Raw genomic sequence first — 71,297 nt, 5'->3', positions numbered from 1 at the left:
GTGACCTCCGTCTCATAGTCCTCCTGGTCTTGGTCTCGTTGCACCGAAATGGCAACCTTTGCCTGATGCCTCGGTACTCCGCGGCTGCGCTTGCCCCCTTTGCACCAAAGACGAAAGAAGGACGCTGCGCGCGCTGGCGCCCGCCTGGCGCCCTGAGTCGTCACGGCTTGCGTCACGGGCACCTCGCGAGGTACCCCGCCTTGATCTCTCCGCCTCCTCGCGAGCCAGCCTGACGAGGCCGTGCCCGAGGAAGCTCCGTGTCGTCCGCCTCGTGAGGCTTGGCCCCTCGTGAGGGTCTTGAGTCTTGCGTTGATGAAGATGGGCCGTGCTGGGCCTCCTTTGAGCCACGCCGCAGGCCGTAGGCAGGCAAGTCTGGGGACCCCCGTTCCCAGAACGCCGACACGGGCAGCCACGGTCGCTTGGGCGGCATGGCTGCGGGTGGTTGGCGGAGCGGGGTTGCTACGGAGAGGTTGGAGCACCGGGGTTCACCACTTGACCAGTCCCGGTACTGGCCGACGGAGGCGGCGTCCGCGGACGTCGTTCCCCTCCCTGCAGGCTTCGTCGTGGTGCTCCCACCTCCTACGCGTCACTCCGGATGAAAACTTGATCTTCTGGATCAGACGATGACGATTTTCTAAGGTCGTATCCTTTTTGAGGGCGTCGTCTTGGAGTCCCCGCTTTGGTCGTGTCCGGCTCATCGCTCCTCGATTGATTGCTCATCTTCATGGTGGTTTTCGGCTTATCATTAGGGTGCTTAGTCGTCATTGGGGTGATGTGTTCGGTGCTCGGCACCTTTGTATCTGGCCTTAGGTGCGTGCGTTAAGTGTGGTGGTGGAGTGTGTTTGTATCTTACTCGCTTGTGTTGGTGCTGGTGCTTTATCTATAAAGCGGGGGAAATCCTTTTTCGTTAATCCCACCGTCCATGGAAATCTCCAATGCCCTCAATTAACCCCAAAATTTAATCCATCCTGAGTAAATATGGCATGCGGCACTGTCATAACATTGTGGTTAAACGATGCAAAATAATTTTCAAATTAGTTACAAATCATAACAGATTGAAAAATCTCCAGGTTGTATGGAAGCAAATTTGCTAGACGGTAGAAGCAAAGTGAATTGGTACAATTTCACCGTTACCAAAACATGGCGTACTTCCGACCAAGAAAACAAGAAAACTAACCAATAGTATCCATCAGATGCGCACACAGTTTCCTAGATGCATCGTTTCTGCAATGCAGATTTTGAAGCACAAAGGAAGCAGTAAGAAGACAATTAATGCTATTGACGTGATTTTCTGGGAGTAATTGATGGAAACAAATCATAATTAATACACCCGTACATGCAAACTACCTAGGCCCATGTCTCTAATCAGACGGTCCACGATGGAAGCAAATTATCAGTAGTCTGGTTGCTAGCACTTCCCAAAAAATATTATCCCTACTAAGTGTCTGGTGAGGGGTGAATGTGTGTGGTTCACGAATTTTATTCCAAAGTGCCGACCATATGTCTTTGTACGAATTTTATCCTAACTAAATGTCAACTACAGGCGACAGGTAATCACTTAGAAATGTGTTTTGGATCCCGGGATACAGTGAGCTCAATTCATGGAAAATTTTAAAAATGGATTTTTGAAGTCTCAAAAAATTCTTAAAAAAATCGGCATGTACACATGGATGTAATCTATGTACTCATAAATTGTCATCTAATACATGTTTATATACATGATTGCACACAAAAGACATATTTGTGGATGTGTAATACCATATGTATACTTCTATATATACATGTGTTTTTTTCAGAGTTTTTATCTTTTAAATATATTTTTAATTGTGAGCTCACTGGAGCCCGAGCTCCAAATCACCTCACTTGTAATCCATGTGATTATGCAAGAGTTTTCATTATAGATATGGATAAAATGAAAGTTCCAACACCTTAACTGTCTACTGTTTTTTTATTATTATTAAAAAAACTGTCTATTGTTAGCTTCGAAAAAATTGGACTAGAAAATTACCCATTCGGTGGGTTTTATGAACATGCCTTTTACAATATAAAAGTTGATGGTTGAAGTTTTGTCTTTGAACACAATACTATACTTGGTTAAAAACAATAGCTTAGAAAATATAGAAATCAGTATTTGACACGCAAACATGAAAATATGCTTCACACCCTATATTCTATCTTCTTCCCGCCTACTTCAAAGACGTGTGTATTAATTTCAATATGCTATTTTTAAAACTAGGTGTGCAAATATGTATGAACATACCATATATACAAATGGAATATGATTTTTGAATAGTATGTTATAATATTATTAGCCTCTACAAAAGTAGTTATTTTTGCATGGGCAAAAATAGTTATTATTATGAACAACATAGCAGAAAATAGTTGTATTCTAGCCAGTGAGAGAGGATCCATGTGCACACTAAAAATAAAGAAGTTCCCATCATGTGATGACATGTTTGTTAATCTCGTTGAGCGTGACACTTGCCCCCGCTAGCAGCAGGACCCAAAGTATCTTTTCTTATTGATTGAGCCCTAGTATGAAGTGTGCGTGCTCCGAATGATGTGCACCCATTCTTGACCTACTTGTTTTTTTTTATCTCACTGGCTTTTTCTATGGGCAGCGAGTATCACTACCCCTTTCTGCAAAAACTAATTTTGAAATTGTAGTAAAAATCTGATTTTTTTTATTAAAAATCCTGCTTTTTAAAAAATTTACAGGCATTTTGTTTGCTTAAAAAAACTTCATGGCAAAAGGATGGAAATACTAATTTAGAACTTAAAACTTTTTTCGAGCATGCTTTGTTTCTCAGAGCACAAATGTGTTTTTAGTCAAAATATACAAGCAACTAGAAAGCATGACACATCATATATCTTTTCCAGACTTTGTTGCATTATTAGATTTTTTTTATTTCATCCTAGAGCCCATTTCACCTCACTCCTTTGCCATCCAAAAATTATTTTCTCCATTTAGCTTAAATTCAAATTATATATTTTCTCTTCTCATCGCTCAATTTCAAAATTATCCATCTCATCAACTAACAAACTATCATATAACTACTCTGATAGCGCACCTAGGTCGTGTATACGAAGTGATGGAATGCTTCTCTTTGCATCTTGTAGCATGTGGAAGAGTTCGAGGTTTATGTGGGGCATGCAATTTCTGCTCGTGAACTCATATGCTCCCTCATGAACAGTAAAATAAAAAATACTAAACAAATCAAAACAATTTGGATTTTTTGGGAACAAAGCTTGATGAATTCTCAACATGTGAGCAAATTTTCATGAAGAAACAACATTCCAAAATGCTCCCTAAAAAATTGAAGCTCCAAAAAGTCTGTTTTTTGGAAGCATTTTGGAGTATCAATTTTGTTTTTTTATGGGAGCATTGTGGAACATCTTTTCTCCATGAAACTTTTCATGCATGTAGAACATTCATCAATGTTTTTTCACAAAAAAATCAGAATTTTTTTGTACCATCTGTTTTGAATTTACTGTTCATCGAGGGTGCATATGAGCTCGTGAGTAGAAGGTCACTTTTGTTTATGTGAGTACAACATTATTCCTCTATTCGAAAAAAAACATTATTCTCTCTATGTATTTATTATTTTCTGCCACATCATCACATATCTCGCATGGTAGATCTTACCAACAAAACCATCAGAAAATTACCTTTTTGGGGCACAAATCAAGAAACTTCTAGAGAAGTATTCATGCATTCGCTTTCAAGTATGAAACGACGGGGGAGGGCATGGCCTTTCTCACCAGCCAGACAGTGAGCATCTTTTTGCATCACCCGAGGTTGAGGCAAATGGCCAATAGAATGCCCCGATCTAGCATCTCTTCGCATCAACCGAGCTTGGATCAACGCTCTTGACCAATCTAAGCCCGCGTGCTGCGACCGACGCACACCCACTCTCTACCCGTGTATTTGTCCCTCTGGCTTTTTCTGGATGGGCGGCAAGTGTACCTTTTTAAATTTGCATCTTGCTCGTAGAAAAGGAGCAAAGCACATGGAAGCACCATGACAGAGCCAAAAGCTCACAGTTTTTTACTACAATTTTCAAGGCACATCTCGTGAATGCTGCATTGAAAACATATACATATCTCTAAACCGATTTATGGAAACGATGAAAATGACGACAAGTAGGGATAATCAAAATGAACAAACAGACCTAGGGACCTCTGTTAGTTACGTTTTCAAAGAAAGCAAATGCATGCACGATTGTTTGGCCTGAACAAACTGCAAAGCAGTGCACAGCAGAAGGAGTGAAGCACAATTATCTACAAAGTGGCACATCGCACTAACTATCAGATTGAGGAAACGACCAAGAAAGCAGAACCTTAAGCATGGTGTACACCAAAGACGCACCATGTGCATCTGGAGTTCTTGTGTAACCGATACACGATAAAAGCCCGTGATAAAATGTTCAGATTTTCCTTTATGAAAACAAGTTAGTACACTGGCACAATATACATCTTTTGTGCCGTGAAATATTAGTTATAGACTTGATTCACAACTCGACAAAACACTAAGTACAAATCATGTTATGAATAGTACGCATTTCTAATTGGACCATGAATTGCGCACGCTGACATTGTCACAGCTGAATTTGCTATGTTGGTTTCTCGAGCTGTGAGTTGAACTTGTAATTTAAATTTTGCAACATGCTACATGCATATCTGCTCCCAATTAATTTCAAAATTTTGAGAAACTGCAGCATGTGTTTTTGACATCGGGTCACCGGTTGCACCGAAATTCCGAGGGCACATTGTATGTTCCTGCGTTAATGGTTTGGGAAAAAAGAAAGATATGTTCTTGCACTACACCAATGTCCTGGTCAAATCCTACACTTCCAATGGGCCTAAACCGCTACAGGTGGGTTCCTCCAGGCGAGATTGAAGTCTAACACTGGGCCAGGAAGGAAACACTGGCTGAGTTGAGCCGTGGCGTTTTCCGCCGATTCGGCTCGATGCTACTCCCTTCCTCTAAGCTGTTATCGTTTGCTCTGTTTTCTGTTCTCATCAAACGAAAAAAAAATTGTCTCAAAAAAAATATGAAAAAAAAGGTCTGTTTTCTTAGTAGCAGTTGTAGTTGTTGTTGACTTGTTGTTTCAGCAGCTCAAAAAAGGTTTTATCAGAACAAAACAAAAAAGCAGGTCAAAAAGAGGTAGCAGTTGTTTCAGAACCAATGTTTCCTTGGGCCAGCGCAAAAAAAAATATATTTCCTTGTGGCTTGAAACAACAGATAGCTAGACCATGCAGCTAGGTCATCCTTGTGTTCTTCGCAGACCATCTCTCTGAACACTTTATTTACAGCCATTTACTTTGTTGGAGTAGAACAGCTAGCAGTATATTACTATCACTCTCCTCAGCAAGAAAATTCCACAACATTTGTGGACTTGTCCTACTTAGGCAGGGGGGAGAGATGGATCATGGCACAAACTACAACTAATCAGTCCTAGCTGGTGCAGCAGGGAGCATCTGTTATACCAAAATAAAAAGATTCTTCTTCTTCTTCTAATAGCAGCCGGATGGAGTATTAGTTACCAGTTTCTCCGCATAGGGTTAGATTAATACACACTTTGGGCAGCAAAGAAGATGCGTACCTAACGTTTAGCTGTGGACTGAAGCCTGCCTCCACATGTTCAGCGCCCTATCTTCAGCATTTTGAACCTGTATGATTCTGAACCGTGGAGGCATAATATATATATATAGAAGGTGTGAATTCACAAATCCGTAAATCTGGGAGTTACCACCAGAGAAAAAGTTGTGAAATTAAATTCAGTGGGGAGAACTACTATTTTGTCTCCCTGTGTGTGGAGGGTTGTTCTGTAGTCTGTTATGTTCCTCCTAGCAACAGCAAAGAGGATCTTTCGATTCTTTCTCACTCAAGTGGTTTGGTTCCATTTAACAATCCAATTACATAGAGAAGAAGGATGGAAGGAGAAGAGAGCCGTCCTTATTAGGGTTCTTCGTCCGCAAGAAAACTAATCCACCGGGCACCAAAGTCATCCCCACTAGCCGCTACTAATACTACTGCTAACGGAGGACCCATTAGTCTTTGGAGTAGTTCGTGGACGGATCTGGGTCCTGGGTGTCGAGCTGACTTGCGGGTACCACCAGCCAGGCCACCAATGGTAACTGTAGTCTAAATGTTACTCTGCACTTGCACTGGTTCAGTTTCGACAGTAGTACCTTCAGTCTGAATATTGTCCTGCAGTTGCGATGGTTCAGTTTCGACAGTTTGCTTCAGCTTACGCTGTTCTGCTTCTGCATGTTTGGCCGCGGCATGAGCTCGACGCTTCTCCCAACGACGCTCCATTCGGGACGTGACATAGTCCTACTAGCTTGCACTGTAGTTTTGGTCTTTTATGCTACTATTCTTTTTTTTTTTTTTGAGAATGCTATCCTGTTTTGGGTCCATGCTCTGAACATTGTTACTTTGATTTCGTTGTGATCAACAGAACCCCGGGAGGAGGTGGGGCGTTGGCCACCTTGATCTTTTAGAGAAAATCACTCCACGATAGCACTAACTTGGAGAGATTCTGAAGCTCGTGGATCCATTTTGTTGCATCCACTAGAGTACCAAGCAGAGTGAGGCTCTCGAGGCTGCTTGGTGGTGGCAACAAACACTCACCCAAACAACCATCTAACCGATGTCCGTGTACTGCACTAACTGAAAAAGATTGAAGTTGATTATGAACAGCTGGTTTCACGCATGCCGTTGGAATCGCTGTGGTCGATCTACTCCCCATCGTCGGAGGCTTACGGCTGCTGAATGGCGCTAGCGGTGTGTTTGGTTCCAGGGCCATTTGGCAGCTGGGAGATGTTAACTGTTGATGTAATAGTTTCCGTAGCCATCGATCGAGGATGCCGTGCTGCCAGGGTAATGGAAATAATGTATGGCGTCCCATTAAAAAACAAGTCGATCGTTTGCTAAATAAATAAGAAAGCTACCCCTTCCGTCATGATTCCACTTGGAAACAAAGACTCCACCAAGTCCCAGCCAAGGCGAGAGGGGAGTTTTGAATGGTACTAGTATTATTACTACAGAAATATCCAAAGCCGTTCACTTCACTGGCAGAGAAAACACGGACTTGTTCTTTCCACAAGTACGTGCTACATCAGGAATTAAAGCCGACCTTTTGTGGCACAACATTTTATTTCTAACCCGTGGTAGGGTGTACTGAACTGTTCAAAGACGTTGCCTGCCGATGGAAAAATGATGCTGCATTTATGAACTACTCCCTCCGTTCTACTATTGCTGATCTTCTGTTGGTTGGGCTCCTTCAAACAGATTCCTATTGCTGATCTTCTGTAGAGACCAGGCGAGGTGATGGCCAACGGTAGAGTGGTTTCCCACCAACCCAACCCAAGGACTCAAGCCGACAATCCTGGCTGAACTGGCATGCAAAGAGCAGATGACCAAGCCAGGCTTGTAGGATGGATAGAGAAAGTTCTTCAATTTTTTTAGCTTCACTAAGTAGAGTAACATCTAGCATCCTATTCTACTCCCTCCGTTCTTAAATATTTTTCTTTTTAGAGATTTCAAATGAACTACCACATATGGATGTATATAGACATATTTTAGTATAGATTCACTCATTTTGCTCCCTATGTAGTCATTTGTTGAAATATATAGAAAGACAAATATTTAGGAATGCAGGGAGTATTTCTTTAGGGGAGATGGCACCCTATACTAGCTGCAATGTATGCATGCATGGTGTTGCACCACATGTCTTAAATGTAAAGGAGGACAGCAAAGGAAGGGCTCCCTACTTAACTGATACTCCCTCCGTCCGGAAATACTTGTCGGAGAAATGCATAAAAATGAATGTATCTAGAACTAAAATACATCTAGATACATCCATTTCTCTGACAAGTATTTCCAGACGAAGGGAGTACCTTTGTTGTATTGCTGTCTTGCTGTATTCGGCCCGGCCGAGTGACATGCATAGCCCAGTTTGTGCTTTTATAAACAAGTCCTACATCAATTAGTAGTTCTGCAGGGCCTGTTCACTCAAAGAAGAAGACAAAAGGAAAATGTGAAGTCACAAATCCATAAATCTGGAGATTACCACCAGAGAAAGAGTTGTGAAACTAAATTCAGTGAGGAGACAAACATCTTCAGACGTCTACTATTCAGACTGATCCCATATGCGTATAATAGAATACAGGGGCAAGTACATAGACCTATCCCATAGCAAATACTCCCTCCGTCCGAGAAAAGTTGTCATCAGCTTAGTTCAAATGTAATTTTGCAAAAAGCCCCTTATCCTTTTAAAACTGGTGCTAATCAACCCAGTTTGCTTCTTCCACCTCCCGTCGCAGCTGCCACGCACGCCCCAGCCACCGTCGCCAGCGGGCACCGTGCGCCCCAGCCGCCGTAGGGCTTAGCCGGCGACGAAGGCCCACCTGCGCCGCCGCCCACCTGCACCGCGGCTGCCAATTTGCGCCGCCCCTACTTACCTGCTCCACGTCTGACGGGCGGCGACCCCTCGACGGGCGGCGGCGACACGGATGACGGGCAACGGCTCCACGGCTGACGAGCGGCTCCTCCTCGTTGTGTTGCTCGCGTCCCCGGCCCCTTGCTCGCGCCCGCAGCGGCCACCCACTCCGGTGCGGGACTCGGGCAAGTTCCAGGCCGCCGCTGCTCCACTGCCGACCGCGGAGGTGACCAGCGCATCCATCGTCGGGCCCAGCGCCGCCTCCCACCTGCGTAGCTCCCAGGACGAGTGCCGCCTCCCACCTCCGCTGCTGCCCCTGCTTCCCGCCTCCTCTCCTACCTCTGCTGGTACCACTCCATGTTTTCCTCCCGCCTCCTCTGCTGCCTTTGCAAAATTGATGTGAAATTACTCTCAAAGTGTAGCATTGATGTGAAATTGAGCAGTGGAACAGGAATAGTTTGTTCAATTACTCCTCCCGTGAAATTGTGCAGTGCAGTGGATCAGGAATAGTGTGTAATGATGCAAACTGTGATGATGCAGTACCTGACACTAAACTCAGATGTCGGTAATGATGCAAATTGTTTGATTTCGATACTGCTCATTCAAGACAATGACAAGATTGCAAGATTTGGTATACCGGATAGATGAAACATAGCATAAGTAAAATGAAAATGACAGATGAGAGGTCAGTTGATTTCAGAGAAGTTGTAGTAATACTAAAGTCGATCTAAATTTGGATTATTTGAAGCAAAATCTGACAAATGATCACAAATAAATTTCAAAGATGCGGGGATGAAATGCTAAACATAAATTTGAGAAACTCTACTGCTGCAAGCAATGATTTGAGAATGTGTATAAATAAACTGAAGCACAGAAAATATGTATAGAGATGGCAGGATCTAAGAATGATTTGAGAATGTGTATAAATAAACTGAAGTACAAAATGCCATCATACTTTATTGCTTCAAATAATCACCACTTCATGACTGCATACTTAATTCAGTTCCAAACAAAATGCCTGTACAATCAGACTGCAGAGTTAGTAGATGCTAGATGGAGTAGGTGTTACAAAATGCATGTACAATCAGACAATCCCACTTCAAACATCTAATTTTCTCTGTTTTACAAACTGAAATCAACTTAGCGGCTGTAAGTCCTTAAACTATGGCTTAATGCTAGGAATGGTATCCTCTGATTTATGATAAGGAGCCTGAGAATTTGTGTTGTGAAACTTACTTTCGTTTATGATAAGACTGTACTTGGTCCAGCAGCTGGATGAACTTCCTTGAGACCTGTCCGGCCCACCTCTGGGCAGAGCAGCCCTCATGGAGTCCCTCTGTCTGTGCTTTGATGACTTGCGGCACCTTATTGTGCAAAACGTCTACTGCTCCAGCAGCGGCGCTGACCAGAATTATATACACCAATAAATTCAAAAGAACAGAAAATCCTAACGATAGATCAACACTTAGTAAAATCAAATTTTGAGTTTTGGAATTCCACATAAATGCACATGCAATAAATACAGTTGAAAACATAAACTAGCAAGCATCCTAGTTGTGTAGAAAAAAATAAAAGAATGCTTGCAAGTAAGACTGTACTTGGGCTTTTTATCTACAAGGCCTTATTTATAGATCCAGTGCTACCGAAAAGCGGCATTCCTATTTGATGGGCACATCCTTTTTTCCCACAGAACATAATTATTCAACTAAATTCAAGTTAAGAATTACAAAAACAAAACCTAAATTAATCAGAGGATATCATTCCTAGCATTAAGCCATAGTTTAAGGACTTATAGTTGCTCCATGGTACTCTGATAAAGACGAGGAAATATAGCATGAATGACACCACTGGGAGGTGGACCATATTCTCCGACCTTGTACATGAGTTTCATTATCTTGGACAAATTCTCAGGCTCCTAGCATTAAGCCATAGTTTATTTGGATTTATTTGAATCATTTGAATTTATTTGCTTTATTTGGATTTATACACCATTTGTCCAATTGCAAACATACCTAAAGTTTCCAATTGTCCAATTTCAGTCATTCATTTTACAGAGAGCTAAGCATGGCCATGACTCTTGCCTAAATATTCCTGTAGAAACAATTCAAGCAGCACAAAACTGAAAACTGAAAACTGCCACAATCCCTTAACTAAGAGTTGATAAAAACATGTCCCTCAAATTGGAATTATTTGAATTAGCTAGGTTTATTCTTCTTCTTCATATACAGAAAAAGCTACCCCTTCCTTCATGATCTCCACTTGGATACAAAGACTCCACCAAGTCTCAGCCAAGACGAGAGGGGAGTTTTGAATGGTACTAGTATTACTACAGAAATATTAACAAAGCTGTTCTCAGGCCAAGAATACACGGACTTGGTCTTGCCACAAGTACTCCCTCCATTTCTTTTTAGTCTGTATATAAGATTTAGTCAAAGTCAAACTTTGTTAACTTTGACTAAATTTATAGAAAAAATGAGGAAGCTAACTTCTACTAGTTTCTCTTTCAAAATAGAAGGAAAAAAAATAGTTGTCATTACTAGGGTTTGAATGAACCTAGGTCACCAAAGTTAAGATGACCCCCTTTTGCCAACCGAACCAGGCCAGTTTCGATGTGAATAATGCGAAAGACCATTTGTTAATGGTTGAGTTTCTGCCCTTATGTGCAAATGCACCAAACGAATAATAAAATTCAATTCTAGAAATCATTTTTGCTTGCCATGTCATTCAAACATGGATGATGTAGTAGTTTTTTTTTTTGCCGAAATAGGGTTTCCCCCGCTTTGTGTTACAAAGCAACCATCATCAATGGACGCTGCTTCAGTGTCGTAAAGGCACCGAAGCGCAGTCCATCACCGATACAACCAACGATAGATGCTGGGCCGGAAGCAGCACAGGCACGCCCAAAAGAAACGAAGAGAAAAACAAAAAAAAACAAATGCCGACACCGGCGGATCAACAAAAACGAAGAAGCTTCACAACCGCCGCGCCCACCGCGGAACCTCCATCAAGCACCGATACTTCGAAGCGCCGGTACCAATAAACACCTTCAGGAAGGGATGCGACAATGACGACGCTGCTGCCAAGGGTAGCCCCCGACGCCCTCCAGGAAGGTCTGGCGGAACCCTCAGGCACCACCGCGTCGGTGTCGGCTCAGCCGACAGGGATTTCTCCCGATCCCAATCTTCACCTCTGGCGCTCCGGAGCACGCCACCATACAGACCACCAAACTGCGCCAAAACGATCTTGAAGCTTCCGCGCCGTCTCACCACGGCAATGCGAAATGGGTCTGCTCAACGAAGAAGAGGAGCCGGGACTAGGGACAACAGCACCGTCTGCATGGGGAGGGCCCAACCTCCACCGTCAACGACGATAACCGACCGGACGCGACAACAGGAGCATACCAGGCCCACAGGCCCGGTCGGGACCTCAGATGCCCGTAAAGCTCCCGTCGTCACGCTGCAGAAGGCACACCGTCGGTGCCACACCAGTCCGAGTTGCTTCTCCTGCGCGCCACGCAGAAGACGTCGAAGCCGCGCCAAAGGCCGGCCCGCTATGACCCAGATTGGGCCCACAGGGGCCAGATTAGGGCTGGGGGTGCGCCGCCGGCCATCTCACGCCACCATGCCGCCTCGCCGCCAAAAGGCAGCAACGCCATCTCGCCCGCCGCCGGCAACCGCCGCAGGGTCGCCGGGCCGCCGCCCAGCCGAGCAGCACCACCGCCGTCTCCTGCCCCGGGAAGGGAATGAGCGCGCGGGGACAGAAGGCACCCGCCGTCGCAGGCACCACCCGGGCCAGCGCTAGGGGCACTCGCCGCCGCCGACGCAGGAGATCCAGCGGAGGGAAGGGCCGAGAGGAAGGGTAGGGAGTGCGTCGCCCCGACCACCTCTCGGGGAGACGGTGCAGGGGCGGGAACGGGAGGGGAAGTGGGAAGAGGGGACGGGATGGGCCGGGGCGTGCGCGCCGCCGGCCACCGGCAGCAGGAAGGGGCTAGGGCGGCGCCGGCGCCGGCGGAAACCCTAGCGGGAGGGAGCGGGTCTGTGCTTCGTATTCAAGCGTAACAACACCCGTAGTAGTTTCTTGAGGGAATGGATGACATAGTAGTTAATTTAACTAAGCAACCATCTCATTCATGGCTCCTTTTTTCGAAGAAATAAAAGGCAATATGCTTTTCATATCTACACAAACCCATATTTCGGTAGCCAATGAATAATAAAATATGCTCCACTAACTTCTATTTAAATCGCATGATCATTTTATGCACTAACCTGATAACTTAGATACAAACACCACAATAATTTTGACCGAGTGAAAAAATTGTTAAAAAATACAGCCGATAACTTCTATATAAATAACATGATAATATACGCCTCCAGACCTAATAACTTACATACAAATACAAATAGCACGCTAACCTCAACAAGATGATTTACGTGTAAATAAGATGGCAATTCAAATAGCACGCTAACCTAAACTCACATAGCACACTAACCTAAACAAATAGCACACTAAGTTCTGTGTAAATAAGATGGTAATTCAAACACGATAGACCTGATAACTTACATATAAACACATTGATAACTTTTCTTCATGGGTGAAAAATTCTAGAAATATACCCTGATAACCTAGCGTAAATAGCATGCATGGTAATTTATGCACCAGACACCCGATAACTTACGTACAACACATTGATAAATTTTTACCCATGGAATTTTTTTTGTTGAAACATGCCTTGATAACTTATAAATAGCATTGTCATTTATGCACCGCGGACTTCATAACTTACATTCAACCACCATGTTAACTTTGACTTCAAGGAAAAAACGTTGAAATATAACTCCTCCGATATTGATGTGTTCCAATAAAGAAAAGTCGATCGTTCAGTAAATAAGAAAGCTACCACTTCCGTCATGATCTCCACTTGGAAATGAAGACTCCACCAAGTCTCAGCCAAGGCGAGAGGGGAGTTTTGAATGGTACTAGTATTATTAGTCCCTCCGTTTCTTTTTAGTCTGCATATAAGTTTTGGTCAAACTCAAGCTTTGTAAAATTTGACTAACTTTATATTAGAAAATATCAATATTCATAATATGAAATCAATGTTATCAGATGCACCATGAAATGTATTTTCATACTATATAGTTATAGTAATATAGATGTTTATATTTTTTAAAATAAATTTGGTCAAACTTTGTGTAATTTGACTTTGACCAAATTTTATACGCGGAGTAAAAAAAACATAGGGAGTACTACAGAAATATCCAAAGCCGTTCACTTCACTGACTTGTTCTTTCCACAGGTACGTGTTACATCAAAAATTAAAGCCGACCTTTTGTGGCGCAACATTTTATTTCTAACCCGTGGTAGGGTGTACTGAACTGTTCAAAGACGTTGCCTGCCGCGGGAAACGCCGATGGAAAAAAGATGCTGCATTTATGGTAGCGTGTCAGTGGTCTTTCTTTTTTTCTCCGCAACGCCGATGGAATGTGTAATTTTGTTTTTACAAAATGGAGTACTCCAGTGTAATCCCGTTTAGCACAGTGATATTGGACAGGTATATATGTGCAAGAGGGCCAACGCTGGAAGCTAAAGCAGCGAGGCACCTAAAGCTCAACACGCCATTTTCCCCCAAATACTGTGATGAAGAAGATGAGGCTCCTCTGCTTGCTCGTGCTGCTGTTGCTATGGACGGCAATGGTGCGAGCATCCGCTGGCGTGCAAGGAAGCCAGGCTGGGAACAGGAGCTGCCAGAAGAGCTGTGGAAACCTCAGCTTCGACTACCCGTTCGGCATAGGTGCGGGCTGCTTCCGGCCGCCGCAGCGAGACTTTGAGCTCTTCTGCAACGACACCCATGGTGGCTCGCAGCAGCCCAGACTCTTCCTGCACGACGGCATCACCGAGGTAGCCGATGATATCATCACCAGCGATGGCGATGCCCCACAACAAATTGAGGTATCATTTTCCCATTCCGTCTCAGTGAGGCCTGAGTTCGATGCCTACAACATATCCTGGGATCCTGGGAGATCTCCCACTGGCTATTCTTTACATTTAAACTTCACTGGTTGCGACTTCGACATGTATGTGCTCGAGCACGACACCAACAAGACAGTGGGTCAGTGCAATACTACATGCCCTGACGAAGATATCACGGATACGGTGGCCAGGCAGGACTGCAACGGTACTGGATGTTGCTCCGCCTATATTGACTTAGAGTCTGCAACTGGCTTGGACATCAAGTTTGTCCGCCACAAGATTGGAAAGCTGAAGTTCAAAGCACACACTAACCCAAGCTCCATATGGGATACAATTGCGGTAACCAGTGATTATGCTTATATTTACTGGGCTATCGCCGTTGATGAAGCTGGCCCCTTGCGAAACAGCAAAGATTATGCATGTCTCAGCAACCATAGCAGCAGTTACCTGCGGGATCAGTATCAGTATACTGCTACTCCGGAGTATTATTGTCACTGTGACAGAGGTTACCTAGGCAATCCATACATAACCGATGGCTGCTCACGTGACAGAGGTAATTACTCTAAGATTTAAAAAACCTATTTTTTCTTAGTCAACTTTTTTTCTTACAGTATGTACATACAGCAAATTTTCTTCAACAGTATACAGAATTTTTTTTGAACAGTAACCAATCTTGTTCCCACATGCTCTCCTCTTTGGCGCAGCCAAGGCAACTCTCACTGGGTCGTATTTTAGTCTTGTTTCTTGCATGATGAGTTTATATATAGATATGGTTTCCCCAATGCATCGTATCCTAAAATGTCGCATCTTAGGGGTAAAAAGTCGTTTTGGATTTTGGGTTGATATGCTCCAGCATGAAAATAAAAAACGTAAAAAATATAAAAAAATTCTGATTAAAAAACTTAGCATGGACATGTCTCCTAACTGCATGCACATTTCCGTGAAGAAAACAGGCTTTTTTTAGCATCCATTTTTTCCCAAGACCACCCACAAGTCTTTTCTTCACGAAAATTTTCAGGTACTTAGAAGAAACAAAAATGTTTATTGTAAAATAAATCTGATTTTTAAAACTATTTTTCTTAAAGAAAATATCAACATCTACAATACTAAAGATATACAATATGAAATTTAATTCCATGATACATCTAACGATATTTTTTTTGACCCCGAAACCGTGGAACAATTGTTCTACGGTAATTTTTCATTAATAAAATACATCTGTCTCTCCTTACTTACAAAGGTGCCTCTTAGACTTTTGTCCGCGTGGCCCGGCTAAAAGCATGTACAACTTGGAGCACTTGGAGAGGCCTACCTGTTACCATCACGACTTCTAAAAAATATCTTTTTTAAAGAGAGGATAATCTCTAGCCTTTGCATAGATTGATACACGCATCCATATATTATTTACTATTATAATAAATGACAATCAATGCCAAATATGGAAACTGAACAAATCGTCTTGCAGAAACAATTAAAAATCAAGGCCATCCACTTTGAACCTGCTTCACGCAGCACCTCTGTAGTCCTATCATAAAACTTATGACCATGGAACATAATCCACCGGTCAAGCAACATGTGACCTAACAAAGGGCGCAAGGATCGAAGACAAAATCCTTGAGAAGGAATCACTGTTCGCAATACATTGTTAGTTGGTCCAACCATACTCAAACATGGGGATATCACCCACCCGAAAGTAGAACTTCAAGCCAACACCTTCAACAAGGAACGACATGCAGACGTGGACGCTGCCTGATCTAGCTCATATACATTTGGCATGTGGTTCTTTCATAGTAGTATCTGGTTAATAAAGCTCTAATTCCCTTGAAATAGATGCACTGACCTTTTTATGAAATCAGGGTACGATCCGATACAACGGAAGACCAACTGCTCTAGATGGTGTGGGAAAATCAGTGTACCTTTCCCATTTGGACTAGAGGATGGTTGTTCTGCAAGGATGTCATTTCAGCTCAATTATACAAATTCTTCTTTGTCTACCCTCCAGTTTCTTGACATGAACTACAATACAGAAGACATCACTTATGTAAAGAATATAAGTATCATGGAGGGGCTAGTGAATGTTAAATATAGCTTATATGCCGAAGAGTACCTTTCGGTGAGAGTACCTCAAGATCTAGGCCTCTATGTTGCCTCCGCAGGTGTAGTACCACAGCAGTGGGCTGTAGCCAATTTAACATGCCACGAGGCACGGGAGAATAAGACTGGATATGCATGTGTCAGCATGAATAGCACATGTTTGGGTGTCAAATCTGAACGAGAATATTATGGTTACCGTTGCACATGTATGGCCGGCTTTAATGGGAACCCATATATTGTGGATGGGTGAAAAGGTACACACTGCATCTCCCTGCCTCCTTCTCGTTGTGCACCTCCTAAATACTACTAATATGCAAAACATACCTTTATTAGGGAATGCCATAATAAATGGGTGATCGCACACCTTCTCGAGAATTGATACCTTTATATCTCAAAGTAAAAAAACTTAGATATGCAAAAAAAAATAACATGATCAAGCTCCACCTCTATACATACTTTGTGCACATGGTAACCTGTAAATAAGTTGTCTATGCACAAAGATCTATATGAGTTCATTCTATAATTTCTGATGTGCCCCTAATGATAAATTACATAAAGCTCAAAATAACCAGTGCTGGTATTACGTGCAGGCACTAATGGGCAACTTAATTACAATACTTATGTATTTTAATCTCGCATTATATATACTTATTGTTGCAGATGTTGATGAGTGCGAGACACCAGGCACATGTAATGGGATTTGCCATAACACTAAAGGAAGTCACTATTGCACTGAATGTCCTAGTAATACAGTGTATGACACTGCAACAAAGATGTGCACATCGACCAAAAAACAAAATCTGGTACTAGGTGAGTCCATGGTACAACCAACTCCACATAATGAGCTACATAAAATCCTTAACAGTGATAATGATCATTCCAGGTATCGCCATTGGGATTAGCGTTGGTTTTGGAATTATACTTCTCATGTCAATTGTAATATTACTCATCTGTAGATGGAAAAAAGACATCAAGAAGAAACTGCGAAGAAAGCATTTTCGGCAGAACCAAGGTCTACTCCTCGAACAATTGATATCGTCAGATGAAAATGCAAGTGACAACACTAAGATTTTCTCACTATCAGAGTTAGAAAAGGCAACAAATTACTTTGATCCCACACGTATCGTTGGTCGTGGGGGGCATGGCATGGTTTATAAAGGCATCTTATCCGACCAACGGGTAGTGGCCATAAAGAAGTCAAAAGTCATTGAGCAAGTTGAGATAAGCCAGTTTATCAATGAGGTTGCAGTCCTCTCCCAGGTAAATCACCGGAATATTGTGAAGCTCTTTGGTTGTTGTCTTGAGAGCGAAGTCCCACTGCTAGTGTATGACTTCATCCCTAATGGTTCATTATTTGGAATCCTTCATGCCAGTACCACTAGCAGCTCTGTCTTGTCCTGGGATGATTGTTTGAAAATTGCTGCACAAGCTGCTGGAGCACTCTATTACCTCCACTCGGCTGCTTCAGTATCAATATTTCATCGTGATGTGAAGTCCACTAACATACTCTTAGATGGAAATTACACTGCAAAAGTATCAGATTTCGGCGCTTCAAGGTTGGTTCCTATTGACCAAACTCATGTCGTTACAAATATACAAGGCACATTTGGATACTTGGATCCGGAATATTACCACACTGGTATGTTGAATGAGAAGAGTGATGTCTATAGTTTTGGTGTAGTACTTGTAGAGTTGCTGCTCAGAAAGAAGCCTATTTTTACAAGTGACTCTGGGCTAACGCAAAACTTGTCCAACTACTTCCTTTGGGAGATGAGGGAGAAACCACTTGCAGTAGCTACTCAAGTTCTCGAGGAAGCAACAAATGAAGAGATTAATGATGTCGCCAATCTTGCGGAGACTTGCTTGCAACTACGAGGTGAAGAGAGACCTACAATGAAACAAGTGGAGATGAAACTACGGTATGTGCGATCTAAAAGGTTGAGTTCATGTCAGGTTGTTGTAAAAAATGAAGACATGCAACCCTTGTTAAGTGGACAAAGCCAAGACACTCTTCCGAGGTTGACTACTCCGAGTGGTATAGCAGACAGAGTTAATATAGCTTCTCAAAGGAACCAAAATTGCTACAGCTTGGAGCAAGAGTTCATGGCATCGGCGACTCTCCCACGCTAGTCCATCGTGTTCTTAGCACTAATGTTTGGTTGTCTACTTTTCCTATTGAAGTGCTATATCATTTGCCTCCTATGATGGAGAGGGTAAAGTATACTCTACACTGTATAATGCACTAAATAATGGGCGGTTTACACTGTCCAGATTGGAAAGTTTCATTCTTATTCTTGTCTTAACAAAAATTGTAATTGTGCTATGGATGTACCATATTATTATTCTATCCCGGCCGCATTGTGAATTGTAACATTCTGTTTTCATGTGTTAAAACAATTAAAAGCAAAGGATGTGACAACGTGTTCAAATCCAAGTAATGTATTTTACTTGGAGTTGCCCAAATAAATGGAAAAAAGTCAGTATATTAATGCAACGCCACTCCAGTTCTAATTAGGGTATCTTGTTCTAGCTTTAAAATTACCTTATCAAGCTCCGGAGGAACTCTTGTGGATAGAAATGATGCATCAACCCTAATCCAAGCACAGAACCCAAACTGTTTCAATACTTTTGGGTCATCGAACATGGGCAGACACCAGACAGCGATCACCCTAAGATCCACATAGTTGTTGGTAATCAGCCAGTGGAGGTTCATATATGATGACTTTCCGTGCACCAAGGCATCAAACCATGCTTCGTTGATGCAAAACATTGCAGCAGTGGCAATGCCCGTCTGGCCCTCTGTTACGGTAGGCTTGGAGCCTGAACATTCCTTGATGAGGCGATATCGCAGGTTCGCTTGCTCATGTCGTCCACCTCAGCCCTCCTTCACCTCCTTGGCGATGCACCACAAAATGGTTGCGGTGGATACAAACCAAGATTATAGCTAGAAACGACACCATGTGCTGAATGGATCAAGTAGTAATTTTCTTTTTCTGTTACCGTTGTTTAGTAGAGTAGCAGCTAGCATCCGGTTCTAGCTGCAACGTATATATGGAAAGGCATAATACTTTACTTGCGAAATGCAGAGACCATTACATTCAGTAATGTGCTAAGTTCATTAAAGGGGATATATATTGATCTGTTGGTTGTACACCTCCAAAGCACTTGGTGATATACAAGTGAGTGTGGGTACAGCTTTATGCCTGAAAACCTTTTTCCTTTTCTTTTTTTCTTTCTTTTGAACAAATATAGGGCATAAGCTCAAGCAGAGTTAACTATTCAGACACGGGGAACCCTAGCGCCGCCGCCGCCAGGTCCCCCTCGCCCCCTCCCTCGCTTCGCCACCGCTGGAGGGGCCGCCGGCGAAGTCCGCGCGCGCCCCAGGGAAGGTGGCGGCGGGGCTTTTCCCCTCTCCGCGACATTGCGCGCGCATGCGCTGCCTGCGTCGCCTCGGGCGCGGGCGAGATGCAGGGCCGCGGGAGTGGCTTCAGCGTGGGGAGAGGTCGGATCCTAGTCGGGCTTGGCCGGATCTAGCTCCTCCGCCCTCGTTGGCCGCCCTCGATGGGGCTCGGTGGCTTCGTTCTGGCGGCCAGCGAGGGCTGGATCCCGGGGCGGCGGCTCTAGATGGCGGCGGATGTGTCGGCGGCTGTGGACTCGTGACGGGCGACGCGGCGGCCGCGGTGGTGGACGATCCGTGTATAAGACGCTTGATGGAGGCCATTGAAACAGATCTGGGTGAAGACCTGCTCGCGGCTGCTGCTGAGGCCGGCGATGGCGGCACTATTCGGTGTCGTTCCCTTGTTGAAGGCATCGCTGTTAAGAAGTTCCAGGCCACTATCTGCTACCTCCAGGGGAAACCCTAGATCAGTAGATCGGATGACGACGGCATTATTGTGTCGTTTCCCTCTTGTGGCATCATTCTTGGAGGTGTACACGGGCTCGAGGGACTAGTGGACAGAATAATTGGTGGAGCGGTGATTCATCTTGCACATTAATGGTGGCGTTTCTCGGCGGCGTGGCGCAGTGGAGACTCGGCGCCCGATGTGTGGCGAGGGACTCGCGCAGGAGGGTGGCGTTATCAGGCTTCGTGGTGGCGTCGATGGCAGAGAGGCCGGGCAAGGTGGTGCAGCAGTACAACACTGAAGATGGATTGGTGGCAGGTGGCTGCGGCGGCCTCGTACCCGGCAGGCGTCCTGGTTGAGGAGTGTGCCGGACTGGTAGGTGCCCCATACCTGGCAGGCGTCCTGGATGGGACATCAGGTCTTAGATGTTTAGGTTTGGCTGCGATGTCTGTTTGGTATTAGGCCCAGACTATCAACGCTCCTTCATCAATTGGATAGGTTGCTTATGCGGTGGCTTTAGTCTTACTGTTGTATGACTTTGTAAGGTCTTGTGAGAATAATTAATAAAGTGGTTGTATGCATCGCCCAGATGCAGAGGCCAGGGTCCTCCTCCTTTTCTGAAAAAAACTAATCAAACTACAGAACATGCAACATGTGAGCTAGTACAAAACAGACTCGCCAGCACAAATTGATGTGGTGGAATGGAAATTAAGGCACAGGTCAACAATTATGGTGCCCGGGGATTCTACTCGACCATTAGGAATAGGAGCGAGTAATTCAAACCAAAATCAACCAATTTGATTTAAAATCACTTGATAAATGAATGGCGCTACAACTACGAGTAATTACAGCGCAATGAGGGGCACTGGTACCTTTCGAAGGTTCGACGCCACTGTCTTTGTTGGTCGGTCCACCGCCCCGTCCCGCTCGGACCGACGATGACGCCAGAATGGAACCCCCCGGAGCGGCGACGCCATCGAGACTGCCGCCGCCGCGCGACTGTACGACTCCCACCGCACTCCTTAATTTGCCAGGCACTCTTCGCCGCCGGCCCATCGCCAGGCAGATTTCTGATTTGGAGTTGGGTGATTACAGTGATGCTATCCGTTGCTCCCGTAGAGTGAAGCAAAGCGTATCTAGGGGGTAAGTATTTATGCTTTAGAAACGTAAAGGTGTATTCTTCTGGTTTTACTAGTATTTGCATAACTGCGTTGGCTACCGACGCTAATGCTACTTTGCCTATTTGTTGCTGGGATGCCCCGTCTTCAAGGATGCAGAGTCAATACGATATTGTGAACTGTGGAAAATTAATAAATATATCTGCCCATAATTTTTGTGCCTGCAGTGGGTGACTAATGAAATTAGAGTACGAGGTACAGTATTACTGTTCACTCGGCCACTAAGCTAGGGGAGCTCACAGATTTGTAAATGTAAACCTGGGAGCTGCCAATTCAGTTCAGCGCTTCACAGGGCCTGCACCATTACTAAGGTGTGCTCTCCCTTCTGTCATGGAGCTCGAGCAGTTGAGACGGCCACAATGGAAAGTCACGGAGTTGCAAGTCCGGGAATTGCCCTGCATCCTTTTTTTGGCGTCAGTTCATTTAGCAGGGCACAACAGCCAGCCAACATCCGTTTCCCGCTGTAATGCCCCATCCAGCTGAACTTGCAAAACTTCATCCGGTACGATGACATGCTAATTAAAGAAATGCAGTGGGTTCTGAAAACGAAAAATTCCTACTGCTCGAAGGAAAAAAGAGAAATGGAAGTCACAGAATTGTAAGTCCGGGACTTGCCACCAGAGAAAGAAACATCTGTGAAATAAGTAGTAAAATTCAGTGTCTAGAGCAAACATACGTACATGTATCTCTTCCCTCAGGCTTTGTTCGGTTACACCCTGCCTGGAGGGGGTTGGAGGGGATTTGGGGGGGATTTGACTTACAGGGGAATCAATCCACTTCAATCCCTGTCAAACCCCTTTCAATTCCCTGTCAACCAAACGCAGCCTCAGGGGTTAACATGTCCAGGTCGTTGGTGTGATGTGTCAAACCTCTGCTTTTTTCTCCCAGGGGATGTGCTGCTCACAGTGCGTTGCCACTCATACATGTGCGAGTTGTCCATTCTCTTCCACCTCAACATGCAACTGGCAAGCGAAGTAAGAGCATGTACTACATATATAGATAGATGCAGTCATGACATTCAAGATATTCAGTCATTGGTTGTGGAGCTGTTCAGTAGTTCGGAGTACTATGATGATGTTTACCTTGTTAAGAAAAAGAAAGAAACAATGCTGTGCGGATGATGAGATGTCTGCTGCTTGCTCTACTTGAATGTTTTAGACTTTTGTTGCCTATCAGCTCCTCAAGGTTCAGTCGGGAGGGGAAACAGAGCAAGGGGCTGAGAATTCAGATATATTCGCTTTCACTTTTCAACATGAAGGCCCACACGCAGTGGCTCAACACACAGAGGGCATTCATTCAGGTTACTTACACCGTGGCAGGTAGACACCTGGTGTATGGAACGTGGTTCAACTGTGAACTCAAGCCTTGCCTCGACATGTCTGTTTCAGTGTCCTTTCTTCAGCATTCCAAATCCGAAGGATTCTGAAGAACCAACAGTTTGCTCTTTCTCCTATGCGTATGGTCTCCTCCTGCTCCGCTCCTCGATTGGTGTATATATGCAGAAATAGACTCAGCCTAAGGATGTCGAAAACCACTGATCAGAACACTCTTACCATTGGAGCCCCATTGTTGTTCCTGACCACCTCATTCTTCAGTGCTTCACAGTGTCCTCCGCTGTTACGGACCTACATACAGCAGTAGATAGACCAGAGCAGATCAAGCAACACGAGCAGACTAGAAGCAGAGGGTTGGGGATGGGGAAATTAAGCCGCTAGAACGGGCAGCAGTAGCGGGTAGTAGAAATTAAGAGCAGAGGAGATACAGGTTGGGTTCAGTTAGGCCACTTGAAGGAATGGCAGAAGAACGTATGCAGGCAAGCCCCTCTTTGGGCACAACCCAACCAAGAACCAATGACACAACGCCATGCAATCAAGGAATTGTCGGCTGCTGATGGGCGCATGTGGTCGACTGAAACGCCCAAGCTTCCTCCTCTTTTTGCCTGATAGAGACAGACTTGGCTCAGCCTTCATTCCAGTCCGGTCAAGGCAGTATCAGCAGCACAACCCCATAAGGCGGTATCAAGACTTCAAGGACTTGAGTCAGAGATTTTGTAACTGTTTTGTAATACGTATTACCTTGGCCTTACAATTTTGTGTAGTTGTCTTCTTCTTTTTTGCGGGGTGATTTTGTGTAGTTGTCTTCCTCTTTTTTTGCGGGGTAATTTTATGTACTTGTCAGGATGGCATATTTCTTAAGAAATAAAGGAAACAAGTTTGTGAGGATGATATACCTGCAGTTGCTTCTACTTCAATGTTTAAGACTTGTGTTGGTGGCTACTGGAGTTTCAAATAGATTTTATTGATTCCACAACACCAAAACAGGCAGAGAATGCGGCGTGATTAATTTGGAAAGAACGTGATGGGTTGGAACTTTGAGCCTCAACTGCTTGTTCAAACACCGAGTTTTCCTTTGATGCTCTTCTTTCTCGTTGAAATGCTTCAAAGGTTCATGAACATTTGCTGAAACTTGTGTGGGCTATGGCTCGTGCCATGGGTGACTGGTGAGACTGGTTACTGAACATGGACTGTTACACCGTGAAGTATTGCTCTGGCAGCCATTGAGCCACCGAAGGAAGCAGTCTTGAAGCTTCTCTATCATGGCTGTTCCTGAATGCAGTACCTTTGTTAGGACATGGATTTTCAGTTCCTGTGTATCCATATGATCAGAGCAAGTTGTTATTTTCTTGGCTTCACCTAGAAGACTGACAAACATTCGATGCTCTACTACAACAAAAGAACTACAGGGCGCCTGTCAGCAGCTTGTGATTTCAATGAGTGAGAGGAAGTGCTCTGTTACTATTTATTATCCATATGAAGAGAGCAAGTTCTAGTTGTGCCTTCAGACTGTAGCTGGAATGCAAGTATGGTGTTGCAACACACTCAATGCTCTACCACAAATCAAAGGAGGAATGGACAAGACATTTCTCAGTAGCTTGTGGTTTTTCTATGCATTGCTGGCCTGCCGTATTTAGCTGAGTGTCGGTGGCATGCATAGCCCAGTTTGTGTTTTCATTGTAACAAAAATACTACACCTAGTAGTTCTGCAACGCCTGGGCCCAGATCCGCCCCTGGTTGGTTGGACACTTTCTTGTGCACCTCACGAGTGATGATTAATCTTATCGGTTGGACACTTTCTTGAGTCATGAAGGATATCTGGTGAATCCTTTTTTTTTAGAAAATTGAATTGAGGGGGCTTCTGATGACCTTTGACCGCAAAGAAGGCTGGTTCCGTTTAACTCTCAACTGAAGCCTGCTTCAACATGTTCAGATCAGTGCCCTATCTTTTTAACTGGATTTTTGACTCCCGGGTGTACAGACACCCCACTATCACACTGTTCACATCAGTTTGAGTTATCTCGAGATTTGGACCAGTGCCTGCCACTCTTCTGTGATTTGCATAACGCAAACAGTAATCCAAGCAGTCCGCATAGGCACAGTTGATTTGAGATTCCTCTGACACTGCTGCAGTATAGGGCTTTAGCCATCGAGGCCTGTGACTCCAATAGTCGACAGCAAAGTTGACCATGACTACGCTTAGTATGAACTCGTTAGGGCACAGCCGCACAGTAATAAGCATAAAGTTTTACCTTCCCACGTGTATCAAGAGTGCACAGTACCATGATTTTTCTAATAGGAACACACACGACACAGTACCAGAATTAAGTGCTATATTTCCCTCCACTTTCTCTCTCTTAAAACTGCTCTCTCTACTCACTGTTCTTTTCTTTATACTATCATTATTTCTCAATCTCTCTCTCTCTCACGTTCAGAAAAAGTGTCACTCTCTCTCTTCTCTTGTTTCTCCTCTCTCTTCACATGTGACCAGTACAGTGACCTGGCTATCAGGCTGTCGCTCATGTCGGGATAGCACCCAAGCCTAGTACCTAGTGCATGCCTACTTTATTAGCTGTGTCAAATGGCCTGGACAACCCTACTGCCGCTGCAAATTGCTGTGACAGAGAAGACCACCTCACGAATCTCACAGGGGCTCAACGGATAGGATAAGAGGGGGTCGGTGCACCCGGGACCTATCACACCTTTTCGCTCACAGCTTCATGAAGCACAAAGAAATCACTATGCTACAGTACATGAAACAGTTCTGTAATATGGCAGCTGACAGATTTTTTGAAGCTATAGTACATGAAGCAGTGGAAATGCTGGCGAACATTCGGCAAACTTATTCACTATATAGATAGTTTTGAAAACTGTGTAGTGTGAGCTAAACACGATGCTAGAGTCCGAGTAGTACTCGCGTCCAAGTAGTACTCCAGGTAGTAACCGACTAAGTTTGCTCATAGGCTATGTTCAGCATATATATATGCGTGTACCCCCAGACTTTGTACCAAGACAACGAAAAGCAATAAAGAGAAAGCCAGGAGCGACACGCCCCTGTAGCCATCAAACAAGTCTACCGATCCGTTTCCTGTTGAGTTCGCCAAGTTGAGTTGAAGCTAGCTTTCACGTACGTGTACGTGTGCTAACCTACGGTGGCTACTGGTCATCGATTAAGGTGCCTGTGTGCTTGCTTGTCTAGCTAGCTTGCACGTACAGGTTGTTTCAGTGGATTTGGTCTACCAACGATCAAAAGCCAACATGTAGCGCTGGTTAAGAGAGATCATCCTTTCTTACAAGAAAATTTTCTCCTGAGTTGTTCCATTGGATGTTTAAGAGCAGATATCAAGCATGATGTGTGTGGACAAAGACATGCTGGCATTTTTTAAGCACATTGGTATGCCAAGAACTATGAAAGAGCAATTACTACTACAGAAGCTCAAAAACAATATTAGTTTAGACCCAGAGTGACTATATATATACACATGCTATTTCTAGAAATCCACCTCCTCCAATCCAAACACTGACAAAAATACGCAAGTGGCACAAAATCAGGGTAGCAGTCTTCCATTACAGACGAACGAGGGTTCGAGCGCCTTCAGGTAGTGGTTGGGCTTCACTTCACCCACTGTGGCCAGATATGCGCGAATTGGTTTTCCGTTCCCTGATGCGCTGCTCAGGTGCAAGGGACCTTGGCTATCTGCTGCCAGATGGTTCCGTCTGGTCAGCGCGAGTGTCAGGGACTGGCACGCTAGTGCTGCTGTCAGTAACCGCATCTACAAAATAAGAGGCATCAGACCAAGGAAAGCCAGGATTTGAAATATCTGACCAATGCAGACAGGACAAAGGAGAAATTTTACAGGGAACTAGTGTGGACAAAGCCAAGCTTTTAACACCAATTCAAATGTTTGTAGATGCAGCGTGGAAAGAGAAAGAGCAATCAACATCAACAGGAACAAGGAAAGCGGGCATAGGGATATTCATGCAGACTCAAAAGGAAGAAGGAAGATCTCTGCACTATACTTGGAAGCACAATCAACACTTCAGGTAGAAGCTCTAGTAATCAGATTAGCATCTATCATTAGTAAATAAAGATAAAAACTTATACCTGCATTGTTGATTATAGGAAACATGGGTACAGGCTATGCAGCAGGAGGTGGCACTGCCAACGCCAAGTTGTGTTGTGCCATCAACCCAAACCACTCATCCTCACCCTCGTCGATTTGTATGCTGGTCAGGCCAATGATGCCACCAGGCCCAACAATAGGGCGTCTCAACAATGCTTCCCTATGCCTTCTTCTGAAGATGAAAATGACGAGTCCAGCAGCCGCAGACAGAAACAACAGGGCCAACATCCAATCCAACCAGTTGTGACGCCTATGAGACCGTGGGGGCTGGACCGAGCCTGCTGCTGGGGGAACGTGGCGGCGGAGGGCTGCACCTATTGCTGATGTCAAGGACAAAGGCTAGCTATTCATCATCGTTGCACTTGATGTGGATGCTTGCCAACTCGCCGGCGTTAGCAACAGAAGAGAAGGCAAAGTATGCCTCATTCCTCACTATGCATAAACACAGTCTTCCCTTGCTAGTGATCGCAAAGAGCAAGGCGCAGCAAGCTTCAGATGGCACGGTCAGCTCCCGTTCACACTCGTTGACAACTCTGCGGGCAAGCTTCAACGCCTCACAAGCCGACCGGAGGCTCGAACCACCTGCACAAAAAATAAATCACAATAAAAATGAGTATTTTAGTGATCAGAAATCACAAAATGTTGTTCTAGATCTGGATCACAAAAATTAGTTCACAATAAAAATGAGATAACAATAACAATAACAATAACAATAACAGAAATAGTTCTGGATCTAGAGTCACAACCTTCATTGGCAGGCAATAGGTCATCAGCAGTAACTCCATCCACAATTCCAAACAGAAAGCAATAAGCTACAACATTTTGCAGGAAATGGAGCTGATGGAAGATGAAGATGATATAGAAGATGAAGAAAACAATGAGGAAGAGCTGGCAGATAACTCAGGGGAAGTAGCTACTGATGAAGTGATTTTCAGGCCACAACAAGTTTTAGTTGCAATGCAAGATGTTGAGATGCCTAACAAAGCAAGATACTAAAACCAAGTGGGGACCAGTGCAGACTCTGAGAAAAAGCTCAAGAGTGGACATTGGTGATAGAAGAATGTTAGAGATTGTTGTGAATAGCAAGAAGGTGCAAAACTTGTAGCCGGCAAAAATGACATAAAAGATATGGAAGAATATCCTAGGAACAATCAGAAGATATGGAAGTCCCCCAATAACATCCAGGAGGGAGGCATGGATTGTTTGAGCACATTGAGTTCTTAATTTTAAATTCACTACTCTCTATATCATTCAGGCATCCTACGGATTCAGACTCAAATGTATGCTAGCAGGCTAGAAGATTGACCAGTCTGCGCGGGTGCGGTTGAGTTCGGCGAAGCCGAAGCAGGCGAAGATGGCCGTGGGCTCGGCACGGCCGTCGAGGGGAATCCGCCCTTGGTCGTCGTCAACGGCGATGGCAATGAGCCAGGAGTCATGAATGATGAACTCACTCGTTAAAATCTTGCGTTGTCATCTCCTAGTGCATCGTCTAGTTCAAACGTACTTGAGACATGGGGCAAATTAAAATCTTTTATACCAAACATTTATATTTATTTAAAATAATTTACATTGTATCAGAATATTAATGAGTATAATTTCTATTATATAGTTGACATAGTTAACCACATTACTAATTGAAATGTTATATGTTATCATTTGTAATGTATATCACTAAATTTAAATAGTGTGATGTAACAAAAATTATCTTTGAGTTATTTTTTTATATTTGCATAATGTATATAGGGCATACGTATATATTTGTGTGTATGTGCACTTGTTCATGTATATTCTAGTATAATCAACTGACATATCTAAAGTTCATCGTCTAACTAATATCTCAATAACCGTTCATTGTCTAACTAATATCTGCAATATTTAATAAATAAAACTAATGTTTGATATTTTATTTGAACCTTTAGAAAAGTCTATTTAAATAAAGGAATATATAATGCTCCACTACTAGGGAAAATTCTAGTAGTAGTGTGTGATGAAAGCCTACCAGTAGCACGGGGACACGTGCTACTGGTGTAGTGCTACAACTATTACCGGCGCTACAACTACCTTACCCAGCAGTAGTGTTGGTCCTACCTACGCTACTGCTAACCTACCTAGCAGTAGCGTGTGTATAACCAGCGCTATTGCTATAATTTCTTGTATTTTTATTTTTTCTGCGTATTTGCGTTGTATTTGTACATGTTTTATAAAGTAGTCTCATCATATGGTTTTATGATCATGATGAGTTATTATATCATTGGGTGAAAGAAACATGGATTAGATTCAAGTGGATGGATCCAAAATGACCAAGTTGGATTAGTAATAACACTCACCATCATTATCATCATCATCATTATAATAACAACTCATCATCATCGTCATAACAACTCATCATCATCATCATCTATGAGTCATATAACAACTCATCATTCTAGCTAACACATTGTAGCACATAACACATCATCATAATAATAACAACTAATCATCATCATCATCAGTCATAATGATCACTAGCTAATTTTTCTTACTACCTAGGACCTAGTCCTCTCTCCTAGGTAAAATAGCATAAAACAGGTAAACCGATCAATCTCCAAAATGGAGAATGGAGATCCACCTGTTGCCAACTTTTGGCTTGCGCACACACATGTTGTCTCCAATCGGTTGCGTGCGCGCCTTCATTAGTTTGCTCCATTCTTTTATATTGAGTGTTCCATCTTTCAAAGAAATAGAGTATGCACTTTGGTAAGGCATCGGCGGAAACGACCATAAGCTAACCATATACATACTCCCTTCGGTAAGCATCAATTCAGGCACAACCTCGCCCGGGAGCTTCTGTTGAACAACATAATAACATATATAGTTAATAATGTAATTTACTTAAGAAGAATGTATGCAACGAAGTTATCATCATTAACAAAATTATACAAAGTTTTTGGCAATTAAGTTACCATCTTGCAACTCATGCACTAATGGAAGGTATCCAATATAACTTGGGCTGATAGAGTGATTGGTCTTATAAACCTCAACATCATCTATAAACGAGACAAGATATCATTTCTCCTCACAACTAAGCTTGGAGCCATAGCTATAGTACGTCCTGTCCACAAATTTCTGAGTATTTCTTGAAGATAAGAAATAAGCTGACAATTATAAATAAACAAGATTAGTAGCGTTGAACACCAAATATTTTTAAATAAACAATATGAATTAGTTAACAAATTAGTTCGACAAACTCACATTTAGGCAAAACTGGAGGCATATTCACATCCACCGAGATGTCGATATTATCATCAATATCTACATCTTTGGGACGAATATCAAACGTTATTTGTATGTTCTCCTGAAATCCGTATGCCTTACAGAGAGCCCAATTTGAGCAACCTAAATGGGAGTAAATAAGTGCATTGTAGAGCTTAACCGTAAATGCGTAACCATCTTTAGTCCCGAGATGAGCTCTCCTTGTCTCCATATTCTCAGATTCTTGGAAACCAAGCTTCTCCAAGACATAAGGTCTTGCATGGCAGGGGATGTACTACTTGAACTGAAAAATACAAAAATTACACGTTGAAGCAAAGAATCACAAGTCATGATTAATTACGAAGTGTCTTTGTTGCGTACTGTACAAACACCGAAGGTCTCTTCTAGCGTGACCGTGAAGTACTTACCATTTTGCAGGTGAGGCATCCTGTCGCACAAGCCCCGATCGTCACAATAGTATTTGCAATCCAGGATCCAATCAACGTCGGACATTTCTTGTGTTCAAAATTCAAAGATTATAAATTGACTGGCCACTACTATAACAATATGGTGGGCACTCCCTCTCTGATATTGCGACCGTCGGTGATGGTAGTGTCGTGGTTCTAAGTCCTACAGTAGAATGGGGGTAGGAATGTAGAGGCAAGATCCTAGCTATGGAGGAGTTGTATACGCAAGTTTTACGAGTTCAGGCCCTTCTCGGAGGAAGTAACAGCCCTACATCTCGGAGCCCGGAGGCGGTCGCCTGGATTATAAGCGTGTGAGTTACAGGGGGTGCGAACCCTTGTCCCAGAGGAGGGGGTGGCTTATATAGAGTGCGCCAGGACCCCAGCTCCCCTCCGTTACACAGGGTTCAATGTACATTAAGAGGGGGGCGTTACTGGTAACGCCAGTAATAAAGATACATAATGACCATTAAAGCTATGACTTAATTCTCGACCATTGCAGAGCAGAGTGGCTTTAGATCTCCCGGTAGTCGAGTGATTGCCTACGTGGTCGAGTGTCTTCAAGACTGTCGAGTGGAACATAGCTTCACGGTTGAGTGGATGATGATTCTTCTTCGAATGCTTCTCACTACATCACAACACTGATGTAGGGACAAAAAACCGCCGGGAGAAAGCACATTATAGGGCAAACAAACTGCCGGGACAGGTTTTCTCCCGGCAGATAGAACCGCCACAAGAACGGCTGCCGGGGATTACTTCTCCTGGCAGATAATTTTTTCCCGGCAGTTGCATTGCCGGTGCCCATCTATTTGCTGGCAGTCCACTTTCTCCCAGCAGATTAGTCAAGGCACGTGTAACATCAATTACCGGCAGTCTTGCTGCCTGCAGAAGCTCATTTTCCTGGCAGTTCTTATGCCAGCACATAGATTTCACTTCCTATTTTTTAGACATCCCTTATGTAATATCCATTCATTCTGTTCAAACCATCAGTACATACCACACGATTTATACACACATTTCACTCAAAGTAACATGTCTCATCCATACACTTCAATCAGAGTAGAATGTAGCCCTCACCCAGAACCTTAAAGTTGGTTCGATAAATTAACATAACAACCATATGTATAAGTTGGTCGTGCCACAAAAGGTACAATACATCATGTTTCTAAATGTGTGCCACAAAAGGAGTACATATGTTTCTAGGGTGTGTCACACAAGCAAAATGAGCATATACTGGCTTAACAACCAGCAAAATGAGCAGAGCAAGTGTCATAATCACTCTATGAACTTAATTATAGGTCTACCAAATCTTCACTAGCTTGAAGATCTTCCAAATCTCCCAACTCTTCAGCAGATTGAAGATCTTCCAAAGCTCCATCAACTCTGTAGGGAAATCTGCAACAAATAGAAAACTCAAAATGGAGCTCTTGTTTCAGATTTTAAATTAGCACATTAAAGATTTTGACATGCTTCATTTTTTAACTCGTCGGTATAAATAAAACTCTTCTAAATGTGCAGCATCTCATCATCACAGCAAGCAAGGTTACATCAATAGATCAAGAAAGATTTGTTTGAAGTACACATAAAAAAAATCTTCATGTGCAAATAAGCAAAACAAAAAGCTGTACAATGAACTTGCAAAAGCTGCTTAGTCTAAAAAAATACAACCTACTAGTGAAAGCTATGACTAAACCTGAGTTAAACATGTATCTCTGGAGTTAATATAGTACTCTGAGTTCGAATCTTTTTTTGCACCGAGTTAAACTCAACAAATAGGCAAAGCTCTATACAGTACTATATTGAACAAATAGTTAAAACTGTGTACAAATAGGCAAAAGTCTGTACTATAAACAACACAGTAGTATCCAAGTAGGCAAAACTCTGTACTATACATCGTACAGTAGTACAAATAGGCAAACCTTTGTACAAATAGGCAGGGGCAGGCCATTGGTTATTGGTTTCTCTATATCATAGGAAAAAAGAAACTCATGAAATAACCATTGGTTACAGATTTATCTGTCTATCTCATGCATCTTAGCTTGTTTTTAATAGAGTTCATTGAAGAGAATACCCTCTAGCAGACTAGCAAGCCAAAACTGGTATGAGGATCAGTTTTATACGCCAAAACAAGTCTGAAATTCTGTACTGTATAGTAGAGTTTAACACTGAGTTCTAACTCACAGTCAAAAATCTTTCATGTTCAAATAGGCAAAACATGCTCAGTTTGAATCTTTCCTTTTTTACTAAGATAAACATTTGTACTGAGTCTCCAGGAATGACGTAAAAGATTTCAGCACAGTAGTTACTCTATGAAATATTTTTATTTTGTAAACTTCAATACTGTACAGAGTCGAGTGCATGAAATTTCTTGGAAACATAAAAACATAAAAACAAAATATGATTATGTCGCCTACCACTCTACCTCAACGACCCAGCTAGCATGCTAGAATAAGATTCGATCTCAAAGAAACATGCATATTACCTCAGCTTGCTTGTGGTCGTATTCCTGCTTTCGTCATGGACTTTTCCACTTCCAACTGCATACATAGAACGAAAGCTTCTTAAGCAATCAACCATGATAGTAATTGTTAAGTTCAATCATAAGAACAAAAGCTCACATGCTTGTATGGACATGCGATACATCATAGCGCTTCCCATTAGCCAATCCTTCAGTTTGTCATCCACAACATAGTACATCTGCTTTCAAGCAAGTGTAAATGGAGAGTGTAAGGGTGATGTATTAGATAAAGGGGAAAGTTATACTGCAAGTCATCGAGAGATAAAGGGGCAAGTTATACCAGAAATCATACACATTGTGCATTTTAGTGCTTTTTTTCCTTCTTCCCCTTCGTTTCTTGATCCAACTCATGGTCTAAACATGGAAAATAGTTACTTGGCTATCATCCATTTAACTAACAGTCTATATACATAGATTTTAGAGCTACACACCTTCATGCTCTTCAATGCCGTCACTTGGCATGTCATCAACATCTCTAGTCGTTTGGGACCTAAGAACTCGAGCATCTCATCGTAATCATCTAGGTCGATCTCCTCTTGAACATCATCAGGTTGAACCTCGTCATGGTCACTAAGATTGAGCATCTCATCGTAATCCCCATCCCACTCTTATCCATTCTTGACCAATTTCACTAAGATTGCCTAACATGAGAAAGAAAGAATACTTCTATTAAGGAAAAAAAATCTAGTAACAAAAATGCATATCGTCCGTATCTAGTACAGGCAACAAGAAATACAATACGGAGAAGGAATGTCATCACACAACAGAATATAATTAACTGAAACATGTCATTTCAGAAAATACAATAACCAAAATAGGAGTAAGAATGTCATCATCTATATCATAAAAGCATAGCACCTATTCTGTCCACATATGGTATTTCACACAACACAAACAAAGATGGTAGTAGGTGCATCAACTAAACAAACAAACACTTAAAATAATTAGCTTTGTTTCACCTCAAATTAAAATGACCTCCAAAGCTCAACTAAACAGTCAGGTGTCAACCAATTTAATTACGGTATGCACTTGTTAATCACCAACAGTACATGTCCTTTGATCTAAAGGGCTACTAACAGTAGTAGTGATTGTTTTTAGACAACCAAACAACCTTCAACCCTGTCTGGTTCATGGTTTTTTCGCTGTTATCATATCAAAGCAATTACAAACTGTTGATTTGTTCTAACTGCCGGAATAGTTCAGTGCTGAAGTATAGGAGGGCACATTCAGAACAAAAAAAGGGCACAAAAATTGCAACATCTCACCTGTCAAATGAAGTATAGGAGGCAATGAAGTCCATGGAAAGGATGTTGAGGAGAGGGTCGACGACCTGTTGCTTCGGGGGCGCGTGTGGAGGAGGCGGACCCACGGCTTGGTGCTCGGTGAAGCTTTCGGGGAGGCCTGCTCGAGGAGTAACTGCGTGAGTAGGTTGGTGGCGAGGATGGTGGCTGCCGGTGGGGTGGCTCGGCGACGATGGTGCTGTTCCGTGTCAATCGGGTGCTCGGCAGTGCTGCTATGGAGTGAGGCAACGACAGTAGTGGACAGTAGTGGTCGGCAGCAGTGGGTTGGTTGTTGGGGGCGGCGGAGGGGCTGCCGTGATGGAGGACGACGGCGGAAGTGCTCGGTTGGAGAGCTGTCGTCGGTGGTGGGATGGTTGGGGGCGGAGGCCTTGCAGTCCTGTGGAGGGTCTCGATTTGTGGGCGGCAGAGGGGTTGCGGTGGTGAGGGGCTATGCCAGCGATGGACTGAGTGGAAGGCGGCCGCGCGACGGCGGTGGGAAGCTTTGGGGGCGGCAGCGCGCGACGGCGGTGGGAAGATTTGGGGGCGGCAGTGCGCGGCGGCGGTGGGAAGGTTTGGTGGCGGCGACGGTCTGGTGGAGGGGATTGGGAGTGGATTTGGGGGCGGAGATGCGGTCTGATTTTTTTTATTTTTTTAGGGTTATGCGGTCTGGTGGAGCAGGACTACAGGAGGGCTGGCGCATGTATTTCTTCTTGGGCCTAAAATTCCGCCAAAGTCGCGCGCTCTTTTTTTCTCGTTGGCGCGCGCTTAGGGCCGACTTTTGGGTCTCACGGCAAAGGCGGTCTCTGGCAGACTATGGGCCAAAATTTAGTTCTCCCGACAGTTTTTGGGCCGTAAAATGTACCGGCAGTTACAGCGCAGTTGTTGCTCAAGTTCTCCCGGCAGTTCATATGCCCTAATGTGATTTTAGCGGCAGAAACTAATGTCCCGGCAGATAGTTTGCCCTTAGATACGTTTTTCTCCCGGCAGTTAACTGTTGGAAATATGCCCTAGAGGCAATAATAAAAGCATTATTATTATATTTCCTTATTCATGATAATTGTCTTTATTCATGCTATAATTGTGTTATTCGGAAATCGTAATACATGTGTGAATAACAGACACCAACATGTCCCTAGTAAGCCTCTAGTTGACTAGCTCGTTGATCAATAGATAGTCATGGTTTCCTGACTATGGACATTGGATGTCATTGATAACGAGATCACATCATTAGGAGAATGATGTGATGGACAAGACCCAATCCTAAACATAGCACAAGATCGTATAGTTCATTTGCGAGAGTTTTTCCAATGTCAAGTATCTTTTCCTTAGACCATGAGATCATGTAACTCCCGGATACCGTAGGAGTGCTTTGGGTATACCAAACGTCACAACGTAACTGAGTGACTATAAAGGTAGACTACGGGTATCTCCGAAAGTGTCTGTTGGGTTGACATGGATCAAGACTGGGATTTGTCACTCCGTATGACGGAGAGGTATCACTGGGCCCACTCGGTAATGCATCATCATAATGAGCTCAAAGTGACCAAGTGTTTGGTCACGGGATCATGCATTACGGTACGAGTAAAGTGACTTGCAGGTAACGAGATTGAACGAGGTATTGGGATACCGGCGATCGAATCTCGGGCAAGTAACATATCGATTGACAAAGGGAATTGTATACGGGGTTGATTGAATCCTCGACATCGTGGTTCATCCGATGAGATCATCGTGGAGCATGTGGGAGCCAACATGGGTATCCAGATCCCGCTGTTGGTTATTGATCGGAGAGTCGTCTCGGTCATGTCTGCTTGTCTCCCGAACCCGTAGGGTCTACACACTTAAGGTTCGGTGACGCTAGGGTTGTGAAGATATGTATATGCAGTAACCCAAATATTGTTCGGAGTCCCGGATGAGATCCCGGACGTCACGAGGAGTTCCGGAATGGTCCGGAGGTAAAGAATTATATATAGGAAGTGCTGTTTCGGCCATCGGGACAAGTTTCGGGGTCACCGGTATTGTACCGGGACCGCCGGAAGGGTCCCGGGGGTCCACCGGGTGGGGCCACCTATCCCGGGGGGCCCCATGGGCTGAAGTGGGAGGGAACCCAGCCCAAAGTGGGCTGGGGCGCCACCCCCCCAAGGGCCCATGCGCCTAGGGTTGGGGGGGAACCCTAAGGGGGGCGCCCCCTTGCTTGGGGGGCAAGCCCCCCACCCCTTGGCCGCCGCCCCCCTAGGAGATCGCATCTCCTAGGGCCGGCCACCCCCCCTTGGCACCCCTATATATAGTTGAGGAGAGGGGAGGACTTCATACCTCAGCGTTGGCGCCTCCCTCTCTCCCCGTTACGTCTCTCCCTCGTAGTATAGGCGAAGCCCTGCTACTGTGACGCCCTGCATCCACCATCACGCCGTCGTGCTGCTGGATCTTCATCAACCTCTCCTCCTCCCCTTGCTGGATCAAGAAGGAGGAGACGTCTCCCATCCCGTACGTGTGTTGAACGCGGAGGTGCCGTCCGTTCGGCGCTTGGTCATCGGTGATTTGGATCACGTCGTGTTCGACTACATCATCACCGTTCTTTGAACACTTCCGCACGTGATCTACAAAGGTATGTAGATGCATCTGATGACTCGTTGCTAGATGAACTCCTAGATGGATCTTGGTGAAACGAGTAGGGAAATTTTTGTTTTCTGCAACGTTCCCCAACATTAACTGCCAGCAATCAAGTGTTGTGGTGTAGTGTCTGGTTCTTTTAGAGATGTCCTTGGGGAAGGTATCTTGGACAGGTCCATGACCGTACCCTAGGTACATAGCTTCATCATTAGCCCCCGAATGGATCAGGGTTTGAGTGAGGAAGGAGTTGAGAACACTTCCGACCCATTTTTCGTGCTATGAGTATATCTTGTTCTGGATCAATGAACCGAGGTGACGACACCAACTTTTTTTCAGTCGCCTTGATCCATTCCTAGTTTTGGTCGAGTGATCTTTTACTGGAAGAGCTCCGAGTGATGATGTGGAGGAGATCTTCCGCCTGACAAGTTGTTCTGCTATCCGTGGATTTCGCGGGATTCGAATTTCGGGAAGCGCGCAGGGCGGAGGAGGCCGCAGTAATCGGATGGGATAAGGCAGGGCCGCCTCGATTTCCGCACCGCCTTTTTCGCCACATATCGTGCGCGCGACTTTTGCGGGATTTGATAAGATCGCGTGGGCCTACAAGTCGGTCACTCGGAAGTAACCTCATATAAGGCGCCAGACCGGGGTTTTTGAACAGTGTGTTTTCATTCTTCCCCCTCCTCCTCAGACTTCTCCGCCATGCCTGCTCTCGCCCCAGTGCCGCTGCTCCGTTCGCGTTTCGCCTGCGACGATGGGGAAATAGAAGACGGTGGCTCTGGAGCGAGCGAAGAAGGCGATGGCGAAGGCGAAGGAGAAGAAGTCCAGCCGGGGCGGATCTTCCTCGAGGGCTGGCCTGCCGCAGGGCTGGATCCAGGGCGACTGGATCCGCTCGGTGATTCGTCGGGATGACATCGACGACTTGGTCGAGGGAGGACTGATCCCCCACGAATTGGCGCGGCTTCCGGGGAACGAGACTGAGCCGCAACCTCGGGAGGGTGAGTGCGTTCTCCTCGCCACTCACGTCGACCGTGGGTTTTCCTTGCCTCCCCACCCTTTCTTTCGGGGTTTCTTGAATTTCTTTGGGGCGCAACTCCACCACTTTACTCCCAACACAATCGTGTGCCTTGCTGCCTTCGTGTCTTTGTGCGAGAATTTCTTGGGCTGCCGACCTCATTGGGGCCTTTTCAAGCACATTTTCACCTGTCGCTCCCAGACGGTAAAAAAGGCAATCCGAGTGACGAGAGGACACAAGTGATCCAGATGTGCGGGGGTCTTAGGGTTCAGATGAGAGGCAAAAGTTCCTTTCCAACCATGATCCTTCCCGATTCGGTCCGCGGATGGCAGTCGACTTGGTTCTACTGCAAAGACCAGCCGACTCCGGGGCAGTCGACTGGACTTCCTCCTTTTTCCATGGCCCGAGTGGGGAAGCCCTCCCCTTTGAAGGTGATCCCGGAGGATAAGGCGCAAGTTAAGGTGCTGGTCGAACGAGTAGTTCAGCTTATCCATGACAGGGTGACCAGTATGGATTTGTTGGAGGTCTTCCTCCGACGACGCATCCAACCGCTTCAAGTTCGAGGCCATCCGATGTGGATGTATTCGGGTACTGATGACACCACTCGGACCCATCTGGAGGAGGTCGACGAGACCACGTTGGAGGGGTGACTGACGAGTATCACTGGAAACAAAGATAACCCCTGGGGAGCCAGGAGAATTCCTCCAGTCGACCAGTCTTACGAACCAGACAAGGTCTAATTCTGAACTTCCGACTGTAATCTAGATTTAATCGTGCAGCTGTTTATGCTTCGTCGACTGACTTTGTTCTGCTTGTTTTCCTGCAGGCCCTTACCAAAATGTACTGGATGCCCAATGAAGAGCAGGAGCAAAATCCGGAGGGGGAGGCAAGCGGAGGCGAAAGTGGCGAGTGGCATTCTGACGGAGAGGGGAACGACGAGAGCGACGACTCGAGTGACGAAGAAGAAGTCGACTCGCCTCCTCGCAGGGAGAGGCGATCCAAGCTCGACCAAGACCGGGCGAGCGCCCGTGAAAAGGCGATCGCTCAAACTGGCCATTCTTCAAAGCGTCCTCGGACGTCCTCTCCGGCACCGACTGAGAAAGCCTCAAAGCAGTCCAAGGTTGTAGTGCAGAAGCCTCGGAAGGCGTTGCCGAAGATTAAGATTGATATCCCTGTTGCTTCTGCGTGAGTGTTTTTCTTTCGCATTCACTCGACGTTCTGTGCTGTTTATTTTTCCTTTGATTTGACCAGATGAATCTTGAAACTGGCAGTGCTGCTACCTCTGGGACTTCAGCTTATAAGGACGAGGATGAGGAAATGGAAGATGCGGTCACCTCCAATCAAGGTACGATCTTCGTTATTCTGTCTTCTTTTTGTCGATTGAACTGTAATATATCCAATCGGGTAATGTAATTTTGGCGACTGATCTTTTAACAGCTCCCAACGTCATTGACCTCCCCGACGATGATGAGGACGAGACAGAGAGGCCTTTGGGGAGGAGGAACAGGAAAACGTCCGCTGGCAAGATGCCTCAGTCGACGCCGGTGGCGGAACCAGTTGTTCAGGACGCCGGTGACGCCAATCGGACTTCTGTTTCCTTCGTCATACCGCTGTCGAGTGTTCTACCTTCTGCGTCGACTGCCCAAGCTCCTGTCGATCCACCTTCAGTTTTTGCCACCCATCACGTCCCAGAGGACGAAGTGAACATTACTAGGGAAAACCTTATACACAGAATATTACCAGCAGCGCTCTTCAAAATACGACGCTACTGCTATTTAGCAACAACGCGTGCCGGAAAAATGCGCTGCTGAAAGAAAAATAGCAGTAGCGCGTCATCTCTAAACCGCGCTACTACTCTAATTGCCATGACCTCGCCGTCCAGCTAGTTATAGCAGTAGCGCCTTACACCGTACCGCGCTACCGCTATTCTCCTTACCTGTAGCGTTTTTTCATACCCGCGCTACTACTAACCCTACCTTATCACCACGCGGCGGACCCTCTCTCACTCACTCTCCCTCTCAGTCACTCTCGCCCGCGCCGATAACCATTGTCGTTCGTCGTCGCCGCCGCCGCCGCCGTCGTCCGTCCGCCACCGAGGTACTCCCTCCTTCCGTCCCTCATCCTCCCACCGCGCCCTCCACCCTCCTCCTCCCACCGCGCCCTCCTCCCTCCGCCTGCGGCCGCCCCCTCCTCCCTCCTCCGCCGGCAGCCCTCCTCCCACCGCCCCTCCCTCCTCCTCCGGCCGGCCCCTCCACCTCCTCCTCCGGCCGCCCCTCCCCCTCCTCTCTCCTCCCTCCCTCCCTTGTCTCTGTTTTTACAAATCGTAGGTAACTAGTTTATTTAGCAAGTGATTAATATAACTAGCTTATTTATATTAAGTGCTTAATGGACCTAGTTTATTTAGTAAGTGCTTAATATAACTAGTTTATTTAGTAAGTTAATAATAAAACTAGTTTATTTAGTAAGTAGTTAATAAAACTAGTTTAATTAGTGTTAGGATTATATATAAGATATTTTTGAATATTTTTTTCATATTTTGAACCATTGAAATGCAATGACCATCGATAAGTGGCCTATGTTTTGCCGGAGTGTTGATTAATTTCCGTTCCGGCAAATTTCAGGGCATGCGTCGTCCGCTTCGGCCGCCGGCACGCGGTCTTCCGCCACTCCGGCCTCTTCTGTTGTTTCCGTCTTCCTACGCCTCTGCTGCTTCTGCTAGTGGTGGTGCAGCTCCCGATCTTTGTCCAGGCGGCCACAATCTTCTTCTTCTTCGTCCAGGCGACCCCGGCTGTGCTGCCGTTGAAGGTACCAGCGCCCCGCCCTGAAATTGCTGCCATATGGACAAATTGATGTGAGATTGTTTGGATAACATCATGGCAGCATCATTGTAGATCAGACTGATGTGAAATTGATTTGAATTAGAGCACCAGTGGATCATCCGGTTGGATTAATTGGATGTTTGTTCTATAATTTGAGGAGCGTGTAAAACTGAATTGTCTATCCTATATAGTGAATGTAATTTGGAGTGGTGGCTGTAATTTGGATTAATTGGAGTAACTTGGATAAATTGGAGTAACCAAATGTTCAGTCTAAGCTCAGAATGGGGAAGGATGAGGGGAACAAGGAGAGGGAAGCTGCAGGGGAGGCGTGGGGCGAGCGGGGGAGCTCCGGCGTAGGGGAGCCGAGCAGGGGATCTCCGGCGCGGGAGAGGAGCGGGGGAGCAGAGGAGCGCTGTGTTTGTAGGTAATTTGCTGGGGGGGGGGGGGGGGGGGGTTCGAAAAACTACCACGATGACAAGTTTTCCCCAACGGACGGAGTACAACAAAGGAATACACATGGATGCATCCTGTCGTTAGTCTGTGACACATGGATACCTACATACCACTGCTGCATTACAGACTTACAGTGACCCAGTTTTGCAACAGGTACATCAATTACTAGTCCTACTGTATGTATAGTAGGTAGAATACAGGAGAAGTACGGTAATAAGAATCCGATGGAAACACACACACACACACCCAGACGGAGGGAGGGAGAGTTTAATAGTCAGTCAATAATGTTCACTCTCACGTGCTCCGCTACCTGCCTCTGCACCTCAAATATTTTACTGTTATACCTGTTACCAGCATTAGGCAACTGAATTTCTTTGAGGCTTTTGAGGGCTGGCAGCCCGGAGATGTCCTTCAGCTCGCCGCACATACCAATTTGTAGCAGCTCAAGCTTGGGCATCGTGTCTTCTTAAAACAACACCGACTGGAGCTTGTATAACCAATGCAACTCCAGCACCATGAGACTCGGGAAAGATGAGCTATGGAAATGTAGCTGTGTCCCCCTGAACGAGTCATAGTGCAGACGTAGTACTGCTATATTTGGTAGCACCCCGAGGGCTTGTATGGCATCATCTTGCTCCAATCTGCTAAACCTTAGCACCAACTTGGAGAGATTCTGAAGCGTATGGATCCATTTTGTTACATTGACTAGCCTACCATGCAGAGCGAGGCTCTCGAGGCTGCTTGGTGGCAACAAATCCTCACCCAAACAGCCATGTAACATGTTCTTCTCTTCATGCGGGTCCCCTATTTCAACTGTTAAAGATTGAAGTTGATTATGACCAGCAATGGCAGACCATAACTCATTGATGGTTCTGTAGCTCAGACCACCCACTTTAAGCTTACGTAGCTGAGTAAGCTCTCCAAACTCTTTTATAGTGGCATTTCCGTTTCTCCCGGAAACATCCACAAAACCTAGTGCATGAAGGGCCTTCAACTTACCAATCCCTTTAGGAAGTACAACGCCATCTAGCTCCATCTCCTGGAAGCAGTATAGATTGAATATATCATACCTGTTCAAACCAGCATCTAGAACTTGTGGTCTCAAGAAAAGATGACCTCTAGACAACAAAACGCTGCATCTTTTACGTGTGGAAACACGATTAATGTAACCTTTATACTTATCAACTATGTCATCCTCTCTCTTGACACGGTCCCAATAACCATCTGCCCGAAGGTGCTGTAGCTTCCGAAGATTGGTGATTGTTGTTGGCAACTCAGATATATGTGTACCTCTAACATCCAGTGTTTCGAGGTGCCTCAAATTCTGGAAGGAATTAGGCAGGCATAAAATGCTGCAACATGCTCGAAGAGAAAGGTACTTGAGGTGACGGAGCTGCCCAATTTGATCAAGATGATGATCTCTTAACCCTAGTGTGTCCTCTAAGTCAAGCACCCGCACAAACCTCATATTGTCGGAGATGAAAAATGATCTCCACTCTCCAAACACAGTCAATGACCGTACATGTGACAAGTCTAGCTTGCTCTCCAGCACATCTTTATCCCTTTTCCAGTTGCTGCCAATGACAAGATGACGTATTGCACCTTGTGTGTCACTCAAACAACATCCTTCCTCCAGCGTCAAAAAAAGGTTTTCCTCCCTAGCCTTTGATATGCATATTTCACGGATCATATCATGAAGTTGGCAAGAATTGATTTTCTGACTGTATCGGTCTGTCCCTTCACCTGGCAGGATCATACTCCTATCCAAGAGCTCATCAAAGTACCTCCGACAAAGTTCAATTGCAGTCATGCCATGCATATCCCTTGAATAACCCTCTGCAGTCCACCGCCTCACCAAGCGACCCCACCTAATTCTCTGGTCTTCTTGAAATATAGATAAGTATAAGAAAGCAGACTTCAGATGGTATGGCAAACCATCGTAGCTCCTCATAAGAATTGTCTTTATTGTCCTAAGTTCAGAATTTATCTCCAATTCAGTGTTAATACCATCACTCATCTTCTTCCATTCAATAGCAGTTTTTGGTTTAGTGGCTAGGAATCCACCGATAGTCGATATTGCAAGAGGAAGTCCATCACATTTCTGCAGGATAAGTCTTGCTTGTTCCATCATAGCTGGGACTAAATCTGTTTTTTCACTATTGTCCTTGAATACCTGCAACGGACATAATTTGAAAAAGTTAACTATTTGGATTAAAATATTACTGTTGCTAAATTAAGAATATTTAGTAACATGAGCTTGTTTGTCCTAGTTTCCACTTGTACCTTCTGGAAGTCAAAGCCCTGGCCCTAAGGGTATGTTTACGAAAAACTATCCATGGATTTAACATTTACTAAACTGAAATTCTCAGCATATGGGGAATTCACTAAGCATTGAAATTTCCTTGTATCCTGGGTGTGGACTAAACTGTAATCATAGATACTGCTACTATTCAAATGTGCACCTACAATAACATGTTTTGGGTAAAAAAACTATTAATGTACTTCACAAAAAATCTAAAAGGTATAAAAAAATTCCCGTGGAATGAAAAATAAATTTGAATGAAAAAAAATGCTACTATAGCTGCAATTTCAATGGCGTCCATTAACACTCCTAACAAAGTAATTGAGATACTTCGATGGCTTCCATTAAACAAACAAATATAACTCCTTGACTATGGTGAGAACATTTGATGCGGCAACTGACTCAAGGAAGCAGAATTTTACAACAACGTTTCTCAGGGCAAGAAAGAATGTAGTTGATTGCTCCAAGGACCTACCTAATTACAATCTCAACAAAAAACTTCGTCGCATTTCTGTGCCATGTGGAAACAAAATTGAGGGCACAAACTTGCTTGCACACAAACTGCAACTTTTTTATGAAACTTTGTTCAAGAGATTGCAAATCTTTGGTCTTGATGCATTGCTAAAAAAGGAACAATTTACAAGAATAAGCCTACGCCATTACAAACAAACATCAACAGAAAGGACAACAGCTGAGAACTGGTAACCACTAGACGCTCATTGCAACAGGCACTCCACCAAACCAATGATAACCTTAATGCCTTACACCCGCTACAATAGACCGGCTAAAGCCTGTCATAGGGAGAGAGAATATAGCAAGAAGGGTAGAGCTAGGCCATGCCAACTTGAGAAAATGGTGGCTCATTAACAACAGTGAATTACCTCCTCACGCCATTGACAAATTCGCACCTGCCACACCCAAGGTGAACCCTCCTCCCACCAAGTAGGACAAATAGGGTGTGACACACACAATGAGGAAGCCCTGGCAGGCCCACGCAGCACACAAGAAAGATCGGCACATTTATTGTACCACAAACTGTGGCTGGCAACCTAGCTATTGCATCCCCACCCTACAGCTATTGCAGTGAACTTCCAAGTCACCAGATGTTGTCCGACCATTGCCTCGTGATGCAGACAAACCATGCTAGCCAAAGCATGGTCATCGTCTACGAACCCTGACACACTCAGACACCAGCCAAGACAAGCGTCTGAGCAACGTTGGTGGGACAACATGGCACAAGTTCCTCAACATTCACCCCCTTGCCACACGAAGCCACAAATACCTACACATGATATATGCGCACGCCCTTGCAAGCTAAACGATGCCCCGCGGACCCAGAGAGACACCAACTGTGGCTCACATGAACACAGCAACAAGCTTGCTGTTGTCCTGGCCTCCGCTCGAACCTAAGACAATCAGAGCGCAGAATCCCGATAGCACCGGCAAACATGTCAGCTGCTGGCCATCACCGCCCCACCACCCTGCGGAGGCCCCAACATGCCGCGTGTACGGAGGCTCCGCTTGCAGCATCCAAGCCCGCTGCCCAGTCACATGAGCCCACCACGGCACCTTCCTGAAATTTAGCAAGACGGTCCAGATCTAATATGTTCCTAGATATAATGGACATTTTCCTAGATCTAAAATTACGCAAGTACAAGATTATTAGAGTTTAAACATTTTTTTTTCAGAGAAGACGTCACCTTTTATACTTCTAAATTGCAGATTGAGAGAAAAATATAATGTTACATGAGGTAAGAGTAATGAAATGTGAAGCAAAAACTATATGAAAGGGAAAAAGGGCTACTAGTTCTAAAATTACCTTCTTTTTTAAGAGGTCAAGTGCAGCATCCTTTTTCAGACCACCAAGATGGTACCTGTTCTTGTCCTCTACTGAACAATGTTTGGCAATACTGTTTTCTCTTGTGGTGACTATGATCCTTCCAGCATTATACAAACACGATTTGACCAACTCCCACTCAGAGGTGGACAATATATCATCAAGAACAACAAGGCACCTTTTCATTTTTAGTACCCGAGCTAGTTCCTCCTTCAACTCTTGAAGATTCATCACTGATATGCTTTTCTTCTGTGCCCCAGTTGTTGCTCCAGCCGGATCTTCTTGGATAGTATTCTGAAGCTGCAAAGCCAAATCTCTAAGGAGTACTTCTGGCTTAAAAGGACGCAATGCAGTGGCCCAAGCACGCTTCCAGCCACCAAGTTCTTGGCTCCGGTAGATGCTTCGAACAAGAGAGGTTTTCCCAAGACCTCCCATTCCCCAAACTGAGATCACCGTACAACACTTCTTGTTGTCGGGCTGGCCAACTAATTTGATAAGAAAAAATTTCTCTGTTTCTCGCCCACAAAGCAATTCATCAGCCAGTGCCAGTGTCCTGCTGTGATCAAACTTCTTTCTAGCAGTTGAGTTACAAATTTTGTCTTCACCTGCAATGTTAGGTTCTGGGTTTTCCTCATGTATTTCATCGCTGGGCAATGCTGTGTCTGTCTCACTGGTAGCAACTTTGTTTCTGTAGGAAATAGGCTCGGTGGAACATGATGCTCGGTTAACCTAAACAAAAAAGAACAGATCTATGAGAATTTATGTACTTTTGCTCAGAGTTAAATGTTGAGGATTTTCAGGTGCACACTTTTTGTGAGAGTAGTATGCCCAACAGATTATCTAAGTCCATATACAATGTGTTCATCCTTACTCAACTTTAAAGCACAATATGTTTTTCAATTAGTGTGCATTATACGAAGACGCATGTCTCAGCTTTATTTCCCTCTAACTTTAAAGTTTGTTAAATAAGTTTGAGCACCAGGATTAGCTCATTTATACACAAATGTTTGCCAATTTTAGTGAGAGCACTATGCCCAACAAATTATCTAACTTCATATATATCCTTGGTTCCACTTTTAAAAATAATGTTTATTTTTTCAATTCGCGATACTAGGAGGTATGTCTCAGTTTTCTTTCCCTCAAATTTTGATGTTTGAGCACCAAGATTGGCTCATTCGTACACAGTTGTTTAGGCTACTAAAGCTAGATTGCTAGGTTGTGCGCGTGTGTGTGGCTAAAGAGAAAACACTAGTGAACATTTATACATCCCAAATATAATCTATGGATATGGAATTCAAGATTTGAATTTCGATTTTTCAATCAGTGCTGGAGTCCCACCTTCAGTTTCTCCTCCACGGTAGCAGCCTTTGCTTCGTCGTTGTTGTCGACCATTGCTACACTAACAGTGCCCATGTTAACCTGTCCCATTGAATTCTGCAATCAGACGTGAAATGAAAAGAAGAATCAACCATCTGTAATAAGAAATAAACAAGTCTATAACAAAACAATGCAAGAAACAGACTTACCTTCTTGTGGAACAAATAAATAGTTTGATCACAGGACAACTGCTTGAACTCTGAAACTTGGTACGGTTTCTCTGTGCACAAGCTTGCAATTTCAACTTGCTGCGTGGAAACGATGATTCTACTTTGTTTCTTGTTGTCAGGAAAGTACTTCTTAATGCAATGCCACTCTTCTATCGTGGACAGGTCATTTATGATAACCAGGTAGCTATTGCTACACAACAGTGCATTAAACACATGGACTAAATCACTTTGATCCATCTTCTCCATCTTGGCCAGAACAGCCCCAACACTTGTTTCTTTTCCAGGCTTTCCAACGTAATCATAGGAATTTTCATAAAATTGCCTTTCCAAGCTCTGAAGAAATTCTTGTGGATTGAAAGATGGCTTTCCAACCTCATCATGTGAATTTTCATAAAACTGCCTTACCAAGCTCCGGAGGAACTCATGTGGATTGAAAGGATGCATCAATCTAATCCAAGCATGGAAGCCAAACCTTTTCAATACCTTCGGGTCATCATAAATCTCCTGGATGGCGGATGTCTTCCCAATATCACCGCAAGTTCCCCACATGGCAATCACCCTAAGGTTCACATCGTTGCTGTTAATCAGCTGATGGAGGTCCACCACTGATGATTTTTCATGCACAAAGGTGGCAAACCTTGCTTCTGTGATGCCAAACATTGCCACACTGGCAATGCTGGCCTGCTCCTCTGCCGCGGTAGGATTGGAGCATGAGCTCTCCTTGATGAGGCGATAGCGCAGGTTCCTGTTGCTCACATCCTCCACCTCAGCCCTCAGCTCCTTCACCTCCTTGGCGATGCGGCGTCGGTCACCTGGGTTGCGGGGAATGCACCCCAAAAATGGCCTTTTCTCTGAGTGGAGGCCAAAATCCATGAGGCTGTCCTCCACTTTGTAGGCCAGGACCCCAATCTGTTTCACCCAGGTGGTGAGCACCTTGTTCTGGCTCTGCTCCTCGTCAGCCGTCATCAGGAACGACTGCATCATCTGCAGCTCGTCCCTGATGAAGTTCACATCGTGCTCGACACCGAGCTGCAGCGCGATTTCCTCCGCCGCCTTGGACGTGGCATAGCCCAGTGCGCCGCCCAGCGCGGCCTTCCCCAAGCTCACCCCCGTCGCCTCCATGGCTCTGCTTCCTGGCTGTGATGTGGAGGTGGTGGTGCTAATGGCAGATGTGAGTCTAGCCAGCAGCTGGCAAGGGCATGTGGATTAGTAAGGTGAATCCATTCCAGCTACAAGCTTTGTGTCAAGTTGGCATTTCTCTTGTCTTCATTACAAGGCCCGAGGCACCATCATGTGCGCTGGGTAATTTAGTTACATGGCCGGGTCTGAATCTGAACTTGTGATTAAACAAACGAGTATGGCTTCTTGATTACAGCGAGCACATTTGACGCAGCGACTGAGCCCAGCTGGAGGAGGCTGAATCTTTTACTGCAGAGTTGTCGCCCACTTACTGTTGTCGTCTCCGAGTATCTTTTACGGTGTTATTACTCGAAAGAATAAGCGTAATTACTAGTACTAGTCTATAGTATTTTGCTTGAGGGCGTATACAGATCTGGTGATTAAACTAGGTTGGCGACAGAGAAATGAAATTAAATTGAACTACTAGGTTGTACCTTCACTGCGGAGCTCGCCGGAGACAGCAACCACTCACGGCGGAGGTGTTCTGCGCCGTAGGTAACGCACGCGAGGGCGCCGCCGTGCCCCGCCGTGACCCAACAACCACAGCCGCGCCCGTCGCAATCCGACCTCACGAGCCCGTCGATCGAATGCCATCGCCGCCCGCCGCCCTGCCGTCGAAGGAACAGAAGGGATTTGGGGCAAGTGATGGTTACTTGTGTGCTCGGCAGAAGCGCACCTACGTCTTACGCTTTCATAGCGCGGAAGCGTATGTTAAGGCTCTTCAGTTTTCCATGTGCCTTTCAGGGCTTGGGATTGGAGATCCAAATATTTGATTGGAGACGATACTTCAGAATTTTGAATACAGCTAAATCCTACTCCCTCCGTTTCAAAATATAATATTTTTTAGAGATTCAAATGAAGACTACATACGGAGTAAAATGAATGAATATACGCTCTAAGAGCATCTACAGCCGGACGCCTCAAAGCCGCTTTAAACGATCGGGCGGACGGCCCGGGCATTGACCGGTCACAAAAAACCATCCAGACGGGCGCCTCAAACGCCCGAGCTGACCGGCACCTCTCATATTCAGTCTCAATATGAGGCGGATATGACCGGCACGTCTCGCAGCTTCACCGCCCCCATTGCTCCGTAGTCGTTCCGAGCCTCTGCGCCGTCAGCACCGGCAGAACAGTCCTCTCTCCCGTCCTCGCCAGCCCGGAGGCCGCCGCGGTACGTCCGACAACTCTCGGGCTGCTTCTTGCGCTCTATGTGTTCAACACATTGTTCGAACCGGTCTTATTTTTTGCAGGGAAAATGATGAATTCCGATCATTTGTCGGGCGAGGAATATATAGACCGACGGAGATTGATCAAATGATTCAAGATGAGTTCTTCGGTTCGTCGGATTTGGGCGAAGAAGTGGACATGATCATGCTCATGAGCATGCAAAAGAAAATGGACCGGTCAGGTGGAGCATGTCCTTAACTTGAAGGGCTCAATCAGAGGAAGAAGAGTGATCAATCAGGATAGGGTGTCCGGAGCACAGCTACTGCACAAGGACTACTTTGCTGCGAACCCAACTTTCCTGAATGATCCGTGGGTTCGTGGCCGTTTTCGCACCATTGTTTTGTGCATTACGGAGTGAGTGGAGACTTATGATGACTACTTCAGGCTTAAAAGGAATTGTTCATGGAGCTTCAATGATGTGGGGTCGGAAACTTTATGGCAGTTGATGACATGTTGTGTTATTTTGCACAATATGATTATTGAGGATGAAGGTGATGGTGTTGCCAAACCAATGATTTTGAGGCGTCTGGAAAACAAGTTTGAATTTTGAAAGATCAAAGGCAAATCAGCTTATGAACTTTCCACAGATGCATCAAAATCTTCGAGACCATCAGGTGTATGCACAACTACTCACTGATTTTGTGGAGCATATGTGGACCCACAATGGAAACCAAAGAGCTAATGCTTGATTTGTGCTCTTAAAATAAATTTTATGTATGAACTATGTATTTTTGGTACCAACATTTGTTATTACATGCGACATTGCCGTGTATGATGGACGTGCATGAATTTGAGAGTCCGGATTTGAGATATGTGGATTCCGGGCACGAGATATGAGGCACCGTCCGGATGCGCCTCCGGGGGTTTGAAGGGATGGATTTGCGAAGTCCAACTGTAGATACTCCAAAATATGTCTATATACATCCATATATAGTCTATATTGAAATCTCTAAAAAAAGACTTATATTTAAGGACAGAGGGTGTAGAAAACAAATATGTGTAAAGAGATTAACTGGAATCATAAATTCAATAAAAAAACAATGGTACTTTGAAATATCAACTACTTGGGGATTATCCGGATCACGGAATTTGCAAAGCACACTATGCGTGCAAGAAATTTAAACATATAATCACATATTTGTGGGGTGTGGAATTTTGGAAGGCTCGAGCCTGTTATTTCAAATAACTATAAAAAGTTTTTCAAGTTTAAAGAAAATTGTAAAAAATTATGTGAAAACTTATACATGTTCACCATGGATCTGTAAAATTTCGTTCGAATACATTGTGATGTGTAAGCTACACAAAAAGAAATCCAGCCCAACAACAAAAAGAAATCGGCCCATTTTCGTTATAAAAGCTTACATGTACGTTGTATATGATCCTGAAAAAACATGTACGTAGTATATATGTGTGTGTATGCACAATTTTTTCAGTTCGTTTACAAATGTATAAAACTGGCATTTGAGTGCCGGGATACATGGAGCCAGTTCTCCATTTGCACTTTTTCGTGTATCCCTGTTCATACAGCAATACCAATCTGCTGACTATTCCCCTTAAGGGGAAACACTTTCTATCAGAAGTCTGATAGTAAAGTTTCATCAGACGGGTCCGGAGTCGTTGATTCTTTCCTAATCCCACCGTCCGCTTCCCCCCCCCCCCCCTTTCCTCCCGCGACGCTCCCGTGGGCATCCGGGGGGCCTAACCATAGCGCCGCCGCTGGTCGCTCCCTCCCCCACTCCCTCCCTCGCCGCCGCCGGAGGGCGCGAGCGGGCAAAGCCCGCCCGTCGCAGGCGGCAGCGAGGCTCTCTCGTCTCCGCGCTCGAGGGGTACGGCGTGGGCCGAATGCCTCAGCCCGGATGCGGCGCTTGGCGCTGCGCGCAGCAGCTCGACGGTGCTCCGACGTGGGCCGGCGACGGGGCGTGGCGGCGATGCGACGGGCAGCGCGGAGGTGGTGCGGGCTGGAGGTCGGTGGTGGCGGCGGCTGCATCCGGCGGCGTGCCGAGATCCGCCTCCGGAGCCGCGGGTCGCGGGCGACCTGGGTCGCGGTCGGCCTCTCCTGCCATGGCTCGTGGGCGGGGGGCGGCGCGGCAGCTGGTGGATGTGTGCGCCGCTGCCCGGTCGGGCCCTTGCGGCTGGTCGGCGTCATACGGCACGGGAGATCCCTCCGGTGGTCATCCATGGACGTGGCGGCGAGCGCTCTACTTCCTCTGCTCCGGCCATGGGCCGCTGCCGTGGTCTCGCGCGGGGCCGGACCTATGGCAGGGTGGGGCGAAACCGGTGGTTTCAGGGCGGGGAGCTGGTTGGAAGGACGGGAGCTCAGTTGCGGAGCTGCCCGTCGCCGGCCCAAGTGGTTGCCGGTCGTGGTCGTGGGCCATTCCTCCCCCTCCCCCCTTCCCCATCCTCATGTGTTCTCGGTTCCGGCGTTGCTCGAGGCGGAAGTGGTTGGCCGGCGGTCTCGGAGGCAGTTTGGGTGTGGATTTGCTCAAAGTCTCGGCCTTTGGTGCTCGTCAGGGCGGTCTGGAGGCAGAGCGGCGGCTCTGGCGGTGAGAGGCACGTTGGTCGTGGGCTGACCGCGCGGCTCGGGTGCGGGCGGGCTGTCGGATTTCGGGTTCCGGCAGACCCTTAAGGTTCGAACACTGGGGTGCGCGCGGAGATTACGCCTTCTACCTCCCCGTCTCGCAAAGATCTAAATTACTAAAAGAACTGCACAAGGGACACAAGATTTATACTGGTTCGGGCCACCGGTGTAATACCCTACTCCAGTGTGTGGTTGGTGGATTGCCTCCTGGGGCTGATGATGATAACAATACAAGGAAGAACAGCCTCGCGAGGGTCTGTTCTTGGCTGGGTGATGAACTGCTAGGGGGAGTTCAACCACCCTTCTCTCTCTCACTCACTCTCTCTGCTTGCGAACCGAACGAATGAACCCAACCGAACCCCCTTTGCTGTGTGGGCGGCTGGTCCTATTTATAGAGGCCCTGGTCCTCTTCCCAAATATCGAGCGGAAAGGGATCCAACAATGGCGGGCTAATTTCAAGGGGACAACAAGCATCAACTATCCTGACAAAAGCAGTCTTTGCCTGCGCAAAGCTCTGGTGATGACGCCGTCCTGGGCTCCATGGTGACCTCCGTCTCGTAGTCCTCCTGGTCTTGGTCTCGTTGCACCGAAATGGCAACCTTTGCCTGATGCCTCGGTACTCCGCGGCTGCGCTTGCCCCTTTGCACCAAAGAGGAAAGAAGGACGCTGCGCGCGCTGGCGCCCTGAGTCGTCACGGCTTGCGTCAGGGGCACCTCGCGAGGTACCCCACCTTGATCTCTCCGCCTCCTCGCGAGCCAGCCTGACGAGGCCGTGCCTGAGGAAGCTCCGTGTCGTCCGCCTCGCGAGGCTTGGCCCCTCGCGAGGGTCTTGAGTCTTGCGTTGATGAAGATGGGCCGTGCTGGGCCTCCTTTGAGCCACGCCGCAGGCCGCAGGCAGGCAAGTCCGGGGACCCCCCCAGAACGCCAACAGTAGCCCCCGGGCCCAAGGCACGCCCGGACTTGGCCGTGCCGAGAGGCGAAAGGGTAAGGGCGAAGCGCCGCGGGCCCTAACAGCCTGCGGCCTTGTGCGCCGCGTGGCGGTTGATGGGACGCGAGTGCCTCAGCACCCGCGCAGGTTGATAAAGGAGCGGCATCTGCCCAGACTTGGCCTTTTGCTTTCTCCGGTTGCTGCTCAGATCCCCTTTCTTGCGCCTCCCCTTTCTTCCTCCAAACTTCCAAATCTACTCCGGCTGCGTGACCTAGGAAGCCATGGCGCCTCGCCAGCCTCCGGCCGAAGCTTGGTATTCTCCTGCTCAGGACTCGCCGAATGTGTCCAAGGCTGGCCTTGCCTAGCTGCGCCAGATGGCGGCGGCGCAGGGCATCAACGGGACGAAGGTGTTCAAGGCCGGCTCCGCCACCCCTGAGGGCCGAGGGAGCACCTTTTATCCTTTCTTTGTAAGCTCCATTGCTGCGGCCCTGGTGCCTCCCTTCTCTGAGTTGTTCTTCTCTGTCCTCCGTCATTACAACTTGCAGGCTCTGCATCTCCACCCCAACTCCGTTCTTCTTCTGGCGATCTTCGCTTACTACTGCGAGGCCCACGTAGGGGTGCAGCCTTCGGTGGCCTTGCTGCGCCACTACTTCTCCCTCCGGGTCACTCGCGGTTCTTCCGCGTGCGCGGGCTTTGTCGCGTACGGCAGCACCATTGCCATCTCGAATCCCGGAAAGAGGATTGAGGGCTTCTGGAGCAAGTGGGTCTTGGTAGATGCCGGGCGCGTCCATCCTAGGCTGATCTTGCCCGCGGAGCCGCCCGCGAGCTCCGGCGACCTGGGCCGAGCGGAGCTCACGGACCCCCATGCAAAACTGGTGTTGGAGAAGATGGACGCGAACCTGACGCCGGCCAGCACGGCGGCGGCGAAGTTGACCGGTGCGTCGCTGCTGAGGGAGTTCCTGGAGCACCAGCTGGCTCCACTACGGCGGTACTCACCTCCGATGTGGAGGCCTCACCCGAGCCCCACGGCCTTGAGCGACGAAGATCTGGCCACGGTCCTCCAATCTCTGGTCGGGGGCGAGGTGGCGACGTTGGAGGGCGCTCCCAAGCCCTTGTTCCTTTGCGACGACTAGGAGCAGGTGGTGAAGTCCATGCCCGTTTTTAACGGGGACGGGCTCGTGCCCGTGGCGGCTTCCGAGGGACCGGTGGACGTGCCCTCCGGCGACTCCAGCAGGGAGGAGGACGAAGAGGAGCGGGGAGAGGGGCCCGACTCTGGGGCGACCGATGGAGAGTCGAGGGCTCCCCTCCCCCGGCGCAGGCCCCGCAGTCTCCGCCTTTCGTCGAGTGATGATGACGAGGATGGAGACGAGCAGGTCGGCGGGAGTTCACCCCCGATCCCGAAGAAGGACAGGACCGGGTTGATCTCCCGCGGGACTGCCCCTGCCCCAAGGCAGCCTGCAGGCGCGCCTTCTACTTCCGAGGTTGATCCTTCTAGCCGGCTGTCAGGCTTCAAGTTTGGCCGGAGGCTGCCCGAGCTCACCGGCGACGACCCGTAAGTGCTCTCCCCTTGTCTCTATTTCTTGTTCCGCTGCAGAGGCTCGACGTTAACATCTCTTGAATAGGCTGGAGCCCGTGGCGAAGAAGCTGAAGGGGGCTCCTGAGGCTCCATCCGCGGCAGCGCCTCCGCCTGCGGAGGAGGGTGACCGCAGTGCGCGGGCTTCTCCTGCCCGGTCGGCCTCGCGAGGCCTGGTCGAGCTGGCGGGGGCGAGCTCAGCCCCCATGGCCCAAGTGACTCCTGTGGTGCCTTTGCCCACTGCCGCCACCACAGCCGCTGGGGCGCAGCAGGCTCCCCCTCAGGACGCTGTGGTCTTGCCGTCGCCGCCTTCTTCCTCTGTTCCGCCGACTATTGCTTCTCCAACTCCTCCTGCCGTCCTGGAGCGTGCTGTTGCTGGACTGGACCGGCTGCGGCATGATCTTCTTGGTGCCGACCCTCGCCTGGTGGCCGGGCGCTTGGAGCTGGCTTCGGGATGGATTCGCTCCGACGCCTCGATCCGGGCGGCATTGGTTCAAGCCTCGATGGCCTGCGACGAGGATAGGCAGGCCATCCTTGAGACAAAGGCTGCTCGTGATGCAGCCCTAGGGGAGGTGGTTGAAATCCGCGGTCGTTGCAAGGCGCTGGAGGACGAGCTTCAAGGTCTGCGGGACCAGCTCGCGAAGGAGGTTCGTCTTCGCCAGGAGCAAGAAGAAGGCATGAAGGCTCGCGAGGTGGCCATCGAGGGCCGGGAGGCCAAGCTCAAGAAGCGCCGTGACCGCCTAAGTGAGCTGGGGGAGGAGCTGGAGGCGACGAGGGTCGAGCTGGACAGCAAGGCCAAGGTTCTTGCCGAGGATCGCGTGGCCTTCGCAGACATGGAGAAGAAGGCTCGTGATTTGCTGAAGACGCTCTATGCCAGTGGCCTGGAGAGCCCGCTGGCCGGCGCCGAGGACGGCCCCGCCAAGCTGCTTCCCTTCCTGGTTCGTGCCCTTGAGGATGTCACCCTTGGCCTTGGCCCCACGGCCGAGGCCGAGGCGCGTGTCTTGTCTTCTGCTGCGCTGACGCGGGTCTTCACCCACATCTACCTTCGCGACCCCAGCGCCGACCTCGACAGCCTGCTGGAGCCAGTAAGCGGCGAGGGTGCTGCCGTCGCTGCCGAGGCCGTGAAGGGTCGCGCGGAAGCTCTGCTGGGGAAGTTCCGGGCCTTCAGTTCCAAGCCGAAGCAGGGTGTTTCCGGTTCTGCTGCTCCATGAGGCGGGGCCACCCGCGCTGCTCCACCGCCGCCAAGTGACTCCGCTACTGCTCCTGCCCTGCTTTTAATTCCTGCATCATGCATCATGCCTCGGGGAGGCGTTTAAACTTGCGTTTGGTATTGAGACGACAGTATGGACTGTAATATTTGCTTTTAAGTTCCTTGAATTTTATGCTTTCCCTCCCTACTTGCTTGTGTTCTACGCCGGCAGAGCCCGGCCCCGCGCGTACCTCACCCAGCATTAGCCCCGACAGGTAACCAGGACGGGACCAAAGGAGTGAGGGGCTACGGAGCCAGTTAGGATCCTGAGTCGCGATGCTCAGGAGTCCCCCTTAGCGCACGAACAGCAAGTAGGGAGGTGCGATGTAGGTGAATTTTCCGTTTTACGTCTGCAGAGCCCGACTCCGCGCGTACCTCACCCAGCATTAGCCCCGACCGGAAACCAGGACGGGACCAAAGGAGTGAGGGGCTACGGAGCCAGTTAGGCTCCCGAGTTGCGATGCTCACGAGTCCCCCTTGACGCGCAAACAACATGTGATTAGGTGAGATGCGAGTGAGACCACCGTTCTACGTCTGTAGAGCCCGGCCCCGCGCGTGCCTCACCCAGCATAGCCTTTCGGAACTAAGGAGTGAGGGGCTACGGGACCAGTTAGGCCCCTGAGTCGCGATGCTCAGGGGTCCCCCTTGACGCTCAAACGGCCTTCATACCTTGGCTTCGCTCGGGGAGGGGCGCGCGACGAACCAGGCCCGAGGGCCCTGGCTGGGTGGCGTACGTCCGGGCATGACCCAGGCGTAGCCCCCGTGCCCAGCCCCCTCGCGCGGCGCTCCCGAGGGGAGGCGTTGCGATGAGGCTAGACACTGAGCTTTGGGCTCCCTGAGGTTGATGCGGCTCGGGGGCCACCCTCAGTTGTTTATCACCAGCGCGGAGCATAGCGCTTTCGCATGTGTACGGGCATAGCCGCTCCTCGGCAGTGTCGTCAGCCAGCGCGGAGCATGGTGCTTCCACTTGTACGTGGGAGGGGGCTCCCCTCCGGGAGGAGCCCCCGGGGCGTGTACAGCCCCGCCCTGACACGTGGCCGGCAAGGTAGGGCTAGGTGAGGTGTATCTGGGCACCCGTGAGCCAGCGCGGGACTCACGGGGCCCTACCTCTAGGCGGGTTGCGCCTAGCACTGGGCCTTATCTTGTGCTGTGTTCCTGCAAACTTGGTTAGATGCCGGCACTCTACGTCCTCGGGTTCCGGCCCTCGAGTTTGTCTCAGCCGTCGCTGGTATGCCAGGCCGCGATGCCGTGGACATAACCAGAGGGTGAGGGTTGGAGAGCCAGTAAGAGCCCTGAGTCGCGATGCTCAGGTACCCCCCCTTTAACGTGCAAGTGGTCGGCATGGAGAAGAAAAGGTGCCGTGGACAGGCATCAAGTAATCATGCATGATGGGCGAATGCATAACCGGAAATAAACGCTAGGGAGGTACATGCCGCTGGGCCTAGCCCGAGCGACTTGGGGATGATGCAGCCCGAGGGGCGCCCCCAACAAAGCAAGCTAACAATAGGAAATAAAGGGATACATACCGCAGGGACGGACCCACGCGGCCTGGGAACGATGCAGCCCTGGGAGGGCGCTCCCAGCTGAAAATGAAACTTGTAAGATGTCACCTGAGGGTGTCGAGGGTGAAGGGGTGTCGGTGCAGCAGACTTGGGAGGCTGCAGGAGCCGATCCTCACGAGCCCCCAGGCCCAGGGGCCTCGGGAGGCTCCGGGGGCACTGGTAGCCCTTCACGAGTCATCTCCATCTCCGCTAGGGCTGCGGAACGCCTGTTTCTTGAGCCTCCATGATGCTCCTCATGAGGCGCTGGCGCGTAGCAATCGCGCTCGGCAGGCCGTAAGGCATGCGAACGTAGATGTGGGGCGGACCCCGGCAGTGCCCCACTCGCGAGGGCCAGAGGCGCTCCACGGTAGCGACTTGGTTGAGCCCTGGTACATCGACGCAGACGCGCAGCCCACCATCCTCGCCTGGATGGGGAGCCGCAGCCGGTAGACGGCGGCAACCTCTCATGATCCTTGATTCCTGTAGTTCTTGAATGGCTCTGTCGACGAACTCCTGTGGGTCTGACCCTCCTTGCCTTGCTCCTTCTTGAGGGAAACGCGCTTCGAAACACGCCTCCACGTGGTGCCCAAGCGCCTCCCTCGTGACCCTGGCCAGGTCGGTGGCCCTCCAGGGGAGAGCCCCCGAGCCCTGCCTGAGGAGGGCGCCGGGCGCGCTTTCCTATGCGATGGAAGGAGGTTCCCCCAGGGCGGACGCGGGCCCTGAGGGGCCTGCCTCCCGAGGGGCTGGTCCGGATGATGTCTTCTTCTTCTTGGGGGTGGTCTCGAGAAGCCTCCTGCCTCCGCGATCCGGGTCTTCCAGCGACGCGGCCTGAAAGGCCCGCTCCAGGGAACACACTGCATCCCTCTCTTCACAGGGCACCATGATGACTCCGCCGCTCCCTGACATCTTGAGGACATTGTAGCCATGATGAGTCACGGCCATGAACTTGGCCAGCGCTGGGTACCCGAGGATGGTGTTGTACGGCAGGCGGATGTGGGCGACGTCGAAGTCGATGAGCTCGGTGCAGTAGTTGTCGCGTGCCCCGAAGGTGACAGGGAGGCGGACCTGCCCAATCGGGATCGTGGAGCCGTCGGTGATTCCGGAGAAGGGCTTGGTTGGCTGAAGCTGGTCGTAGGGCACTTGGAGATTGTTGAACGTTTCCACGGACAGGACGTTGAGTCCTGCCCCGCCATCGATGAGGGTCTTGGTGACCAGTACATTGCTGATGACTGGGGAGCAGAGCATCGGGAGGACGCCAGCTGTGGCTGCACACTTGAGTTGATCCGCTGAGCTGAATGTGATGGCGCACGCCGACCACCTGAGAGGGCGCGTTGCTTCGAGCCTGGGGAGGGCTGCGTTCACCTCGCGGGCAAACTGCTTGAAGATGCGTTGGGAGGCTGGGGCTTGAGCTCCGCCCAGGATGCAGGCGATTGCGCGTGGCTCCTGGAAGCCCCCAGCCCCCTCGTCTTGATGGCGGTCCTCGTTCCTCCTTGGCTGAGGCGGCAGTGGAGGGAGGCCCGCGTTGCGTTGCGGGCGATCCTCACGAGGCTGATCCCTCCAGTCCCCCTCGCGAGGCAGGTCTCGCCAGCGATCCTCGCGAGGCTGATCGCGCCACCCTTGGTGCGGGCCACGGTCTTCCCAGCGTCCTGCGTTTCTTCCTCCTCCTCGGCCGTAGCCCCGATCGGCGCGATCGGGACGACGACCGATCCTTCCTTCCCGCATGGCGCGGAGTTCTTGGCATTCGTTGGTGTTTTGGGTGTGGAGGTCGTGGTACACACAGTACTGGCTGCCCTTGGAGGACTCAGGCAGATCTTTGCCCCGCTTGGTGTCTGGTTCCGCCGCGAGCACGGCAGCCCCCTTGCGCTTCATGTCCTTGGCCTTGGGCTTCTTCTCTTCTGGGTCTGCGGCAGGCAGCTCAAGGAGGGAGAGACGTCCCTCCTCAGCCCTGGCGCACTTGGTCGCCAAGTTGAACAGCTCCAGGGAGGTGCACAGGTCTTCATGCATCGCCAGCTCCTCCTTCATCTTGACGTCGCGCACACCATCGGAGAAGGCCGAGATGATGGCCTCCTCAGACACCTTGGGGATCTTGAGGCGTGCGCTGTTGAAGCGCTGGATGTACTTTTGCAGGGTCTCTCCAGGTTGTTGCTTGATGCGGCGCATGTCGCTCACGGCGGGCGGCCGGTCGCGAGTACCTTGGAAGTTGGCGATGAAGCGGGTGCGCATCTGGTCCCAGGAAGAGATCGTGCCTGAAGCCAGATTCAGGAGCCAGGTGCGAGCTCCTTCCTTGAGCACCATGGGGAACTAGTTCGCCATGACCTTTTCGTCCCCGCTGGCAGTTTCGATGCCCATCTCGTAGAGCTGGAGGAACTCTGCAGGGTCAGTCGTGCCATCGTAACGTGGAGGTAGGTCTGGCTTGAACTTGCTGGGCCACGCGACGCTACGCAGCTCGGCGGTGTAGGCACGGCAGCCTGCGGTGGCTACGAAAGGCCTCGGCTGGTGGAGAGCTTGGTCTTGAGGGTCCCCACGCGCTGCAGCTAGGAGTAGTGCGGGGTCTTGGCGTGCCGGAGCTGGTGCAGGGTCGCGGCGTGCCGGAGCAGGGAGCACCCGGGCAGCTCCTTGCGGGCGCGGGATCTCTTGGCAGCTCCGTTCTTGCTGCGCTGGCGCCTGACGGAGCGGGTTCCGCCCAGGGGCCACGCGCCTTAGAGCCATGGCGTCTTCTTGGAGAGGAAGCGGCTGGTACGCCTCCGGAGCTTCATTGCCCGCGCGGGGCGGGGTGTGGCACAGAGGAACGGACGGCGCGGGAGAGCCCCCTGCGGCGCGGACAAGCTCGGCGACGCGGTCGAGCCACTCCTCGTAGACGTCGTCGACGGGACGGAAGTGCAGGAGCTCGTTTGCCGCGAGGAGCGCAGCTCGAGCCTCCATGGGTGCGCGGAGCGTGCGGGACGAAGAACCAGCTGGTGCGAGCGATGGAGTAGCGGTGTGGCCGTCTTGCCGCACGAAGGGATGCTGGGACGACGCTTGCTGCTCGCCCCCCGCCGGGCCGGTGGCGGCGTTGACGGCGGGCGACGGGGAACGACGAGGACGGCCGCCGACGGGCGCCGTCTGGGCGACGCGAGAAGCGATGGCGGCCCGGCGCTCGGCGCGGGCCCGTCAGGCGTCAGACATGGATGCGACGGTCGGAGGAGAACGGGGCGGTGGACGACGAATTCCGGCGCACCCCTACCTGGCGCGCCAAATGTCGGATTTCGGGTTCCGGCAGACCCTTAAGGTTCGAACACTGGGATGCGCACGGAGATTACGCCTTCTACCTCCCCGTCTCGCAAAGATCTAAACTACTAAAAAAACTGCACAAGGGACATAAGATTTATACTGGTTCGGGCCACCGTTGTGGTGTAATACCCTACTCCAGCGTGTGGTTGGTGGATTGCCTCCTGGGGCTGATGATGATAACAATACAAGGAAGAACAGCCTCGCGAGGGTCTGTTCTTGGCTGGGTGGTGAACTGCTAGGGGAGTTCAGCCACCCTTCTCTCTCTCTCACTCACTCTCTCTGCTTGCGAACCGAACGAATGAACCCAACCGAACCCCCTTTGCTGTGTGGGCGGTTGGTCCTATTTATAGAGGCCCTGGTCCTCTTCTCAAATATCGAGCGGGAAGGGAGCCAACAATGGCGGGCTAATTTGAAGGGGGACATCAAGCATCAACTATCCTGACAAAAGCAGTCTTCGCCTGCGCAAAGCTCTGGTGATGACGCCGTCCTGTGCTCCATGGTGACCTCCGTCTCGTAGTCCTCCTGGTCTTGGTCTCGTTGCACCGAAATGGCAACCTTTGCCTGATGCCTCGGTACTCCGCGGCTGCGCTTGCCCCCTTTGCACCAAAGACGAAAGAAGGACGCTGCGCGCGCTGGCGCCCGCCTGGCGCCCTGAGTCGTCACGGCTTGCGTCACGGGCACCTCGCGAGGTACCCCGCCTTGATCTCTCCGCCTCCTCGCGAGCCAGCCTGACGAGGCCGTGCCCGAGGAAGCTCCGTGTCGTCCGCCTCGTGAGGCTTGGCCCCTCGTGAGGGTCTTGAGTCTTGCGTTGATGAAGATGGGCCGTGCTGGGCCTCCTTTGAGCCACGCCGCAGGCCGTAGGCAGGCAAGTCTGGGGACCCCCGTTCCCAGAACGCCGACACGGGCAGCCACGGTCGCTTGGGCGGCATGGCTGCGGGTGGTTGGCGGAGCGGGGTTGCTACGGAGAGGTTGGAGCACCGGGGTTCACCACTTGACCAGTCCCGGTACTGGCCGACGGAGGCGGCGTCCGCGGACGTCGTTCCCCTCCCTGCAGGCTTCGTCGTGGTGCTCCCACCTCCTACGCGTCACTCCGGATGAAAACTTGATCTTCTGGATCAGACGATGACGATTTTCTAAGGTCGTATCCTTTTTGAGGGCGTCGTCTTGGAGTCCCCGCTTTGGTCGTGTCCGGCTCATCGCTCCTCGATTGATTGCTCATCTTCATGGTGGTTTTCGGCTTATCATTAGGGTGCTTAGTCGTCATTGGGGTGATGTGTTCGGTGCTCGGCACCTTTGTATCTGGCCTTAGGTGCGTGCGTTAAGTGTGGTGGTGGAGTGTGTTTGTATCTTACTCGCTTGTGTTGGTGCTGGTGCTTTATCTATAAAGCGGGGGAAATCCTTTTTCGTTAATCCCACCGTCCATGGAAATCTCCAATGCCCTCAATTAACCCCAAAATTTAATCCATCCTGAGTAAATATGGCATGCGGCACTGTCATAACATTGTGGTTAAACGATGCAAAATAATTTTCAAATTAGTTACAAATCATAACAGATTGAAAAATCTCCAGGTTGTATGGAAGCAAATTTGCTAGACGGTAGAAGCAAAGTGAATTGGTACAATTTCACCGTTACCAAAACATGGCGTACTTCCGACCAAGAAAACAAGAAAACTAACCAATAGTATCCATCAGATGCGCACACAGTTTCCTAGATGCATCGTTTCTGCAATGCAGATTTTGAAGCACAAAGGAAGCAGTAAGAAGACAATTAATGCTATTGACGTGATTTTCTGGGAGTAATTGATGGAAACAAATCATAATTAATACACCCGTACATGCAAACTACCTAGGCCCATGTCTCTAATCAGACGGTCCACGATGGAAGCAAATTATCAGTAGTCTGGTTGCTAGCACTTCCCAAAAAATATCATCCCTACTAAGTGTCTGGTGAGGGGTGAATGTGTGTGGTTCACGAATTTTATTCCAAAGTGCCGACCATATGTCTTTGTACGAATTTTATCCTAACTAAATGTCAACTACAGGCGACAGGTAATCACTTAGAAATGTGTTTTGGATCCCGGGATACAGTGAGCTCAATTCATGGAAAATTTTAAAAATGGATTTTTGAAGTCTCAAAAAATTCTTAAAAAAATCGGCATGTACACATGGATGTAATCTATGTACTCATAAATTGTCATCTAATACATGTTTATATACATGATTGCACACAAAAGACATATTTGTGGATGTGTAATACCATATGTATACTTCTATATATACATGTGTTTTTTTCAGAGTTTTTATCTTTTAAATATATTTTTAATTGTGAGCTCACTGGAGCCCGAGCTCCAAATCACCTCACTTGTAATCCATGTGATTATGCAAGAGTTTTCATTATAGATATGGATAAAATGAAAGTTCCAACACCTTAACTGTCTACTGTTTTTTTATTATTATTAAAAAAACTGTCTATTGTTAGCTTCGAAAAAATTGGACTAGAAAATTACCCATTCGGTGGGTTTTATGAACATGCCTTTTACAATATAAAAGTTGATGGTTGAAGTTTTGTCTTTGAACACAATACTATACTTGGTTAAAAACAATAGCTTAGAAAATATAGAAATCAGTATTTGACACGCAAACATGAAAATATGCTTCACACCCTATATTCTATCTTCTTCCCGCCTACTTCAAAGACGTGTGTATTAATTTCAATATGCTATTTTTAAAACTAGGTGTGCAAATATGTATGAACATACCATATATACAAATGGAATATGATTTTTGAATAGTATGTTATAATATTATTAGCCTCTACAAAAGTAGTTATTTTTGCATGGGCAAAAATAGTTATTATTATGAACAACATAGCAGAAAATAGTTGTATTCTAGCCAGTGAGAGAGGATCCATGTGCACACTAAAAATAAAGAAGTTCCCATCATGTGATGACATCTTTGTTAATCTCGTTGAGCGTGACACTTGCCCCCGCTAGCAGCAGGACCCAAAGTATCTTTTCTTATTGATTGAGCCCTAGTATGAAGTGTGCGTGCTCCGAATGATGTGCACCCATTCTTGACCTACTTGTTTTTTTTATCTCACTGGCTTTTTCTATGGGCAGCGAGTATCACTACCCCTTTCTGCAAAAACTAATTTTGAAATTGTAGTAAAAATCTGATTTTTTTTATTAAAAATCCTGCTTTTTAAAAAATTTACAGGCATTTTGTTTGCTTAAAAAAACTTCATGGCAAAAGGATGGAAATACTAATTTAGAACTTAAAACTTTTTTCGAGCATGCTTTGTTTCTCAGAGCACAAATGTGTTTTTAGTCAAAATATACAAGCAACTAGAAAGCATGACACATCATATATCTTTTCCAGACTTTGTTGCATTATTAGATTTTTTTTATTTCATCCTAGAGCCCATTTCACCTCACTCCTTTGCCATCCAAAAATTATTTTCTCCATTTAGCTTAAATTCAAATTATATATTTTCTCTTCTCATCGCTCAATTTCAAAATTATCCATCTCATCAACTAACAAACTATCATATAACTACTCTGATAGCGCACCTAGGTCGTGTATACGAAGTGATGGAATGCTTCTCTTTGCATCTTGTAGCATGTGGAAGAGTTCGAGGTTTATGTGGGGCATGCAATTTCTGCTCGTGAACTCATATGCTCCCTCATGAACAGTAAAATAAAAAATAGTAAACAAATCAAAACAATTTGGATTTTTTGGGAACAAAGCTTGATGAATTCTCAACATGTGAGCAAATTTTCATGAAGAAACAACATTCCAAAATGCTCCCTAAAAAATTGAAGCTCCAAAAAGTCTGTTTTTTGGAAGCATTTTGGAGTATCAATTTTGTTTTTTTATGGGAGCATTGTGGAACATCTTTTCTCCATGAAACTTTTCATGCATGTAGAACATTCATCAATGTTTTTTCACAAAAAAATCAGAATTTTTTTGTACCATCTGTTTTGAATTTACTGTTCATCGAGGGTGCATATGAGCTCGTGAGTAGAAGGTCACTTTTGTTTATGTGAGTACAACATTATTCCTCTATTCGAAAAAAAACATTATTCTCTCTATGTATTTATTATTTTCTGCCACATCATCACATATCTCGCATGGTAGATCTTACCAACAAAACCATCAGAAAATTACCTTTTTGGGGCACAAATCAAGAAACTTCTAGAGAAGTATTCATGCATTCGCTTTCAAGTATGAAACGACGGGGGAGGGCATGGCCTTTCTCACCAGCCAGACAGTGAGCATCTTTTTGCATCACCCGAGGTTGAGGCAAATGGCCAATAGAATGCCCCGATCTAGCATCTCTTCGCATCAACCGAGCTTGGATCAACGCTCTTGACCAATCTAAGCCCGCGTGCTGCGACCGACGCACACCCACTCTCTACCCGTGTATTTGTCCCTCTGGCTTTTTCTGGATGGGCGGCAAGTGTACCTTTTTAAATTTGCATCTTGCTCGTAGAAAAGGAGCAAAGCACATGGAAGCACCATGACAGAGCCAAAAGCTCACAGTTTTTTACTACAATTTTCAAGGCACATCTCGTGAATGCTGCATTGAAAACATATACATATCTCTAAACCGATTTATGGAAACGATGAAAATGACGACAAGTAGGGATAATCAAAATGAACAAACAGACCTAGGGACCTCTGTTAGTTACGTTTTCAAAGAAAGCAAATGCATGCACGATTGTTTGGCCTGAACAAACTGCAAAGCAGTGCACAGCAAAAGGAGTGAAGCACAATTATCTACAAAGTGGCACATCGCACTAACTATCAGATTGAGGAAACGACCAAGAAAGCAGAACCTTAAGCATGGTGTACACCAAAGACGCACCATGTGCATCTGGAGTTCTTGTGTAACCGATACACGATAAAAGCCCGTGATAAAATGTTCAGATTTTCCTTTATGAAAACAAGTTAGTACACTGGCACAATATACATCTTTTGTGCCGTGAAATATTAGTTATAGACTTGATTCACAACTCGACAAAACACTAAGTACAAATCATGTTATGAATAGTACGCATTTCTAATTGGACCATGAATTGCGCACGCTGACATTGTCACAGCTGAATTTGCTATGTTGGTTTCTCGAGCTGTGAGTTGAACTTGTAATTTAAATTTTGCAACATGCTACATGCATATCTGCTCCCAATTAATTTCAAAATTTTGAGAAACTGCAGCATGTGTTTTTGACATCGGGTCACCGGTTGCACCGAAATTCCGAGGGCACATTGTATGTTCCTGCGTTAATGGTTTGGGAAAAAAGAAAGATATGTTCTTGCACTACACCAATGTCCTGGTCAAATCCTACACTTCCAATGGGCCTAAACCGCTACAGGTGGGTTCCTCCAGGCGAGATTGAAGTCTAACACTGGGCCAGGAAGGAAACACTGGCTGAGTTGAGCCGTGGCGTTTTCCGCCGATTCGGCTCGATGCTACTCCCTTCCTCTAAGCTGTTATCGTTTGCTCTGTTTTCTGTTCTCATCAAACGAAAAAAAAATTGTCTCAAAAAAAATATGAAAAAAAAGGTCTGTTTTCTTAGTAGCAGTTGTAGTTGTTGTTGACTTGTTGTTTCAGCAGCTCAAAAAAGGTTTTATCAGAACAAAACAAAAAAGCAGGTCAAAAAGAGGTAGCAGTTGTTTCAGAACCAATGTTTCCTTGGGCCAGCGCAAAAAAAAAATATTTCCTTGTGGCTTGAAACAACAGATAGCTAGACCATGCAGCTAGGTCATCCTTGTGTTCTTCGCAGACCATCTCTCTGAACACTTTATTTACAGCCATTTACTTTGTTGGAGTAGAACAGCTAGCAGTATATTACTATCACTCTCCTCAGCAAGAAAATTCCACAACATTTGTGGACTTGTCCTACTTAGGCAGGGGGGAGAGATGGATCATGGCACAAACTACAACTAATCAGTCCTAGCTGGTGCAGCAGGGAGCATCTGTTATACCAAAATAAAAAGATTCTTCTTCTTCTTCTAATAGCAGCCGGATGGAGTATTAGTTACCAGTTTCTCCGCATAGGGTTAGATTAATACACACTTTGGGCAGCAAAGAAGATGCGTACCTAACGTTTAGCTGTGGACTGAAGCCTGCCTCCACATGTTCAGCGCCCTATCTTCAGCATTTTGAACCTGTATGATTCTGAACCGTGGAGGCATAATATATATATATATAGAAGGTGTGAATTCACAAATCCGTAAATCTGGGAGTTACCACCAGAGAAAAAGTTGTGAAATTAAATTCAGTGGGGAGAACTACTATTTTGTCTCCCTGTGTGTGGAGGGTTGTTCTGTAGTCTGTTATGTTCCTCCTAGCAACAGCAAAGAGGATCTTTCGATTCTTTCTCACTCAAGTGGTTTGGTTCCATTTAACAATCCAATTACATAGAGAAGAAGGATGGAAGGAGAAGAGAGCCGTCCTTATTAGGGTTCTTCGTCCGCAAGAAAACTAATCCACCGGGCACCAAAGTCATCCCCACTAGCCGCTACTAATACTACTGCTAACGGAGGACCCATTAGTCTTTGGAGTAGTTCGTGGACGGATCTGGGTCCTGGGTGTCGAGCTGACTTGCGGGTACCACCAGCCAGGCCACCAATGGTAACTGTAGTCTAAATGTTACTCTGCACTTGCACTGGTTCAGTTTCGACAGTAGTACCTTCAGTCTGAATATTGTCCTGCAGTTGCGATGGTTCAGTTTTGACAGTTTGCTTCAGCTTACGCTGTTCTGCTTCTGCATGTTTGGCCGCGGCATGAGCTCGACGCTTCTCCCAACGACGCTCCATTCGGGGCGTGACATAGTCCTACTAGCTTGCACTGTAGTTTTGGTCTTTTATGCTACTATTCTTTTTTTTTTTTTTGAGAATGCTATCCTGTTTTGGGTCCATGCTCTGAACATTGTTACTTTGATTTCGTTGTGATCAACAGAACCCCGGGAGGAGGTGGGGCGTTGGCCACCTTGATCTTTTAGAGAAAATCACTCCACGATAGCACTAACTTGGAGAGATTCTGAAGCTCGTGGATCCATTTTGTTGCATCCACTAGAGTACCAAGCAGAGTGAGGCTCTCGAGGCTGCTTGGTGGTGGCAACAAACACTCACCCAAACAACCATCTAACCGATGTCCGTGTACTGCACTAACTGAAAAAGATTGAAGTTGATTATGAACAGCTGGTTTCACGCATGCCGTTGGAATCGCTGTGGTCGATCTACTCCCCATCGTCGGAGGCTTACGGCTGCTGAATGGCGCTAGCGGTGTGTTTGGTTCCAGGGCCATTTGGCAGCTGGGAGATGTTAACTGTTGATGTAATAGTTTCCGTAGCCATCGATCGAGGATGCCGTGCTGCCAGGGTAATGGAAATAATGTATGGCGTCCCATTAAAAAACAAGTCGATCGTTTGCTAAATAAATAAGAAAGCTACCCCTTCCGTCATGATTCCACTTGGAAACAAAGACTCCACCAAGTCCCAGCCAAGGCGAGAGGGGAGTTTTGAATGGTACTAGTATTATTACTACAGAAATATCCAAAGCCGTTCACTTCACTGGCAGAGAAAACACGGACTTGTTCTTTCCACAAGTACGTGCTACATCAGGAATTAAAGCCGACCTTTTGTGGCACAACATTTTATTTCTAACCCGTGGTAGGGTGTACTGAACTGTTCAAAGACGTTGCCTGCCGATGGAAAAATGATGCTGCATTTATGAACTACTCCCTCCGTTCTACTATTGCTGATCTTCTGTTGGTTGGGCTCCTTCAAACAGATTCCTATTGCTGATCTTCTGTAGAGACCAGGCGAGGTGATGGCCAACGGTAGAGTGGTTTCCCACCAACCCAACCCAAGGACTCAAGCCGACAATCCTGGCTGAACTGGCATGCAAAGAGCAGATGACCAAGCCAGGCTTGTAGGATGGATAGAGAAAGTTCTTCAATTTTTTTAGCTTCACTAAGTAGAGTAACATCTAGCATCCTATTCTACTCCCTCCGTTCTTAAATATTTTTCTTTTTAGAGATTTCAAATGAACTACCACATATGGATGTATATAGACATATTTTAGTATAGATTCACTCATTTTGCTCCCTATGTAGTCATTTGTTGAAATATATAGAAAGACAAATATTTAGGAATGCAGGGAGTATTTCTTTAGGGGAGATGGCACCCTATACTAGCTGCAATGTATGCATGCATGGTGTTGCACCACATGTCTTAAATGTAAAGGAGGACAGCAAAGGAAGGGCTCCCTACTTAACTGATACTCCCTCCGTCCGGAAATACTTGTCGGAGAAATGCATAAAAATGAATGTATCTAGAACTAAAATACATCTAGATACATCCATTTCTCTGACAAGTATTTCCAGACGAAGGGAGTACCTTTGTTGTATTGCTGTCTTGCTGTATTCGGCCCGGCCGAGTGACATGCATAGCCCAGTTTGTGCTTTTATAAACAAGTCCTACATCAATTAGTAGTTCTGCAGGGCCTGTTCACTCAAAGAAGAAGACAAAAGGAAAATGTGAAGTCACAAATCCATAAATCTGGAGATTACCACCAGAGAAAGAGTTGTGAAACTAAATTCAGTGAGGAGACAAACATCTTCAGACGTCTACTATTCAGACTGATCCCATATGCGTATAATAGAATACAGGGGCAAGTACATAGACCTATCCCATAGCAAATACTCCCTCCGTCCGAGAAAAGTTGTCATCAGCTTAGTTCAAATGTAATTTTGCAAAAAGCCCCTTATCCTTTTAAAACTGGTGCTAATCAACCCAGTTTGCTTCTTCCACCTCCCGTCGCAGCTGCCACGCACGCCCCAGCCACCGTCGCCAGCGGGCACCGTGCGCCCCAGCCGCCGTAGGGCTTAGCCGGCGACGAAGGCCCACCTGCGCCGCCGCCCACCTGCACCGCGGCTGCCAATTTGCGCCGCCCCTACTTACCTGCTCCACGTCTGACGGGCGGCGACCCCTCGACGGGCGGCGGCGACACGGATGACGGGCAACGGCTCCACGGCTGACGAGCGGCTCCTCCTCGTTGTGTTGCTCGCGTCCCCGGCCCCTTGCTCGCGCCCGCAGCGGCCACCCACTCCGGTGCGGGACTTGGGCAAGTTCCAGGCCGCCGCTGCTCCACTGCCGACCGCGGAGGTGACCAGCGCATCCATCGTCGGGCCCAGCGCCGCCTCCCACCTGCGTAGCTCCCAGGACGAGTGCCGCCTCCCACCTCCGCTGCTGCCCCTGCTTCCCGCCTCCTCTCCTACCTCTGCTGGTACCACTCCATGTTTTCCTCCCGCCTCCTCTGCTGCCTTTGCAAAATTGATGTGAAATTACTCTCAAAGTGTAGCATTGATGTGAAATTGAGCAGTGGAACAGGAATAGTTTGTTCAATTACTCCTCCCGTGAAATTGTGCAGTGCAGTGGATCAGGAATAGTGTGTAATGATGCAAACTGTGATGATGCAGTACCTGACACTAAACTCAGATGTCGGTAATGATGCAAATTGTTTGATTTCGATACTGCTCATTCAAGACAATGACAAGATTGCAAGATTTGGTATACCGGATAGATGAAACATAGCATAAGTAAAATGAAAATGACAGATGAGAGGTCAGTTGATTTCAGAGAAGTTGTAGTAATACTAAAGTCGATCTAAATTTGGATTATTTGAAGCAAAATCTGACAAATGATCACAAATAAATTTCAAAGATGCGGGGATGAAATGCTAAACATAAATTTGAGAAACTCTACTGCTGCAAGCAATGATTTGAGAATGTGTATAAATAAACTGAAGCACAGAAAATATGTATAGAGATGGCAGGATCTAAGAATGATTTGAGAATGTGTATAAATAAACTGAAGTACAAAATGCCATCATACTTTATTGCTTCAAATAATCACCACTTCATGACTGCATACTTAATTCAGTTCCAAACAAAATGCCTGTACAATCAGACTGCAGAGTTAGTAGATGCTAGATGGAGTAGGTGTTACAAAATGCATGTACAATCAGACAATCCCACTTCAAACATCTAATTTTCTCTGTTTTACAAACTGAAATCAACTTAGCGGCTGTAAGTCCTTAAACTATGGCTTAATGCTAGGAATGGTATCCTCTGATTTATGATAAGGAGCCTGAGAATTTGTGTTGTGAAACTTACTTTCGTTTATGATAAGACTGTACTTGGTCCAGCAGCTGGATGAACTTCCTTGAGACCTGTCCGGCCCACCTCTGGGCAGAGCAGCCCTCATGGAGTCCCTCTGTCTGTGCTTTGATGACTTGCGGCACCTTATTGTGCAAAACGTCTACTGCTCCAGCAGCGGCGCTGACCAGAATTATATACACCAATAAATTCAAAAGAACAGAAAATCCTAACGATAGATCAACACTTAGTAAAATCAAATTTTGAGTTTTGGAATTCCACATAAATGCACATGCAATAAATACAGTTGAAAACATAAACTAGCAAGCATCCTAGTTGTGTAGAAAAAAATAAAAGAATGCTTGCAAGTAAGACTGTACTTGGGCTTTTTATCTACAAGGCCTTATTTATAGATCCAGTGCTACCGAAAAGCGGCATTCCTATTTGATGGGCACATCCTTTTTTCCCACAGAACATAATTATTCAACTAAATTCAAGTTAAGAATTACAAAAACAAAACCTAAATTAAT

The 71,297-nt window shown here is 47.1% G+C and overlaps 3 protein-coding genes across 5 annotated transcripts; 1 reads left to right on the top strand and 2 right to left on the bottom strand.

Annotated features, from left to right (window-relative positions):
• The first annotated feature begins 14,008 nt into the window (after positions 1 to 14,008).
• Positions 14,009 to 18,868, top strand: LOC147963332 (wall-associated receptor kinase 5-like). 3 transcript variants are annotated; one of them, XR_015608575.1, is made up of 4 exons: positions 14,009 to 14,970; positions 16,274 to 16,765; positions 17,172 to 17,321; positions 17,468 to 17,600. XR_015608575.1 is itself a non-coding variant. In XM_087528412.1 (3 exons), the coding sequence occupies exons 1-2, from the start codon at positions 14,085 to 14,087 to the stop codon at positions 16,759 to 16,761; spliced, it is 1,374 nt and encodes a 457-aa protein (XP_087384538.1). In that variant the 5' UTR covers positions 14,009 to 14,084; the 3' UTR covers positions 16,762 to 16,765; positions 17,172 to 17,324. The 3 variants fall into 3 exon arrangements, 2 of the variants coding, with proteins under 2 accessions (XP_087384538.1, XP_087384539.1); XM_087528412.1 differs by lacking the exon at positions 17,468 to 17,600 and having other exon boundaries at positions 17,172 to 17,324; XM_087528413.1 differs by lacking the exon at positions 14,009 to 14,970 and having other exon boundaries at positions 16,627 to 16,765; positions 17,395 to 18,868.
• Positions 18,869 to 31,976: 13,108 nt separating this feature from the next.
• Positions 31,977 to 34,151, bottom strand: LOC147963331 (uncharacterized). The gene is made up of 4 exons (XM_087529092.1): positions 33,634 to 34,151; positions 33,303 to 33,381; positions 33,167 to 33,221; positions 31,977 to 32,079 (listed from the first exon to the last, which is right to left on the bottom strand). The coding sequence occupies exons 1-4, from the start codon at positions 33,784 to 33,786 to the stop codon at positions 31,977 to 31,979; spliced, it is 390 nt and encodes a 129-aa protein (XP_087385218.1). The 5' UTR covers positions 33,787 to 34,151.
• A 7,264-nt stretch (positions 34,152 to 41,415) lies between these two features.
• Positions 41,416 to 48,540, bottom strand: LOC147963330 (disease resistance protein Pik-2-like). The gene is made up of 4 exons (XM_087528053.1): positions 47,039 to 48,540; positions 46,851 to 46,946; positions 45,495 to 46,241; positions 41,416 to 43,546 (listed from the first exon to the last, which is right to left on the bottom strand). The coding sequence occupies exons 1-4, from the start codon at positions 48,179 to 48,181 to the stop codon at positions 41,840 to 41,842; spliced, it is 3,693 nt and encodes a 1,230-aa protein (XP_087384179.1). The 5' UTR covers positions 48,182 to 48,540; the 3' UTR covers positions 41,416 to 41,839.
• Positions 48,541 to 71,297: the final 22,757 nt, after the last annotated feature.

Source organism: Triticum urartu, chromosome 6A (genome assembly GCF_056163025.1).
Source record: "Triticum urartu cultivar PI428250 chromosome 6A, HENAU_Tu73, whole genome shotgun sequence".
NCBI lineage: Eukaryota > Viridiplantae > Streptophyta > Magnoliopsida > Poales > Poaceae > Triticum > Triticum urartu.
This window is presented reverse-complemented; position numbering and strand designations above follow the sequence as displayed.

Bases quoted from the DNA above. Each gene is read 5' to 3' on its own strand.
- LOC147963332 (XM_087528412.1), top strand. From the start codon at position 14,085: ATGAAGAAGATGAGGCTCCTCTGCTTGCTCGTGCTGCTGTTGCTATGG. The intron at 14,971-16,273 runs GTAATTACTCTA...TTATGAAATCAG, and splicing joins TGGCTGCTCACGTGACAGAG to GGTACGATCCGATACAACGG.
- LOC147963331 (XM_087529092.1), bottom strand. From the start codon at position 33,786: ATGCTCAATCTTAGTGACCATGACGAGGTTCAACCTGATGATGTTCAA. The intron at 33,222-33,302 runs GTGAGCTTTTGT...CTATGTATGCAG, and splicing joins TCGCATGTCCATACAAGCAT to TTGGAAGTGGAAAAGTCCAT. The intron at 32,080-33,166 runs GTAATATGCATG...TATTTGTTGCAG, and splicing joins ACGACCACAAGCAAGCTGAG to ATTTCCCTACAGAGTTGATG.
- LOC147963330 (XM_087528053.1), bottom strand. From the start codon at position 48,181: ATGGAGGCGACGGGGGTGAGCTTGGGGAAGGCCGCGCTGGGCGGCGCA. The intron at 46,947-47,038 runs GTAAGTCTGTTT...GTCTGATTGCAG, and splicing joins TTTATTTGTTCCACAAGAAG to AATTCAATGGGACAGGTTAA. The intron at 46,242-46,850 runs GTGGGACTCCAG...TTTTTTGTTTAG, and splicing joins CCGTGGAGGAGAAACTGAAG to GTTAACCGAGCATCATGTTC.